Consider the following 72,089-nt stretch of genomic DNA (forward strand, 5'->3'; position numbering starts at 1 on the left):
TTAGGTTCGATTCTCGCCAAATGCGAAGTTGAACCATATTATTACTAGCCCATTGTGAGGCTAAGCCCAACCCTCCCTAAAAATGAAATATAATATAATAGGTATGCATTTAATATGAAAAGAATGCATTAAGAGCAACTCCACCATGTGGAGTAGCCCGAGGGACAGACCCCAAAACAAAGGGTAGTAGCCCGGCCTACTTGCTCCAGCGTGTGCCAGCACGAGGGAGAGGCCTGACACGAATTGCCAACCCGAGAGCCCAAAGGCTTCCTGACTCAAGGCTGACGTCGCCCAGATGTCAGCCACATTTTTTTTTCCTGTCAGGTGCGTGGCCTTCAAGCGCGCGTCGTCCGACAAGATTTCAGAAATGAGGGGTCCATGACCCACTGAGAAATGTTACAGTTGGGAAGCCACGTGGCTTCCCCTCGTCCGTTGGATTTCAATGGCAACAATTTTTGGACCATTGGATTTCCAACGGTAAAAAAATTAAAAAAAAAACATTATTTAATATCAACTGTTGGATCTGAGATGAACGGTCCACGTTATTCGTCTTTATAAATTAAAAAAGAAAAAGAAAAAACAGTTTAAAATTGTGAAATGTTACCATTGTGCCATGTGGCACAATCTGGAGTGTTAAAATTCAATTTTTTTAATTTAACGGCAGAGATTAATTAGTTGAATAATTTTTTTTAAATGTAAAAAATTAATAAAAATCCGGAAAAATTTTTGAAAAATAAAAAAAAAATTTACTTTTCTGTAAATACCTTCTCATTATCTTCTACCTTACACCACAATTTCATATTTTCTCAACTACTTTCAACCACATTCCTATCTCTCTCTCAAAATTTCAATCCAATTTTTTCCAACAAAATGACTACTGATACAGTTACGAATTGGACGCTTCTTGAAGATGTTGCATTGTGTAGTAGTTGGGTTGAAGTTACTCATAATTCACTTACTGGTAATGAGATGCAGTTGCGAGAAATGTGGAGTCTTATTCATACCAATTATCTTGAGAAAATGGGTGGGAAAAGAACCAAAGAATCGATGTCCAGTCGTTGGAAAATACTTAGCCAATCGTTTAGTATGTGGAGAGACGCCTTGGCACAAGCTAGTGGTAATATTCGAAGTGGGGAAAATTTAGCGGATCAGGTAACAATATATTATTTATTTGTTACCTACTTTCATTATGATTATTTGTTTGTATTGTTTATTTGTTACCTACTTTCATTATAATTATTTGTCTGTATTATTTATTTGTTACCTACTTTCATTATAATTATTTATTCTCCCACATTATATAGGAACTTCAAGCACAAGCTTGGTATAATGCCAAAAGGAAAAGCAAAAACAAATCATTCACTTGGTGGGAATGTTGGAATATTGTCAAAGATTGTCCTAAATTCAGAGTTGTGTCTGTCGGTCTAGAAGTTTTCATAAATAGCACCCTTTTACACTTTACAGCTGATCATTCAACCGGTGGGCATGTTCATGAAGATGACGCAGAAGAAGTGCCCGAAACGCCCCCCTGAACAAGCGTTGGGGTCGACCCGTTATCCAATTAGGCCTCAAGGTAAGAAGGCTTCAAAGAGAAAATGGAGTGCTTCCAAGAATGATTATGCAAAATATATGGAAGAACTTGCTTGCCAAGGTGAATTGACTTTGGCCTGGGAAATGGCGAAATTTGAGGCTGATAAGGCTATAGAGGAGGCAAAAGTTGTAGATATTGAGAGAGCATTTCAAGCCAATGAGAGAGAAATAGAGCTACTTAGGCAAGAAAGGGAACATGTTAGAGAAGAAAGAATGGCTCAATGATAGGATTAAAAGCACACCATAAAGTAGCACACAAATATCCTATTGATTTTCCTTATTAACAATAAGATTTGTCAATTGTAGCATATGAAAATAAGGGTCTTTCCCGCAGAAGATTATTTTATCTAACTACTTAAAATGTCACAAAAACTGGTTGCTGTCCCTACTGACCCGCCACCGAAAAATAATTATTAGACTAACTTACACTTATCTAAATTCTACGAAATTTTATATGCAGATACTAGACACAAAGAGATACACTCACACAGATTTTTGGGATTTTTGGAGTTGATTTGCTATTTAAATTAAATTGAACAAACATAGAACAGAAACAGATATTAAGTAGTTCACAAATTAAGAAAAACGAGTTAGGGGTATTGCTATCCACCACCAAATAATCATGCAAACGTGTTATGTTTCATTCAAATTTCTTTTATTTCCGAATGAAGATGCTCAAGTTGGCTCAATGTTAGAACTCAACCTATTACTCTTTCTTACGTAGTATGTTAAGAGAATGACGTTTTCAACTTAACTTAGTTCCTAGCATGCAATCTAGAATGAAGTGTTCATAGATTTAAGAAGAAGAAATCATTAAGAACGAAAAGAGTTTGAGTCATCACAAGGCATCGTAAGTACTAGCGTTGTCTTACTTATCCTAGAAATTGGTTCACATGTTAATCGCAATTAACAAGTACTACTCTAGAACATATGTAGGTCCTCATTCAACAAGGGCAGGCACACACATATTCATAGCATTAGAATCCTAGATATGCTTACTAAGTATGCATCCATAGAAAACAAATAAAGAATTCATCAATGAGACAAGGAGTGAACCAATTTTCATCCATTCATAAAAGTAATTCAAACGAAATGTCATAACAAACTTGCAATCATATTCGAGGCTTCAAAACAGCCCCTAACTTCTAAAAATTCAGTTACACATAGTTCTCAAATTAAACCAAAAGAAAGACATGAGTTTGAGAAGATAAAACCGAAAGAAGAGAATGCCAAGATTTCCTCCTTTCTTTCCTTCCTTCCCCAATGTAGCTGCCTTGTCCTCTTTCTCCTTCCCTTCCTTCTTTTTTTTCTATCTTTTTTTTCCTCTAAAAAAAAAACCTCTTTTGCCGCTGCAACCTGCAGCCTTTATGCCCATGCTTGCTGCCCCATTTCTGCTCCATAACTCACCCCACTAACAGCCATTTAGTGATGACAATAAGTGGGAGGAAATGGTAAAACAATTGCAACTCTTTGAGCAACCTTTATGCCAATTACTCCCACTTAATCCTCATCTTTAATTCCATTTCATCTGATATTTGAATAGGTGTCAGCTGGTTTGTTCTTGGCTCCATCAGTTTTGGCTGCTAGTTTTATTGGATTTATTGCCTTCAATGCAGTTACAAACTGCTCATCGTCTTGGAAACCTTTTAGTGTTAAAACGGCCATAACGTCTTCTAGAAAAATGATATTAACAATCCGTGAAATGCTCTAGAAAATAGACGTCCGTAGCTTTCCAAGTATATAAGGCTCATTCTCTAATTCATTCTGAGCTATTCGCACCTTGCTTCCAAAGTCAGCTGATCTGCACAGGCAGTTTTGACGAATTTGTTACTAAAAATCCTACTTGTGCTATTTTTCTTTTATTTGCTTGACAAATCCCACAAAACACAAAAACAAAGTAAATAGCTCAAAAATATAAGGAGCTAACTAAGAAAAGACAAGTGAATTTGATGTAAAATATATATAAATATGAGCTTATCACTCAACGAGATCGTGACATTATGAACACACTTTTAAAAGGGAAGTCTCCAAATTCTAAATATTTTTGGAAGTCAGAGAAAGCAGACGTGGTGCGAAGGAGGCGTGCAAGATAAGCGAAAGCAAGATGAGATGGTCTTAGCATGATAAGAGAAGATCATCCTAGCACCATAATAGAAGATCATCCTAGCACCACAAATTGGTTAAGTGATGATGAATAGAGTACTTTGGGTTGTAATTTATTATTTATTGAATAGAGTACTTTATGTTGTTTCCAATTTATTGAATTTAGTACTTTATTTAAAGTGAGATTAAATTTATTTAATTTGGTGATTTATTTATACTAAGAGAATCTTTATTCAAATGACATAAACACACCAAATAAAATTACATAAACGTACCAAATATAAAAAAAAACTCACTAAATGAACAAAAAAACACACCAAATAAAATTAAATAAACACACCAAATAAAAACAAACACACTAAATGAACTTAAGTATCTTGAGCTTGTTTCAATTGCCACTAGTCCTCTATCAAGTCAATTTGCCGAGCATTGTGCATATATGGCCTTTGAAGTGCAATCTATCATTGAATGAGCCTTTCATTGTAACGTCCATCCCCTTCTAATGGCTCATGTTGCACAGGTTCTTCGGTGACGTCATGAGCACAATATATTTGTGTTTTGGAATTTTTCATCGTGTCTGGCTCATATTCATCAACGGCATCATAATTGTACTCATCTTCCACAATCATGTTGTGAAGAATGATGCACGTCATCATGATGGATCGAAGGGACTGTACATCAAACATTCTGGCAGCACCTCTGATAAGTGCCCATTGAGCTTGGAGGATACCAAAACAATGCTCCACATCCTTCCTACACCCTTTTTGATAGCTTGCAAAGTGTTTTTCCTTTGCACTTCACCGACATGGCACTATTTTAACAAATGTTGACCACATTGGGTAAATGCCGTCTGCTAGGTCATATGGCCCATGGTACTTACGTCCGTTAACCCAGTATGTGACTTTTGGTGCCTTTCCTTGCAGGACATCATTGAACACTGGGGGTCGGGCAAGGACATTGAGGTCATTTTGAGCTTCCGGAACCCCGAAAAATGCATGCCAACTCCATGTATCAAAAGATGTCACCGCCTCCAAAATGATACTTTTTGCTCATTTTCTATCCCCATAAGCGCTTTGCCATGCACTTAGACAATGTTCCAGGTCCAGTGCATACAGTCGATGCTTCCAATCATCCCAGAAAAACCTTGTATCCCGCTCTTCTTCAGAAGCCTTTGCAAGTCCATGTCAGTAGGTTTCCAGAGATACTCTTCGGTGTAGATAGATTTGATTGCTCCGCAAAACCTCATAAGGGACTCAAGGATGGTTGATTTCCCCATCCTCGTTATCTCATCCACTTGGTCTGCAGATACTCCATACGCAAGCATCTGCATCGCAACTAGTAATTTTTTGCTCAGGAATAAGACCCATAACACCAAAAGCATCATTCTTTTGCACAGAGTAAGAATCACGGTTGCAAATAGCAATCATGATTTTGTTGAACAAATGTCGTTCCATTCTAAAACGACGTCTGAAGTACGTATTAGGGAATGCACTGTTACAGACAAAATAATCGTCCAAGAGCTCCGCACCTCGTCTTTGCCTGTTTCTATCATGGTTTCCGGAATGACTGGGCCTGGAGATCTGAGCCATAACTTGGATGACTCGACGGGAATGTGAGGCTTTAGCCATTCTTGCTTCGTCATCTTTCCTTCTATGCTCTTCATCCTCTTCCATCTCATTTTGGGCCACCTGGAGATTGAACATTCCTTCTGATTGGTTAAACAATTCTTCCTCTTGCTGATCGATTTCCCACATCATCCTTGCAGAAGAAGACATTGTAAGAAGGAAGCAGAAACTATGAATAATGATACAGATTTTGATTTTGGTGAAGAAGGAAGCATAAACTATGAATAATGATAGAGATCTTGAGAAAATTGGTGTGAGATTTCAGAGGATGGATGATGGATTATATAGAGGATTCATAAATGATTAGGTTCTAGATAGTGCTACGTGGCATGTCGTCATCCGTTAAAAATCTGATCGAAATCTATCCTCAAAGATTCTCAAAAGGTAACGACACGTGGCACGACGACATTGGATAAAAATCTTATCGAAATCCATTACCATAATTATCTTTTCGGATAATGACACGTGGCGCAACGATAACGATTTAAAATTTGATTGAAATCTATCCTCAAAGATTCTGAAAAGGTAACGACATGTGGCACGACGACATTGGATAACAATTTTATCGAAATCCATCACCAATAATTGTCTTTTCGGATAATGACACGTGGCGCAACGAGAACAATTAAAAATTTTATCCAAAATTACAAATAAAATTATTTTGTATTATTTAAAAAAAAATTAATATTTTATTGCCCATTGCCAAGGCTATTCAAGTGCAACGGTGGATATGCAAAAGACAGTTACTGTTCATTAAGGATAATTACTGTTCACTGGGTGGATTAAATAGTGAATAGCCTAGGGGGGTTTCCCACGGTGGAGTTGCTCTAATACTAAAATGATCATCAGTCACAATTCATAATTACTAAGAATTTGACTAACTAAGGTATGCAATTCTCTACCGATAGTTAATAGCGTTTATAAATTTGTTATAGGTTCTCTTTCTATAAGCGCTTATAAACTCCACGATAAATTCTCTTTCTATAAACATCAATAGTTAATAGTAGCTCACGTAATATCACATACAAAAAGTGACCACGCGCTACATACATGAATGTAATACTTTTCCATAAATTAGTGAAGTAATACTTTTCCATACCTTTGAAAATAGAAATGGCCGCTTGAGCCATGGAGATGGTCTTCAGCTCCAGAAATTTCAAAGGGGTTTCCGACCTAGCTCAGAGATTCCTAGTTTGAGGAAACAAAGAAAGCTATTGATTAAGAAATGACATCAAAGTTTTTATTTTTAATAATACAAATAATTATATACTTAAAGAATACTTATACAAATAATTATACCTACCTAAAAGTTCCAAAAAGTCCAATAGGAATTGTTTACAATGCATATTTTTTTTAAAAGAAGATAACTTGTGACAAGTCACGGTTTACAATGCATGTTAAGTGCAAAAGAAATTGAATTTGTCCAAAAAAAAAAACTGAACTAAATCAGTCATTGAAGAGCCAAATTTTAGTTGTGTCGGGCAAATCTTTGATACATCTTTGACCATTGAAACCCTAAAATTTGAGTCACCACAATTTAATATAATATAATGTCACTTAGTACTACGGTCTAGTAGTATTCCTCTTTACTTGTAAGTGAGAGATCTTAGGTTCGATTATCGCCAAATGCGAATTTGAATCACATTATTACTAGCCCATTGTGAGGCTAAGCCCAACCTCCCCCCAAAAAATGAAATATAATATAATAGGTATGCATTTAATATGAAAAGAATGCATTAATACTAAAATGATCATCAGTCACATTTCATAATTACTAAGAATTTGACTAATTAAGGTACGCAATTCTCTACTGACAGTAATAGCATTTATAAATTTGTTATAGGTTCTCTTTCTATAAGCAAGCGCTTATAAACTCCACGATAAATTCTCTTCCTATAAACATCAATATAGTTAATAGTAACTCATGTAATATCACATACAAAAAGTGACCACGCGCATACATGAATGTAATACTTTCCAAACATAACTTGAAATAATTGTCGATCATTTACACTTGTTCAGACGTGACAACGATCTCGACGAAGGCAAGACTCACGATTTATGCCTTGATTAACACAAAATATATACCTGGTCAATGAGGATTGTTGAACGAATGAAGGGGTTGCTTTGGCGTTTGCGGTAGAAATTAGAAAAATAATATCAAATTAGAGAGGGTACAAATTTGGAAGACTAGCAAGAGAGTCTACCATAATTGAATAGCAGCACATAAAAAACTTGACCTAATTTAAAAAGGGCACGTGCAGAATACCTACCTAGAAGTTGGAGTTTTGAAGTAAGCTGCCATAGGGGCAAGTATTGATTGATTAGCTAGGTCCAGCAAAGCAGCTCTGGTACACTAAATTACAGGTGAGGGTGGTAGAAGACAGGTAGTGTTTTGCTGTGGTTGTTGTTTGCCTATTTATATCTTCTACTACTTTTCACGCTTCTCACCTTTTTTTAATTATTTTGTTGGAATTCTCATTTACTACATTTTAGTAGGGTTCTTTTTTATTAGATTTGATTTTCGTTAAAAATAATAAGATTTAGCCTACTTTCTCACCATTTAGTGTAGATATTATTGTTTGTTAAAAAAATTCCTCAGTATACAATTTTCAGAAGTGTTTTTTTTTTCTAACTATAAAAATAACTAATTAATTATTTATCAGAAAATACTTGAACGTATAGTTAATTTAGAGTTTTTTGAAGTAGCCGTTCTTATTTGTCGGTTTCTGTTTAACGTATTCATAGAACGCTTTAGATATGTTTTTCTAACATATTAAACTGTAATTTACCAAAAAAAAAAATTAAGGAGTACTATCAGACCTGTGTTTACTCAATAATTTGCAGTAAAATTTTCTATTCGATTATAATAAATATATTTTTGAGGAAAAAAAACTCAATTAGTTCAGATATTTCTTTTAATAATTTACATGAATTTTAAATAAACTCTAACCATTGAGTAACACTTTGTTTTTCCTTCTTCTATGATGTAAGTATATCTTCTTCTTCGATTCGATATGATTCACAGTTTAACATGTACAAACTTATGGAAATTAGTTTTTTTTCTTTCTATTTTTTAGAACGAGAAAATTGTTTGGAATGAACCGCAATTTGTTTGACCAAAAAAAAAAAAAAAGAACTGCTATTTGCTGCATCGGATGTCAATTGTTGTTTGTTATTAAATAAGTAGTAATTAATTCCTCCCAAAAAAAAAAGTAGTAATTAATATGACAATAAAGGTTTTAAAAGAGAAAAGGGTGTTTCACGCGGATGAAAGGTGTGGATGTTGGTGAGCCACCCTCTCTGCCAGCTGGCTGTCGGGGAGAGGTCCCCAGATCCCCCCTCACTCTGCACGTGACTACCACCTCCCTCTCTCCCTCCCTCCCTTTCTCTCCAAAACCCCATCGCTTTCCCCTATCTCCTCTCTCCTCTCTCCTCTCTCCTCTCTCTCTCTCTCGTTCATTTCTTCCTCGTTTGCATCACGTACCCGCACACACACACACATACACACTCTCTCTCTCTCTCTCTCTCTCTCTCTCTCTCTATATATATATATATATATCGGAGAGAGGTTTCTTTTGAATCCACGTATACGTCGTCTACACAGGTACGTAAATTTGGTTGTTTCGTCGGGAATCTGTGAGGGTTTGACGTGGGGGGCGATATGAGATGAGGAGGAATTGAGATTCAAATGCTACTGCATCAAAGAGGGGATTGGGATTCAAATGCTCGGATCTGCTGGTGGTAAATTCTTGCTTTCTTTTCAATTTTGTTTGTAATTCGTCTCGGCTTCTTGATCCTGCATTGTTTCCGTGGAATGGTTGATTTGTGAGTTTTTGAGATGTCAAATTGTGTGTTGATGGATTAGTGGGAGCTAGATTTAGATTTTGTGTAGAAAATGTGGGGCTCGAGTGTAACCGAATTGGCGATTTGGAGTGACTGAGGAGGAGCATTGTGTAATCAGGTCTTTTTGAAGTAATTTGAATTTGAAGTATGTGTTGGTCCGGTTCGGGTGAGAAAATCCAACTGCTTGTGTGCTGAGGCCAGACGAAAACTGGTTATCTTTGTGGTGATGACACGGGTTCTCTTCAAATGGTGTTTTTGGAGAGGTACCTTTTGCCCCCTAGTACGTACTTTTCGGTGGCAATGGGTGCAACCTGAGGGATAGGAGACGAGAAAAATAGCATTGCCGTGCTATAAATGTCAAAAATTGAGGGTTTACCTTTTGTTATTGATGCATCATCGAGGTTTCAATTTCATTAAGTGTTGTTGGTGTGACTTGGTAAAGGTATTTAGTTGCTAATTGCTTTCGGTTTCATTTGAGGCATAACCCTAGAAGTTATATTTGGATGCCCAGCAGATGGTTGGCTATATAGGTTGGCTGTTTTTTTTAATGGAAATATAGGTAGGTTGTTTTCGCTCATGTATTCCTTGAGGTTGGTGTGGCTTGGGAATGTGTTTAGGTTTGCGGATTGCCTTCCAATATTTCTCATGCTCTTCCACTTCCATTAAATTTTAGGTGATATAATAGTTAGTTGAATACGAAGTTGATTGATCTAGATGCTGAGTTGGACAAAAACAAGACAGTAATTGTAGCAGAAGATGGAGGCTTTTCAGGATGCCTTTGAAGTGTCATGGCAATTTTTAGTTGTGTGTTATACTCGTTTAGTTGTGAAGCTATGGAGTAATGGTATTATTTGCCACTAAAATTTATGAAAGCACTTGAAGAAAATTATAAGTATGTTAGTTTATTCTGAAATTTTAACTAGCTTATGTAGTATCATGACTATGGAATTTTTTTTACCTTAAATCATTTGCAATTTTACATAATTTTGACAAACTCTTGCTTGAACAAGATTTCATTTTTCTCTTCTTGTATATTCTGCTAGACTTTTGGTGGTTTCTTCAGAAGACTGTCATGCCTTTCTATGGTGATCTCTAATATTTTACTTGTAAATTGTCCTTTCTGATGTCAAACATTGGCCTTTCATGTATTTTGCAGGTCTTATGACCTCCAGCTTGAAGAAGTCATTGCAATTAAATTTTGGAATTCGTTCTTTTGTAAGGAATGCTGTTAGGTTAATGATATCTTTTATGGGGTAAGAAGTGGGGGCGAAATGGTTTTGAATTTCAGATTGTTAAAGACATGAAGGAGACACGAGATGATACAGGGCCAGCAGAGCAAAAGCCTCCAAATGCTTCATGGTGGCCTTCAGATTTCGTGGACAAATTTGGATCTGTTTCTTTGGGATCCCAAGAAGAATCATTGAGTAGTACTGAATCACCTAGAAGTTCGGATCAAGATGTGTTGTCATCCCAGAAGGCATCACAAGTTGTATGGCAAACTGGAATGCTTTTAGAACCGATTCCCAATGGTTTCTATTTTGTCATTCCGGTGAGATTAATTGTTAGTGATACTTAATTGTTATTTTCTTTTTGTTGTTTCGTTAATTAATTGCTGTTCTTATTCTTGCTTCCTGTCACATCTTGTGTAGTCAATGTTGGAACCTGGGTATTTGAGAGATGGATGTGGTTTTACAAAGAAAATGCCTCCTATTTGTTTTTTTCTCATATTGTTCTTGTAAATATTCATACCATCAGATATTTCTTTTTGGGTTTAAGGGAAGATTTTCTTTGACAGATAATAAAGATTTGGAAGTTTTAGGTGCAGTGGTACTTGTGTTGTCTGTTCGCGTGCACACTTTTAAACAATTTCCAAGAAACATTCTGATTAATTTTTCCCTTACTTTCAAAATGTCAAGAAACCTTAAATACACCACTCGCTTGTTCAAAAGAGTATATGCACAAATGCAGATAAGTGCAACATTAACAATATATTGCTGATTTATTAGTGGTGTACTATCCACTTGTAACTATCATTGTCTTTGGTTATTTTGATTCATTTTCACCTGTTTACTGGTAGTCGACACTTGATCATGTCAATTGATTAAATATGACAATATACAGGAGAAAAGGCTCAAGGAGATCTTTGATGATATTCCTACTCTTGATGAGCTTCATGCTCTTGAGGCAGAGGGTTTGAGAGCCGAAGTCATTCTTGTAGATACTGCAAAGGACAAAAAGCTGTCCATGCTGAAGCAACTTATTGTGGCTCTGGTGAAAGGATTGAACTCATATCCAGCTGAAATGATAAAAAAGATTGCTGGATTGGTAAGTAATTTATTTGTTTGTATGGATCCATGTTGAAGTTACCTTGAGTACACACTCTCTTCATTGATCTTATTTTTTCTGTTTGATTCATTCCTTTATGCCTTCCCTCTAATGTTTTCAACTGTCAAAGACTGCCACTTACATGTTGTACTAATACCATTCATGTCTTTATGATCATAACCTAGATATGAATGATGAATCACAATGCCATGTAGATATGCTACCTGGTTTTGGACTGATGCTACGTTCTCTTTTCCTATTCATATAACTTCATCAGTTACATATACAAATAAACATACATGAGAGCTGAATCATGGAATATGTGTTATCTAAAACCTGATGTTAGATTAACTATTCTTCTCTACTTATATATATCTCATAGGGTGAACTGCCAATTTAGTCCTTGAATTATCACCTGAGTAAAAATTAGGTCCCTAAACTATTTTTTTTCAGAAAAATCAGTCCTTGAATTATAAAAATCTGCCAATTACATCCCTAATATTAAATTTGAAGCTACTATATTCAATTTTCCGTCAATTTAAGTCACGTTACTTGCATGTGATACACAGTGGAGGGTAGATTGGTAGTTTTGCATAAAGAAATAGTGAATGGAGTTAACTTTGGAGGGTCAATTAGACGTTACAACCTATATGAAATGTTAAGGGCTTATAGGCGAGAAAAGGATAGTATTACACTCTAAAGTGTGTCAAGTGACTTAAGTTTGGATAAAATAGCTTTGAATATAATAGTAGGGATGAAAGTTGCAATTTTTAATGAATTTAGGGACTTATTTGACCAAAAAAATAATTCAGGGACCTAATTTTCAATAAGGTGATAGTTCAGGGACTAAATCAGCACTTCACCCCATAAGCACTTGTTGTGATTTCTTTGATTAATAATTTAGGACATATTTACATCATTAGGAAGATGATTTAACTTTGTCTGCGATGCCTACACAGGTTTCCGATTTTTATAAGAGGCCAAATGCAGAAAGTCCAGCAAAAGCTGCACTTGAAGAAACCTCCCACATGTTTGAGAATCGAGGAGTTCAACTTTTGGGGCAAATAAAACATGGTTCATGCCGTCCTAGAGCAATCTTATTCAAAGTTCTGGCGGACACCGTAGGTCTTGAAAGTAGGCTAATGGTGGTAAGCTTTTCATTTATTTGATGGTGTTTAACTGTTGTAGTTTGATTTTTTATTTATTTATTTCATGGATTTTATACAGTTTCCAGCGAAATGATAAAGAAATTGTCAAATATATGCCATAAGTTTTTACTGTTCTCAATCATGACTAGCACTGAAATGTGAAATGCTGTCTTTCCCTCCTTGTGTTTCTTTTTTGTGTCAGGGATTGCCTATTGATGGAGTCGTTGAGTCTGTAGATTCATATAAGCATATGTCGGTGGTAGTTGTATTGAACTCTGTTGAATTATTGGTTGACCTGATGCGGTTTCCTGGTAAGCTGTTACCCAGATCAACCAAGGCAATTTTTTTGACCCATATTTCTGCAGCCGGGGAGAGTGATAGTGCAGAGAATGACTCGTGCGATTCACCACTAGAACCGAACAGTCCTCTATATGGATTCTCAGAGAGAGTGGATCCTGACAGGTTAGCTGATGTGGATTGTAAATCCTAAATTGGTACAAAATTAGAACTTTGGAACCTGTGATGCTTGATGTTGTTGCAAGCATGCGCTACAAAGAAAACTGAGGTGTTTCATATTTTTTCTGTTGCAGTGCTGAAAAAGATGATAGCCCTCAGTTCCGAGGTAGATTTGATGTGCCCTCGAATGCACAAGGTCCCTCATTACAAAATATGATGTTGCGATCAATTACTTCCATGGAAAGAAAACTGAGGTGATTTATGTTTCCTGTCTTGGCAACTGACAAGTCAAACTCTAATTCTCAAATGGCTTTTTCCTACAACCATCCCATTCCGTGTGTGTATTTTTTTCTTCTCGTTAAGTTTGTCCTATTGTTTGCCATTTGCTTCATTTTGAACCTCTAATGCATGGGACTCTGGGTTGTTCGTTATTTAATTTGCTTGATTTTGAACCTCTAATGCACGGGACTGGGTTGTTTGTTATTGAATTAATTTATTAATCCCTCCTCAGTTTATCACATAGTGAACCCAACATTGCAACTACATTTTGTCGGCGTAGTCGGAGGACGGCCATTGCTGAACAGCGGACTGCTAGTTCAAGGTTTTTCTTAATCCTAATGTGTTTTTTCAAAGATGCCTTTCAAGTTTAATTTCGTAAGTTTTAAAGATTCAAGGCTCCTGTAAATCATGATGATAGATCATGTTTTGGTGCGGATCTAGGACCTTAGTACCCCCATTTTTATATTTATAATTGCATTGTGTCATGATTTGACTAGTAGGAACTTGACTCTACTGAGTTGTCTTATGTAAGGGACGAGATAAAAATGAAATCATACAAGCTACCTTTGACAATAAACTCAACCTGGTTTCCAGTAATTCATGTGTTGAATTTACATATTGATAAGTAAAGTGAAGTGACAAACTTTTATTCCAGATGCCAAAACTTGATTTTCTTTTTTCAGAAGATAGCACTGTGATCTCTCTCTCTCTCAAAAAGTTGTCTTATCTTTAGCATAATATGGTCTGCTTCACTTGTGGTTTTAGCTGTATTTCAGTGCATCTTTTAGTTTGTCCTCTTGTTTACAGATGGCTTATTGTAAGCCCTTGGGATACTGTTCATAAGATGCGTCTTAATGATGTTCAAGTTAGAGAGCCCTGGAGCCAGAGATAGAATTTTCATATTACTTATGTCAGATGGGTTGTGCGTATCTGTGCGGCACTTTTCTGGGTGCATTTCTCTGGATAGATGACAATAATACTACCATCATGTATACCAATTTCTCTATGCTATCTTGAACCAAACCACGATATTTCAAGACAAAAAGAATAGAAAAAAAGTCGAACGTGATTTTCCCTATCATTTGAGTAATTTTGATATTTAATTTTTTGCTGGGTGTGATTGTTGATCTATATTCTCAAACTGTTATTATCTCTAGTTTCTCATTAATTGTTCAAAACTATTAGGTAAGGGACCTTTGAGTAACAACAGATTTGGTATCTTATTATGGTTATAGAAAAGCGGTGACCCTAAAATATAGGTCACTGTATTTGGCAGAGTTTTTTTGGGCGTTGTAAGTAGTAGTGATGGGTTTGATGAGAGAAAATCTTGTGGTTGCTTCAAGTCAGTGCTTTACTAAGTGTTACTGGAACTGTTTGTCCAGTATATAAATAGAAAGTTCAGTTGGCGATTGTACTACTTGTCCAACTTTATTAGTGACCTAGGTAACCGAGGCTATAAAAATATACTAACCCTGTCTCACAAAATAATAGTCAGACAATACATGTATATATGGTGCCATCTTTTCGCTTAATCTCCCAATAATGCCAATAAGGTGCAGACTTCTTGATGGACTACATGGTCTCTATCAATTGTGATAGTTTATATTGTTCAAGTTATATTTAGGATGGATAATATTCTTGTGAATCAAGATTTAGCTTTTTGGTGCCATTCCTGTATAAATAGCATGCTCATAGATGTATAAATAGCATGCTCATAGAAATGCTTGCATTTTTAACATGAATTTTCAGGTCAGACACTTCTTTTTTGTTCTTTAGATGGTCTCCAAGATTTTCCATGATATTGTGTATTTTTCTGGCCCATGTCTAAAGTTGCTGTTTTAGGATGACCTTTTACTCTTTAAGCAATGTCATTGCATATGGTTGCCGTTGTAGTTATTCCTTTTTGTCTTTCTGGTTTTTCAGTCCAGAGCATCCTTCATTCCGAGCACGTGGGCGGTCCATGCTCAGTGGTGATAGGAAATCTTTTAGAGATTATGCTGATGACATGCCTACCTCAAGGTTTTATATCGATTAATTCTATTGTGCCCCTTTGTATAGAAACTTTGATGAATGCTTTAGTGAATAATCCACAAGTTTCTTCTGCGCTGAGGCAGTGGATATTAATTGCGGTCTTATTACTTAACCAATGAACATTATTGATTGCCTTATAATTTTCATGTTTACAAGATTGGGTGGGGGAATAGTTGGAATGGAATTGCATCCTGCGAATGACAACATGTTGGGTGCAATTTATAGGGTCAAACTAGGCATATGACTTTGGAGCATATATTTCTTACAGACATTACATAATCAGTAATCTTAAACCAAGCTTGGGCCCAAAAGCTATCCCTTGTTTATTCAGATAGGCCAGAAAAAGACAGTATTGGAATTGATCCCTCCTTGATTTGAGGGTTTCAGTTCAAGATAAAATGTAAAAACCCAGTGAAGTGACTTCAGGTATATAAAATTAATGCTTGTATTCCCATATTTCTATATCTTTTTTGTTAAATTGTTCATTATATTCCTCTCATTGTCTCCTGTGCTCAACTAGTTGCATCCCTAACAGGTTGATGTTACATTGTCTGCTGAGTTTTGCATTGGATAATTTTGTGTGATTAATCTTTGCTTTAGCTTGTATGCGATGTTTCTTTCACAGCTCAATCTACACATCTTAAAGAAATAATATATATATATGCGTGTGCGTGTGTGTGTGTGTGTGTGTGTGTGGTCTTAAACTTGTGTTCAATTCTTGATTGTAGCTACAGGTCAGATGGTGCATCAACATCAGAAGCTCGCAGATTAAGAAGAAGAAGCATGAGTATTACTCCAGAGATTGGTGATGATATCGTAAGGTTGATGTTTATTTCATTATTTTCAAAAGGTCTTTGCTTCCTATAGTTTGTCGATTTCACTGAACTTACTCCATTGTGCGTAAGCTGATCTTTTTCTCCTGGTAAATATATTTTGGCATTCTTCATTTCAGTTTATTGGTTACCTTTAAAAAATTATTGGTTATTATTATGCCTTTTTCCTTGTTATATTGTCTTTATGCTGTTAGGATTTGTTTTTCCTCTTGTATTTGATTGTGATTCTTAAATATTTGTTGAAAGTATCTGAAAGTTATATCAGACAGGTCCCATGATTCAATCAAGTGGTAATAGGTCAATAAAACAATATTTTTTTTAGAGCTCTGCTTTTTTATTTGAATGGTAGAATGGGTATTGATCCCTGGTGCTCTGAGGTGCTTTGCTAACGTGAGGAGCCATGGGAAATCACCATCAGGCAAATGATGTCGTGTAGATTATTGACAATTGCACTGTTGCACCTTACACCAAAGGCCAAGTTTTTGAGTCCCAGCATCACAGAAGTGATGGCCACATTTAGCGTACCTGGAGCTGATACAGTAGCAAATCAATTGGAGCATCACTGCAATCATATCACTTTTTGTTCACCTCTTTTATCATGAAAATTAGTTTTGTTATTCCACATGTACTGAGAGTTATCTCTCTGGACTGGTCTAGTATTTTGTACTAAGTGCTGCTTGTTTTGCTTGGCAAGGTTTAGCATAACGTTGTATACATAATTTCTTTCTTTCTTCAAAATTGTCATTTCCTATCAATAGAAAGCATTTACTGCGTGATGTAAAATATTTTGCTTGAATGTTCAAATAAAACTAGTATACTTAGTTCTGCTTAACCAACATGGAGTAGTCAGTGGCCAGTTTTTGTTCTTAAGCCAAGTTTCTTGTAAATATTATCTTTGGCCAGGTATGAAAATTTGTTGATGTGAATATTTGGCGGTCTAGTGTATTGTTCATGTGGACACGCTCAGCTCTAACTAGAGAATAATGCCTGAATGAGATGGACCATAAAGAGAATGTTATTTTATCTGATTTTTGGATATGTTTGTACAATTAATAACTATGAATCTAATGAACTATGTAGGGCTGTGCGAGCAATGAATGAAACATTGAAGCAGAATCGACTTTTGAGAGAGCAGGGTGAGGATGACAGATCTGCTCTTCAGAAAAATGTACGTTTCTTCATTGCGGTAACTGAAGCACAGCTACATGAAATCAAAATTTGTCAATGCTCTGAGCATGCTATTATGATAAGCCCATGGTGAAAATATGGTTTTTTATTTGGAAATCAATGGTTATACTTGTGTTCTGAAGGGAGGACAGTCAACTTGGTAACTGCACTGTTTGTTTGTTTGTTTTAGATTTTGTGTGTTTTCCTAGTTTCATTATTTTTGGGCTTTCAGACCCTGCGTAAAGCGGGAGCCTTGTGCACTGGGTACGACCTTTTAGTCTGATCACCTGGCTGGTGGATGGATATATGCTTGTTATTTTGGTGTGGCATCTTTACTAGTAGCTTAAACTCTGGATATACAGTATTTCTTAAGCCTGCAATTTGTAATTGTATAAATCTAAATCTTTATGTATGTTTCTGTGTGTTTATATATACGCATTAAATGAAGTCTTGTTTCCCAGTCGTCAGATGCATGAAATTTTGAACTGACTTTGTTCTTACATCTAACAAATTCTGTTGTTATGTCTTGCATTGTGGTCTCCTCTACCCATTTATAACCTCCTCGTCAACTATTCGCATTGCTTCCACATCCGGTGCACAACTACTCCTGGATCTTCATTCCATAATGTAGTTAATAACCCCTTTTCTGATTAGTGCTCTAGTCTTGCTGCCCTCCCTACTTTGAATCTACCTGTTCGCTTATGAAGTAATGTAATGACTAATGGCATAGCGTAAAGCCTAAAGGTAATAATAGTAACGCATTCCTATTCAATCTTAAGAGGGAACATGATTTTTAATAAACAACCGGTAACCTACTTTTCTTGACTACTCTCCTAGGTGAATGAGAGATGCATATGATAGGCAACACAAGTTAATTAAATTCAAGATGTCATAGGAAATTTTAATGTTGACTCTAAAATTTTCATTTTCATGGATCTTGTTTCTCACTTGTGTACCTTGCATTGGATAGATGTGGATGATTTCCAAGCATCAAATACTAACAACTTAAGTGCTCATATTTTTATTTATTTTTTGTTTTAATTGGGAAACTGTTGTTGGCACTCCAAAAATGTCATTGTGCAATCCTCATGAGTATTCTTTTATTTTTTTTATTTTTATTTTTTATCTAAATATAAAAGTTTGGAGTGCACAATGAGATATTTGGAGTGCCCCTTTTAATTTATCATTATACTCTCTAAGATTGTAAAATAACTTTTTTTTTTCAACAGTTTATAATGAAGCAATTAATGTCAGCTTCGGAGCTTTAATTTTTTTGTTACCTCGTGTTTCAAATTTTCCTTTAGATGATTATGGTGAATTTTCTGATTGAAGATTGCTATACGTTTGCTTCCCCAGGACCAAATCAGTTCTCAAAAAGCAATGTCATTACCTTCATCTCCACACCAGTACAGAAGTCAAACTTCTGATAGAATTGGACCTTCAGAGTTCACGAGATATGATGAATTGGTCCTAACATGGAACAGAATTCTGGAGTCCGCCACATTTGATAATAAGCCTCTATTGCCTTACCAGGAATGGAATATTGATTTCTCAGAATTGACTGTTGGAACTCGTGTTGGAATAGGTAAGAATCACTTGTTTAACATACAATACTTCACTATGATGTTGGCTTGATAAGTGAGAACCCATCTGTTTCGTGAGGTAAAAGAAATGAGTTTGTTATGAAAAGAAAGGAGTGTTTGTTATTAATGTTGTTTCTACTTTGTTTTTGTTTTTTCCTCTCTTTTTCAATTTTGAAGAATTCTTTATTTTATTACACAAATCATCACATCGTTAGATAAATAAAGATATAATAGTGGGATGAAATACCCATCTTCCTCAATTTTTTCCTAAATGTAGAGAATTAGGAGAATAAGTTGGGAGAATAAAAGAAACAAACAACAACAACAACAAAGCCTTTTCCCACTAAGTGGGGTCGGCTAGGAGAATAAAAGAAAGGTCGGGAAAAATATAATTGGATTTGGTCCTTTAGTAGCAAAGTGTGCTCCTTTAACCCTGGTAACTCCCTAAGAAAGCTTATGAATTTCAGGCTGCTTTTTTACATGCCCGACATCTCCTTGCAATTTGTAAGGTTTTGTGTACAAGCCGCACCAAAAAAATAATAATAGTGATGTTAATATACGATGAAGCTCAACTTTCCTTGGAAAAGCATCTAAATTTTCATCCGGAAAAATTAAAAATACAGTTTTAGTTGATTGAATTTTTTTTTTTTGGTTGCTTCTGCATTTAGGGTTCTTTGGAGAAGTCTTTCGAGGCGTTTGGAATGGAACAGATGTCGCAATAAAGGTTTTCTTAGAGCAAGACCTAACTGCTGAAAACATGGAAGACTTCTGCAATGAGATATCCATTCTTAGGTATTTCTCAAAAATACCTTGATCATTGTACTGCTTTTTTATTTTGTGCTGCGGGTTTTTATTTTATTATCCATATAGTTTTCTAATGTGCTCTATGTTTTTCCCCCTTTTTGTACGTGGGTATCCAGTCGCCTTCGGCATCCTAATGGTACTTTCTGTTCTGATTATACCTTCCATTTTTCATTTTTCATTTGTATATGGTTGTTTGTATACGGTGGAAATATAGTAGATTGTAGATAAATACTGATGTATATTTTCCTTATTTTATGCTGCTCTGGAATTGAATGTGATGTTTTCTGCAGTTATTCTATTTCTGGGTGCATGCACAAAGCCTCCACGCTTATCAATGGTTACAGAATACATGGAGATGGGATCTTTGTATTATTTGATTCATTTGAGTGGCCAGAAGAAGAAGCTTAGCTGGCGAAGGAGACTAAAAATGTTGCGTGACATATGCAGGTCTGTACTTGCTATCCATGATTTATGAAAAAACAAATTCACAGCACACATTTATTCCCAAGAACATGTGTGCTGTTCCATTATTTCAAGCTCCTAAAATCCATTCATTACACTTCCAGAACATAAATTTGTTGGTACATGCTGTTCGTTATACTTATCTGAATCCTAAAGAGAACTGACATGTGTATAACTATACACTATCTATGGCTTTTGGTTCGTAAATTCAGACTTACTAGCTGCTAAATGATAAACAACTGTAGCTCTGAAATCGACAGTTTCTTAGTCATGCCTATCGACATGTTATCATTCTGATTAAGGCGGTTAGGTCCTATATGTTGACGAATGCTTGAAAGCTTGAAATATTTCTGTACTTTCTTTTGGTTTTTGTCTCTAAACGTTCAACACAGAAATACAAAACCAATTTGAGCTTACGTCATCTCAGTTTGCATGATTTCTTAGCAGTTGTGTAGGATAGAAGATTCCGTATGCTAGGTACCATTCAATGTTTTGATAGGATGAACTCGGGAATTCAGCATTTCATGAGATTTCTGGATGATGTAGCTAAATCTGCATATAGGATCTTATCATTGTCCAAATCCCACAGGGCTGCTTGTACATTCAAGTTAAAGAATTTGATGAATTTGCTCAGTTTTATATTATAGTATAGATAAGTAGTGACTAGAATCTTCTGTTTGCAACTAAAGGGGGTTGATGTGCATGCACCGGATGAAGATAGTTCATCGTGATCTAAAAAGTGCAAATTGTCTCGTGAATAAGCACTGGACTGTCAAGATCTGTGACTTTGGACTCTCGAGAATAATGTCCGAGACAAACATGAAGGACTCATCGTCTGCAGGAACTCCGGAATGGATGGCACCTGAGCTTATACGAAATGAACCCTTCACCGAAAAATGTGATATTTTCAGCCTTGGGGTTTTAATGTGGGAGCTCTGCACTCTAAATAGACCGTGGGAAGGCGTTCCACCAGAGAGGGTCAGTAAGATGTATACGACTTAATTATTTTCGCTCTTGTTCTGACCTATAGCTAGTACAATCTAACCACCTGGTATTTTGAGAAAGCTAGAAGTTTTTTGAGTTAAAAATTTAGCTTTCTTCTATTCAGGTAGTTTATGCTGTCGCGAATGAAGGTTCCCGGTTGGAGATCCCAGAAGGTCCCCTAGGCAGGCTTATTTCAGGTGATCTATTGCTTAACCATAACAAAAATGTCGAGCTTTATACATTTACCGTGAATAATCAGGCTTCCGAGCTGACAGTTTTGCAACGTTTGTACAGATTGTTGGACGGAACCGCAGGATCGACCGAGCTGCGAGGAGATACTCTCCCGCTTGTTAGACTGCGAGTACTCACTCTGCTGATACAATGTTTTGTGTGTATAGAAAACATGGTAGAGGTGTTACTTTGTATTCTCGGCTTAAGGTGTATCCTCGTCCTCTTTCTCTTGTCAATTTCTCATCTTTTGTAGACTCATAAATTTGATTTCCCTTTATTTTTTTTTTTTTTTTTTGGCTTTTAATTTTGCATCCTCCGATGTTCCGCTGCAACTCAGCTTTTTGTGCAATCAAAAAAAAAAAAAGCTTGTTTACGAGCTTCTGTTGGACCTTCGGAAAATGCTTTCGACAACTATTTACAGGAGCTTTTTAAAGGAAGAGATTTCGATTATTTTTTTAAATAAAGATTAGTTGTGGGGCTACATCACATCAGCTTTAATGATTTGATTTGTCTATTTTTTAAAGTTGGACTTCATAGATCATCTTTGTCTACAAGAAACAATGAAATTTAAATTAAATAGGTAAAAATGATCTCAGATTAAATTGAATTTTTGTAAGAACTTTAAGACGAATTAGAGAATGACAAGGGTTATTTATGTTAGTAAAGAGTCTGGCCTTGTCAAAACGATGACAAGATATTATTTGATGGAAAATTGAAAACGTTAAAAGTGAGGCATGAACAAGATGTTGGGAACTCGTACATTGTTCCTCTCCGATTTCATAAACTACATATCATTAGTTTGATTTGTTCAATCAAGGATTGGGCGCCGGTTGAGTGCATCTTCGAATCGACAACACGAATCCACTCTCATCTCCGTACTCATTTCGTTTTCGGGCGCCGGATAGTAGTCCTCCCTCAGCTGCACATCCCTCAGGCTCGGGTTTCTCACAAGGAACATCATGAAATGCTCATGAGCTGTGCCGTGGATGAAAAGCTTCCGCAATGTCACGCATTCCGACAGCAGCCCCGCAGCCGGAAGCCAGAGACTCCTTTGGTTTACGTCCCGGTCTTGCGGGGGCCAGTAATCGAGTTCCGTTAGGCACAAGCTTTCAATCCCAGTCAGGAAGAACCTCTCCCAGAGGCTAAGGTCCATCTGTCCTGGCGGGGCTGTCAGTGCATAACCCACCGTGTCACCACAATCCAACTTCATCTTGGACAGGCAAGGATAGCCTGCGAGGCAGCTCAACCCGAATTCTCGCTGTGTGGGTCTGTGCCTTCCTCTGCAATCCCCTTCAACCCGAATCTGAATCTCCTCAAGATTGGGGCAATCATCGAGACCCACCGACGGCAACGGAGTCAGCAGCTCACCGACCCCAACCCAAAGCGAGAGATAATGCAGCCTCTCCCAGCTCTCACCGTACCAAAACCCATTTCCGTTTCCATTGCCATTGCCATTGCCATTGCTTGGTGGCATATAGGAACACTCCCCATCCATCCCCAACTTGCATTTCTTACTTCTGTTTTCGCACTCAGCTGCCCAATTCAAGTCCATGTAATCGCCACCATCATCACCATTCCGATTCACCGCAATGCCGTCACCAACATAATCATCGACATTTACTTGATCCAGATCAAAGCCATGAGCATCCTCTGGTTCCCACACGCAATCAATGTGCAGGCGCTGAATCCGATCACGAATGCGCTCCAGAGCCCGCAACGAACCCGCGGCATTCAAATTCTTGCAACAAGAGATACTGACATCAACCAAAGTCTTCCTCAACAAACAGGCCATCGTCCCCAACCCTTTAACCGTTATTCTCTTACATCCATGGACCTCAAACTTGGCCAATTTACAACACCCTTTCGCAATCTCAATCAACCCCATGTCCGTCAAATCGGCAGAGTTCTTAATCGCCAGCGACTCCAGCCCGGCACATAGGGCAATGCCGTTGAGCTTGGACCCAATCGCCGAGCAAATCCCATGGAACTGGCCCAGCTTGAGCGCCCTCAGCCTGGGGCATTTGGACCCGAGCACCTCCAGCGCCAACCCACTGTCTCTCACGTTCTTACAAACATCCAGCACCAACTCTTCCAGCAGCGGAAGGCCCGAGAAGAAGTCGATTAGCGCCGCCCGCCCGACCCGTGCGTCTTCGGCGGTGTAACCGTCGTCATCTGGCTCGCCGTGGGCGTTGGCCAGCGACGTCGTATCGATCAAATGAATGACTCTGAGCTCCGGACAGTTTGTGGAGATCGATAAGAGCGCCTCCTCGCCGACGAAGCCTACGTATCTCGGATCGAACATGCACGCCACCAGGAGATGTTGCAGTTTCGGACACGCCGCCGTGATGGATTTGATCTCGTTGGCCTTGAACCCCTCGGTAAACGACGTCGTCAAGAGATTGAGCTTGGTGAGAGATCGAGCCACGTTGGGATAGGATTCCAGAACCGGCGGGAGGTCCTCCGTCCAGTAGTAGAACTCTGACAAGTCGAGCTCTGAAAGCGACTGACAGGCCGAGAACAGAGGATCGAAGTCGGCGCCGAGGGGTGATTGGGGCCGTTGATGCCAGCGGACGAGCTTGACGCGGCGCAATCCCGGCCACAGATGGGAGACGATCTGGACGATAGAGGGCAATCGGGAGTAGACTGTGAGTGAGGTGACGAATGGGAAGGCGTCACGGAGGCGTTGGGCAAGGAGAAGAGGGTCAGTGTTCGCGGCGGAGGGGGAGAGCAGAGCGTGGCCCCATGGGGATAAGTGTGAGAGGTCGAGCTGGGCGACTGCCGTGAAGCAAATCGGGATCCTGTGGAGGTCGCGGGCGTTGCCCCGGAGCGTGAGGGATGTGCGCGTGGCCCTCTCCATGCTCCGGAACTTTTTGCACACAAGGGAGAGCGAGTTCCTGGTCCGGGTGTCGAAAACTAAGGTGATGACGGTGGAAAGTATGGGCTCCGGCAGGTCATTGATGGTGGTGGCCATGGTGGGAGGGAGGGAGGGAATGAGTGAGAGTGAGATTGAGAGAGGAGGATGGGAGGGAGGGAGGAGTTATGGTAGCTGAGGGCGGGGTTTTGTCTTTTAGCGTGAGACCCACGTGAGTACGTTATATCTTTACTTACCCCTAGTGTTCCGCATTCGTGTCGTGATTTTCGTGTTTGTGTCATATTTAATATATTTCTGAATCATGTCGTGTATCACCCGTTAAAATAAACGGGAACTACAATCCGACCCAAAAATATTATTGGTAATATGATCCTACCAGTTACCTATTATAAATAAATATATTTTAAATCAATAAATAATCAAATGAAAATTATAATACTAAATTAATATATACAATACATTGTCATATTCAAAACATAAATACATCTGTGTTTCAAGTGTTACATACCAAAAAATAAGTATAATGAAAAATACATTAACACATTACAAATTCTCAAATGTTCAAAGGATTTGCAAACATGGAAGGAGCTATATTTCAAGGTTGTGAAACTTTGCACATTTTCTTACAATAAAATCCTACAATTTTTATCAATTGCCATGGGAAACGATATTGGAACTTTAACTTGATATATTTTCTTCAAGCGTAATATTGATAATGTTTTCAGTAAGACTTTCCACATTAACACTCTTCCACATAAACTAAAAACCAAACATTATAAACCATTTAAATTATGAATATAAAAAATAATTATGAAAAGAAATAAAACAATATTACTAAGTTTTTTTTAGTAATTAAACTTTAAAATTATCAAAATAAATTTTCTTAAACAAGTCGAAACGGGTTACCCCATGCATACCCTATTATTAACGGATTCCTAATGAGTCATCCGATAACGATCCTATTTGTTATCGTGTTGAACCGAAAATCGTTATTTTCGTGATGTTTTTGTGTCGTGTCACCGTGTAGAGAGTAATGCACTCGCAGTGGAAGGGGCGTGGATAAGGAAGGAAGGAGTGTGGGTCTGTGGTTGTTTAGGATATGAAAGGATGAATTATGGATTATGGATTATGGATACGGAACGGAACAAGTGTGATTGTGTAGCCTGCTTTGCTGCCATCTGTTTCCGATTTTCTACAAAAATCTTCACCATTTTTGCCATGACAACGACACGACAGCGGCCACTACGATAGGATACGACTACTACTCTACACTCGTCTTAACCTTTTTCCTTTTCAAGATAAAATAAATTGTTCCACAAAAAATTTTGGTTGACACGATTTGGATTACGGAATGATTTGGTTTTAGCGATTTGGATTTCGGATTGATTTGGTTTTATCTTAAATAAAACTAAAAAAATATAATATTTTGATTCGATTCAATACGGTTTAGATTGAATTGTTTGGTTCGAGCGGTTAGGGACTAAACCCATTTTTATCATTTTCATTTTTTTTCCTCAAAAACTCTATTTGGGTCTCATCCTCATTTTTTGTTAATCCATTTGTTTTGTTGGTTCGTCCTCTTGGTGATCGTGATGGCCTTGCAGTGGATGCGCTCAGGGTTTTTTTTGTTGTTGTTCAACTGGCCACTTTTGGGCCTATCTTTGTATTTTTTTTTTGTTGGTGGCTTATATTTAAGTAGTAAGCTGCCCTTTGGACTGTCTTTTTCCTTGTACTTGCCTTTTTTTAACCGAAATAAATTAGTTTGACCAAAAAAAAATGAGGAAACATTTTTTATGATAAAAATTTGTTTACAGTAATAACCCCAAAACTTGATTACTGCTTTTCCTTTCTTCTTCTTCTTTGTTGTTTTTTTCCGTTCATTTCTTCTTACTCAATTCGTAGTCTTTAGTGCTTCTGACATAAGGCTCAATATGAGGCGGCGTTTTTTCCAACCTTAAATTGATGTGCAGATTTCTTCCTTTTATTAATGTGACATTGATTCTCAACAATATTATTGACCACGCTTTGAATCTCCCTAAGTACAAAGAGAGTGAAAGAAAGGGGAAATGGAGGAACAAAAGAAAGAGAATGAGAGGAGAGAAAAATATGAAAGAGGAAACAGATGGAGGGAGTTGTAGCAGATGTGAGAGAGAGAGAGGAAGAGAGGTGTATCTAGTTATATATATATATATATAAAATTAATATTTCAGTTAATAAGTTTTATAATAATTTTTTATATTTAGTATTGTTTTTGTTTAAATCTTTACCTTTTTATTAAATTTTTGTGTCGCATCAACAACTTTGACACATTTGTTTATTGGAAATGAACCTTAATTGTTTTGAATGAGTGAAGAAACCGGAAAAGAGAGATTCAAATTTGTGGTTTTCTCATAATTGATAAGACAGTGCCACCAGATTATTGTAGAGCAATCAAATATTCAAGTGGTACTTCTCTTATCCAGATAATGTAAATATTACCATGTCCAAGGTTCTAGGGAATTCAACCTTCAACTTCATTTTGATGGATCCTACGTTTTTTTCTATTCGAGAGTCAAACGATGCTCGTGTGTACATTTTGGTGTGAAAACATTACTCAAATGATACTCACGTGTATATTTTAGTATCATTTGAGTCTTTCAAGCTCAACACAATAGCCTATGTAGAATAGTTGAGGCTATTGCGCTTCATCGAGCTTTTTGGATGGCTAAGATAAGGAACTACCAAAAGTTGAGCAATGAGGGTAGATTGAAAACTATAATTGATGGGGCTTTTGGACAGTGTTCAATACCTTGGTTGCTCAAAATTATAATACAAGACATTAAATTATGTGTAGTATTATCCACATACTCATTTTTACTTCTTATACATCTCTCTAAATTTTTTGCCGTAGGATTCAGCCCACGAGCATATAGGTGCAAACAATGTGCAATTTCGAGTTTGAACAAACAAGTTATAGACATTTTAAATTGAAAGGAAATTTCAGTTTATTAAAAACTTCCATAAATAAAAGGAGAATTTAATACATGTTTAGACTTTCTAACAAAGGAAAATCTCTTAATTAATACTGAAATTAATATTTTGCCCTTAAATTAAAATATTCAAACCAATAGGATTTTAATATAGATATTGGTTAACTAGAAATTGCAATCAAAGTTTCCATAAATTTGTGTATGTTGTATCATATATTGGGCCTCACTACTTAGCTCATGATTTATGTAAGAGGGGAAGGCAACCCTCAATTTTCTAAAACCATATCGATACCAGTGTGTGACACACCTCGACCGAGATCGAGGCGTGATGGCCGTCACGTGAGGGTGATGTAGCCATGTGCATAGTGCGGAAGCAATAAAGATAAGCAATATACGAATAAATAAAAAAACGAAAACTACTAATGTGCACTTATAAACAGGAAGTGCTAGGAGTGATATACAAGTGTAAATACTCCTAATCAGAGCATAGAAAGTTTAGGTGCAGTACAGTAGGACAAGTACTAGTTATACAATACCAGAAGATGTCCTACAAATATTTTATTTTGTCAGAACCGCCAAGATCCTCGATGCCACCAACAACAAGTCTACCTAAAACCTGGAGGGGCGCAAAACAGAAAATGTGAGTGGGAAAAAACAAAGGCTTTGAGAACACATTTAACTTTCAAAAGCTCTAACCCCTCGCAGTAAAACATATATACTTTTCCCAGAAATAGAATATAAATATACATCTATATTTATATACTCAAAATCACGCTTCACATATTCATAATCATAAGTATGCCATGCCAAGATATAAACAGGATAAGTAACTCAGGAGAAAATAAATTCATGAAAAATATCACATTAGCCGGAACCCCTGCAGAAGAATGAACTGCTGAATTCATAGCTCATTAGTCAATCTAGCCGGAGTCACTACCAATGACCTATACGGCACTGCACTGCATATAAGTCAGAAGGTCTGTACGACAAGACTGAGTGTAATATAGTTATGCTCAATGCTATGCACTCATGACAGCTATGCGATAAATTGCAAGTCACCTACGAGTCAGAACCACCTATGATGGTCTGTATGACAAGACTATGCACCTAAATTGGATTCAAAGTAAGCATATGGTGCAGGAGGTGATATTATAAACAGGCATGTACTCTATCTCTAGTAATTCATAATCACCCGAGGTGCAGGTTTATGAACTCTATGCTTATCAATTAATCACAACCGTTAATCACATTCACAATTCATAACTCACCTGGACTTACCTAAGTATCCACAACAACACAATTATATATATATATATATATATATATATATGCAAACATCATATGCATATTCTAAATATAAAACGTTTGGCATGGCAATTCAAATCATAACTCATTTAAATGCATTTTCTGGGTAAATATCAAGCATATATATATATACTTAAAACCAAAAGCCCACTCACTAGTATGTCGAAGGGTCGTAGCCCCCGAGTCGCCCTTAATTGAGGTCGTCCTCGGGATAAGCCTCCCCTATATGCGAAACAACTATAAAAACGTTAATTTAAAGCACATAACCAATACTAGCTATTAACTTCTCATACATTGCTCAAATGGGATGTTTGAATATACCAACGTGATCTACACAACCTCACGAACATCCCCATATTTTTAGAAAAATTTTCCGACCACCCATGCCTTGCCACGCGCCGCCCATGCCGTCAGGAATATTTTGTCCAAAAACAAGCATATACCGTCAATTATTAATGGCGTCATCTAACGCCATTAGCATATTCCGTCAAAACTGACGAAATATGCCCTTGTCTTTTCAAAACCTTATATCTTCTTCATTTCTTAACCAAATTCCATGAAATTTGAACCAATTTGAAGATCTCACCAAGACGAACAAAACCATACCTGAGTTGAGCCCTGAAACCCCAGAAACCAGCTGGAAAAAGTCTCGATATTTCGACAAATCTTAAACCCATCGTTCTCGATAATCTGACGTCCAAATTCCTCCAACGAACCACTCCGAGCCTTGTGAGGACCTCCTTAAGCTACTTGTAAGCTTGAAATCCCAAAAAACACACGATTTTACGATTGCATGAATAGTGACATAAATCGGGTTAGGGTTTTCACGAGTTTTCGAAGAAGTTCTTACCTAAAAATGGTACCATTCAACTCGTATGAACCTCAGGAACACAGTGGTGTCCTTTAAACCCTCGATCTGCAAACTTTCAACTATTTTGTTGTTAATATGTACAAGAGAAAAGGAGAGAGAGTGAGTTCGAGGGAGAGAGCACGGGAGATAAGAGAAAGAAATGTACTTTTGTGTGTGTGTGGTCCAAATTGGGTCACCAACCAAACAACTAAAACTTTAAAAATTTGATTGAGTCCAAACCTTAGCCTATTTACACACTCCACCACCAACTGTTCAAGGGCAATTTCATCAATTCATATTATCGAAAACTTTAATTCGGGACGGGCTGTGACAATGTGGATGTAGCCTTAATTAGAGGTGAACCATGATACATCTTTGTGTTATTGTGCATTTGTGTGATTTACCGTCGAATTTAAGTTTGTCCAAGATCGATCCGATTTTATGTATCAACATTTGGCGCCGTTTGTAGGAATCGACATGAAAAAGCTATGTTAGTTCTTTCCCATTTTTCATGTCACCACCGTGAACTCTCATCCCTTGAAGGGTAAAACATCTATTACTCATCCCTTTCAATCTTCTCTAAAATGATATGGTAATAAGAGAAAATTTTCTTCATATCTAATTGGCTCAAAATAAAAATTATTCGTCTCTACATTTATATGAAGTTTAATGGTCTTTGATTCTCTTTGCTTGATTCTAAAATTCATGTGTATTTAATATATATTTTTAAGGGTAAAAGACTGTTTACTACCCTCATGTTTCATGGTTTTCAACATTTAGTACATCAAGTTTTTTTCGTCTCAGAGTCATACCTAAAGTGTAAATTTTGGGACAATCTCATACATCCGTTAGTCAAACTGTTAAATTTGCCGTTAATTGTGACGTGGTGCCCATGTGGACAATGACTGGGCGCCACGTGTCAGCCACGTTTTTTTTTTCTTTCTTTTTTTCTTTTTCTTCTTCCACCCGACTGCAACATTTTTTTTTCCTTCCTCCTTCTCCTTCCTTCCCCTTCTTCTCCTTCTCCCTTCTCTTCCTCCGAATCTGGGGAAGTTTTTTTTTTCTTCCTCCTTCTTCCTTCCTCTTCTTCTTCCTCCGAAAAAAAAAAAAATTCCCCAGATTCGGAGGAAGAAGAAGAAGAAGAAGAAAAAGAAGGAGAAGGAGAAGAAGGGGAAGGAAGAAGGAAGAAGGAAGAAGGAGGAAGAAGAAGAAAGAAGGAAAAAAAAAACGAATCTGGGCAGATTCGGAGGAAGAAGAAGAAGAAGAAGAAGGAATAAGGAGGAAGGAGAAGGAAGCAGGAAAAAAAAAATTCCCCAGATTCGGAGGAAGAAAAAAGAGAAGGAGAAGGAGAAGGAAGAAGAAGGAAGAAGGAGAAGAAGGGGGAGGAAGAAGGAGGAAGGAAGAAGGAGAAGGAGGAAGAAAAAAAAAAGTTTGCAGTCGGGTGGAAGAAGAAGAAGAAGAAAGAGAAAAAAAAAAAATTCCCCAAATTCGGAGGAAGAAAAAGGAGAAGGAGAAGGAGAAGGAAGAAGGAAGAAGGAGAAAAAGGGGAAGGAAGAAGGAGGAAGGAAGAAGGAGAAGGAGGAAGAAAAAAAAAAAAAAGTTTGCAGTCGGGTGGAAGAAGAAGAAGAAGAAAGAAAGAAAAAAAAAAAAAAAAAACGTGTCACAAAAAAAAACGTGGCTGACACGTGGGGCCACGTCATTGTCCACATGGGCGCCACGTCACAATTAACGGCAAATTTAACAGTTTGACTAACGGATGTATGAGACTGTCCCAAAATTTACACTTTAGGTATGACTCTGAGACGAAAAGAACTTGATGTACTAAATGTTGAAAACCATGAAACATGAGGGTAGTAAACAGTCTTTTACCCTATTTTTAATATATATATATATATATATATATATATTAAGGAATCAATAAAGTCACCATGTATTAACTAAAGACTTTTTATGACTTTTCAAAAGTCAATGTGTTGATGCACAAAATCGGTAAGGACTTTGGTACAACAGAAAGTGTTAAGTTTGTGACCTTCGCTAGATTGCTCCAGTCATTAGTATGGATAAGTATGTAAATGGATAGAGACAAGGAAGCAAACACAAGATGTACGTGGTTCACCCAGATTGGCTATGTCCACGGAGTAGAGGAGTTCTCATTAATTGTGAAGGGTTTACACAAGTACATAGGTTCCAGCTCTCCTTTAGTGAGTACTAGTGAATGATTTAGTACAAATGACATTAGGAAATATTGTGAGAGAATGATCTCTATTTATAGAAGAGAGTTTCTAGTTTCATTCTGACATTGACACGTGTTGTGTTGTGATTAGTTTATGATGTTGACACGTGTCGCGCTATGATTGGCTTCTGATGTCGACACGTGTCGCGCTGTGATTAGCCTCCTGGTTGGAGGGAAACTCTACTAGGTCCTTGATGGTATAACGTTGACCAGTGCTTAGTAGTTTCGGGATTGGTCAAGTATGGTACAAATAGTGCTCACCTAAGTTCCCGAGTGAGGGAAGTTCCTCGATTGGGGACTTGCAAGATCCAAGCTATTAAGTAATCACAAAACTTCTAAGTACCGAAGTGTGGTATCATTTTCACTTGCCTTATCTGTCTCATATGTAGATGTGGCATCTTCTCTGGGAGTACTTTTCCTCCATCCAGGGGTGGTATCTTTAACCGATGAAGATGCATAAGGTAATGTATCAATTTCACTTGAAGCTTACTTGTAGTTTCGGGCTTGGTCAAGTGCGATACAAACCCTATAGTAGGAGTCCCCCAAGTCGCCGAGCTAGGAGATTTGCTGAATGAGGTAACAGACAAGGTAAGCAATCAGACTTCCAAGCAAGCAACCTAGATCGGAGGTTCGACTTCAGCTTCCGGTTGATTGTTCTCATTCTCCTTGTGTCGTAAACAGCAACAAGGATAAGGAGAAGCAAATGGAGAAGAGATGATATGAGATACTTTTGCTTTTGAAGAAGTAATTTTCCACAGGCTTATTCTTGAACTGGGCTTGAGGGTTTTCTGGTTTCCTCCAGAGTATAAGGCCAACTCAAGAATTTGAGGGTCAAAACAAGTCCATCAAATCTAGAGTACGTTCGACCCTAATGATATGTGCTACTTTTGCTGTTGACAAAGTAGTGGATGTATCGGCACATGTTCTGTTACACTTGTCTCCACATGCTTCCTTATATCCTTCTCACTTGCCCTATCTGTTCCTCAGGCAGATGTGGTATCTTCTCTAGAAGCATAAGATGTTGAAGATGAGTACTCGAGAGCAATGCCAGGTAAGTAATCAGGCAAGGGGTTCCAGGCAATCAGTTCCTGACTGGAAGCTTGATTCCAAGTGCTGACTGATTGCTCTCTTTCTCATTGTCTTATAGGTAAGAACAAGGCCAAAGGAAAAGACAGGGAAAAAGCATGATATGGGATACTCTTGCTTTTAACCCTGATGATATGAGATACTCTTGCTTTGGTGTGGCTTGTTTGCAGAGGTATTATTAGGAGGAAAAGAAACTGAGTATTTCAAGAGACTCTGCTAAGAGTGCCCTCTCGGATGTGAAGAAAAGTTAAGCATTTTTTTATATTTGCAAGTTTGCCTGGCTGTGGAGGATGGAGGTCGACATATATAGGAGTCTCTATAACAACAAGTAGTAGTGCTATTCCTTTACCCTTCTTGGTCATAGCGATGTAGTAGGAACTGCAAGCTTCACGTGTTTTAACTTTGTCAGAGCACTTTGAAAAAGTGGTATATGGTATCTGTAAAACTGATGTTGCGTGTGAAGATTACAGACAAGCTTTATCCAAGGAAATCTGGCTCTCGAAGTTTGGAGAGCGGTGCCTCTTCGATTTTTGAACAAGCAATCCTGTCGGGGATCTGGCTTTCGAGATTCAGAGAACGGTGCATCTTCGATTTTTAAGAAAGCAATCCTGTTGGGAGTCTGACTCTTGAGATTTGGAGAGCAGTGTCTCTTCGATTTTTGAGAAAGTAATCATGTTGGGAGTCTGGCTCTCGAGATTCGGAGGGTGGTGCCCCTTCGATTTTTGAGCACGTAATCCTGTTGAGAGTCTGGCTCTCGAGATTCGAAGAGCGGTGCCTATTTGATTTTTGAGAAAGTAATCATGTTGGGAGTCTGACTCTTGAGATTCGGATATCAGTGTCTCTTTGATTTTTGAGAAAGTAATCATGTTGGGAGTCTGGCTCTTGAGATTCGAAGGGTGGTGCTTCTTCGATTTTTGAGCAAGCAATCTTGTTGGGAGTGTTTTCTCGAATGTGAGTAAAGGTTGGGCATTTTTGCCAGTCTGCCTTGCCATGGAGCATGGAGGTTGACACACATAAGGATTTTCTAGTTATCAAGCAGTGATGTTGTTCCTTTACCCTTGTGGGTAATAGTAAGGTAGCTGGACCTTCAAAATTTATGTGTCTAAACTTTGTCAGAGATCTTTGGCAAAGTTATCTGTGGTACCCGATGAGCTGATGTTGCGTGTGGAAAGTGGTGCCTCTTCGGAATCCGGAGAGTGGTGCCTCTTCGAATTTTGAACCAACGGCCATGTTACCCTTTCTTTTATAAGGGCACCAATTGTGTGCAATAAGTACATTAAGAGAGTTATTGCTTGTAGGAATTTTCCCCTTACTTAAGAGATTTATTGCACCTCATTTCTCCTTCATCATTTCTAAGAATGTCTGGCCTATCCGACCGTCGTTTTGACTTGAACTTTGGTGAAGAGGTAGTCATGCCTTCTCAAGACAACATATGTCATCCATCCTTCTTATCCCCTACTGGTCCTCTTACTGTTGGGGACTCTGTGTTGAAGAATGATATGATGGCTGCAGTGGTGGCCAAGAACTTTCTCACTCCCAAAGATAACAGACTACTTTCCAAACGGTCTGATGAGTTGGCTGTTAAGGATTCTCTGGCTCTCAGTGTTCAGTGTGCAGGTTCTGTGTCTAATATGGCCCAACGCCTATTTGCTCGAACCTGCCGAGTTGAATTATTAACGGCTGAAGTGATAAGTCTTAACAAGAGATTAGAGGCTCAAGCATGAGAATAAACAGTTGCACTCGTACATAACTATGCTACAAATATGAAGAGGAAGCTTGACCAGCTGCAAAAATCTGATGGTCAGATTTTACTTAATCATCAGAGTTTTGTGGGTTTGTTCCAAAGGAATTTATTGCCTTCGTCTTCTAGGGCTATACCGTGTAATGAAGCTTCAAATGATCAACCTTCGGTGCCTCTTCCTTCTGGGGTTCTGCCTAGTACTGAGGCTCCGAATAATCACCCTCCGGTGCTTTCTCTTTCTGGGGCTCTGCCGACTGCTGATACTTCTCCTAAGCAACCATTGTGAAGGCTCCCTCTTGTTTGTTTATTTTGATTCATGTATATGTACATATTTGTAACTTATCGGAGATATCAATAAACAAGCTTTGTTTCATTTCAACGTATTGTGTTAAATACACCAAAGCCTTCTTCACTAAGTTCTTTGAATTTTTCCTTTTGTTGAATCTTGTATGTTGAAGCTTTGTGAGTGAAGCATGTAGGTTGAGGTAGTGCTCCCTTAATTTCTCGAGTGAGGAAAACTTCTCGATTGGAGATTTGAAAAAATCCAAGTCACTGAGTGGTCGTGAGACTTCCAAGTATCAATGTGTAGTAGCATATGGTAGGAGTCCCCCAAGTCTCCAGTCAAGGGAGTTAACGAAGGAGGTGTCTTGCTAGTAGTCAAGTTTCCAAAGTAACAAAACTTCATCATTTTTCTTTCTAAGTGGTAGCCCAAAACTCATCATTCATATATATTTGTTATGAAAGTTGTTAGGCCCAAAGAAGATGAGGCCTAGGCAATTTTTTTTTTTTGAATTTTCAAATTTTTGAATTTTTGAATTTTTGAATTTTCGAATTTTTGAATTTTTCGAATTTCTGAATTTTCGAATCTCAAAAGCTTTATAGGTGAAGCTTTGTAGGTGAAGCTTTGAGGTTAAAGCTTTGTTGGGTACCATGAATTGATTTTGCTACACACTATCTTGATCAAGATAGTGTGAAGCTTTTGTAGGTGAAACTTTTGTGTTGAAGCTTTGTAGGTGAAGCTTTGTAGGTGAAGCTTTTGTAGGTGGAGCTTTTGTGTAGGTGGAGCTTTTGTGGGTGAAGCTTTTGTGGTGGGTGAAGCTTTTGTTGGTGAAGCTTTTGTGGTGGGGGAAGCTTTTGTGGGTGAAGCTTTTGTTGGTGAAGCTTTTGTGGTGGGTGAAGCTTTTGTGGGTGAAGCTTTTGTTGGTGAAGCTTTTATGGGTGAAACTTTTGTAGGTGAAGCTATTGTGGGTGAAGCTTTTGTAGGTGAAACTTTTGTGGTGGGTGAAGCTTTTATGGGTGAAGCTTTTGTAGGTGAAGCTTTTATGGGTGAAGCTTTTGTAGGTGAAGCTTTTGTGGTGGGTGAAGCTTTTATGGGTGAAGCTTTTGTAGGTGAAGCTATTATGGGTGAAGCTTTTGTAGGTGAAGCTTTGGAGTTGAAGCTTTGTAGCTGAAGCTTTTGTTGGGTACCATGAATTGATTTTGCTTCACACTATCTTGATAAAGATAGTGTGAAGTTTTTAGAATTTGTAGTTGTCTTCCATTGACGAAGCTTTGTTGAATTTCCCCTTTTTTTTTTTTGGGAAACTAGAAATTTGAAAATGTGGGAGAGACAACATATACAAATTTTGCTTCCACACTATTGAGCAAGAGATTGTGATGCAAGCCACACCTTGTAGTAGTCGAAGGTTTGGATGAACCATATAAATTGAATTTGCTTCAAACAGTTTTGAATTTGCCTCGAAGGTTTGAGAATTGTGGTTGAACTCCTTTGATGAAGCTTTTGTTGGCACCATAAATTGGTTTTGCTTCACATTGTCTTGATCAAGAGTGTGTGAAGCTTTTGAGAATTGTGGTTGCCCTCCATTGATGAAGCTCTTGTTGGCACCATAAATTGGTTTTGCTTCATATTGTCTTGATCAAGAGTGTGTGAAGTTTTTGAGAATTATGGTTGCCCTTCATTGATGAAGCTCTTGTTGGCACTATAAATTGGTTTTGCTTCACACTGTCTTGATCAAGAGTGTGTGAAGCTTTTGAGAATTATGGTTGAACTCCTTTGATGAAGCTCTTATTGGCACCATAAATTGGTTTTGCTTCACACTGTTTTGATCAAGAGTGTGAAGTTTTTTACAAGTTGTAGTGTTTGCATTGTTACAGAAGGGAAATGTCTGAAGCAGATGCAAGATGGCTAAATAGCTTGATCTTCGTATGCTATGCACTGAAGTTGTTGTTGGCTTGCAATAAGACTTTGTTGGTGACTATAACTCTTGTTGGGCATAAGTTTTCCCTTAGTTGAGTTGTCAAGCTTGAGGGTTTTTGATTATTTATGAATGCTAGGAGTTCCCATGTACAAGTTGTACCACTCGTTTTCTGGTAGGTGGAATGAATGGTGAGTTGCTTTTATCACTTGGTTGGTGGTACGATGGTGAGTTCCTTCATCACCTTTCATCACATTTCATCACCTGGTTGGTGGCACGAGGATGAGTTCCCTTTTCACTTGGTTGGTGGCATGAATGGCAAGTTGCCAAATGATATTAGAGTACGGGTTGTACATTTCATCACATGGTTGGTGGCATGAAAGAGAGTACGGGTTGTACATTTTATCACCTGGTTGGTGGCATAAAGATGAGTTCCTTCTTCACCTGGTTGGTGGCATGAGTGGCAAGTTGCCAAATGATATTAGAGTACTGGTTGTACATTTCATCACCTGGTTGGTGGTATGAAGAAGAGTACGGGTTGTACATTTGATCACTTGGTTTGTGGCATGAAGATGAGTTCCTTCTTCACCTGGTTGGTGTCATGAGTGGCAAGTTGCCAAATGATATTAGAGTACGGGTTGTACATTTCATCACCTGGTTGGTGGCACGAAGATGAGTTCCTTCTACACCTGGTTGGTGACATGAGTGGCAAGTTGCCAAATGATATTAGAGTACAGTTTGTACATTTCATCACTTGGTTGGTGGCATGAAGGAGAGTATGGGTTGTACATTTTATCACCTAGTTGGTGGCATAAAGATGAGTTCCTTCTTCACATTTCATCATCTGGTTGGTGAGAATAAGGGCAAGGTGTCGAGGCATATTGTAGCAAGTGTCGAAGACACAAAGTATGTTGAACCCTTTCGAAGCACAGTTGGCTTATGTATGGATGTGTTGGAATGTATGATGTTTATGTATGAATGTGTTGGAATGTATGATGTTTATGTATGAATGTGTTGGAATGTATAATGTTTATGTTGATTGATATGAGTGATGCTTATGAATGTTTTGCTATGCATAAAGGGATCCATGCTTTTGATATGTGAACCATGTTGGTTGTAACACTTAGTATCACATACTTTGTGTCAAAGTATGCATGTTGAAGCTTTGAGTTGGAGTATAAGGGTAGGTCAGCGTAGACTAAGTGTTCTAGTGCTAGGAACGCAAAAGACTCAGAAGAAGTTGTCTGAATTCCCTCTTCTTTAAATATTTGCCGAATGGCTTATGTGACAAAAGATCTCAAGCGGTTGAGAGTCAAAACATTTGTAATGTGTATGCCTTCTTATAATAGCATTTCCTTCAGTACCTAGTCCTCCACTTTGAAAGAATGAGGCTTGGCCCCATAGTCATAATAGTCGACGGTACGTTCACCCATGGTTGTCTTGATACGAACTTTTATCCCTCTTGTTGGAATGGGCTTGCTGAGAGTAAAAATCCTTCCTCTTACCAAGAGACAGATACGTTTGGTGACTTAATGAGTAGCTAAATGAGGCAGAAGATGATGCAATGGGTGTCTGAATGGCCAATATCTCCTCATTTGGTAGAACTTGACTTCCACTTCCCATTTGTTGATAGGGGTTAACCATATGGAGGTTCCCTTTATATGTTCTTGCTTCGGCGGAGGCGTGGTTGTAAGCCTGTGCCATCACCTTAGAGTAAGTCTTCCAAGTGTTGGCATTGATCATGTACTTGAAAAAATAATCACGTAGGCCTGTCGTGAATGCCTTGAGGGTGGTATTGTCATTTGCCTCAGCGCAGCGAGAATACTTATGGTTGAAGCGACCGGCATACTCTCGTAGTGACTCATTCGGTTTCTGACGAATAGTGTACAAGTCATCTGCATAATGCAAGTGATCGGTATGGAAGATGTGTTGAGAGACAAACAGTTTCCTTAATTCTTCAAATGAGTCTACTGTCTCAGGTGGAAGACGATAATACCAGTTTAGAGCTTTGCCAGAGAGGGTGGAGGGGAAGAGAAGACATCAATCTTCGTCGGTGTACATCTGATATGCCATGGTGGACTCTAAGAGGTTAAGGTGTTCAATTGGGTCCTCCCTTCTAGTATAGAGTTGTAAACCAAGCTTTTGTTTTGTCTTCGCTTGAAGGGGGGGTGTCGAGGATCTTTCTTATGAGAGCGCCAGGCCTAGGTTGGTTCTAGTCAGGTATCTCGGTCTGACGTTCGGCCTTCAACTTGTTTACTTCCTCAAGGAGCTGTAGGACAAGGAGGCCTGAGTGGAGTCATGCACCACTGTAATTTTCTTTCATAAGTCTCCATCGCCTTTTGGAAGTAGGAAAGTTTGAGCAAGGGCGGGTGGTTTTTTCTTGGACTCACCGTACTGACTTCTAGGGTCCCCCGTATCTTCATGTTCCTCTAGGACCTGTCGTTCCTTCCCTAGATTGGCAGCTGGCCTGGGTCGTGGGAGATGACCAAGTCTTTCCGAAACCCTTAGGTCATTGATCTTTGAGCATATATGGAGGGGATTCTCTCGACGTTGCTTTAGGAAGTCTCGGTAGTCACGATAAACGTCTTTCGATCCTTCCAACCATCCTGCAATGAGGTGTCTTCCTCCACTTCTTCTACTTCGGGTCGAAGCATCTGGGTTGAGCGAATCTCATGTTGATCAATGTTTTGATGATTAGCTCACTCCTCATCAAGGATACCCATGTCGAAGGGAGGTGACCCTCTGTGTTAGGGGGCACCTAGATGATGGTTGATGTCCACAGGGGCAACGAGCTCGCGTGTTTGAGTACGCCTAGTTTCGTGGAGCGTCTCAAAGAGCTTCTTATACTGCTCTTGGAGGACCTCATTCTTCATTGGTATCTTGTTGTTCTGAGCTTCTAGCTCGACTTTAGCTTGAAGAGCAACCCTATTTCCTTCATTCTTTCGTTGCTTCGCACTAGGTGAAAGACGGGTGTCATTATGTGTGCTATGGCTTCCTTTGCTCCCCATGTTGGAAAGGGATGCCTGGTCAAAAGAAAGTGTACGGATGGTGGAAACCAGTTTGGCAAAGCTGAAGAGAGTGGGAATAAGTGTCATTCCTACAGACGACGCCAAATGTTGATGCACAAAATCAGCAAGGACTTTGGTACAACAGAAAGTGTTAAGTTTGTGACCTTCGCTAGATTGCTCCAGTCACTAGTGTGAATAAGTAAGTAAATGGATAGGGACAGGGAAGCAAACACAAGATGTACGTGGTTCACCCAAATCGGCTATGTCCACGGAGTAAAGGAGTTCTCATTAATTGTGAAGGGTTTACATAAGTACATATGTTCAAGCTCTCCTTTAGTGAGTACTAGTGAATGATTTAGTACAAATGACATTAGGAAATATTGTGAGAGAATGATCTCTATTTATAGAAGAGAGTTTCTAGTTTCATTTTGACATTGACACGTGTCGTGTTGTGATTGGCTTCTGATGTTGACACGTGTCGTGTTGTGATTGGTTTCTGATGTCGACACGTGTCGCGCTGTGATTAGGCTCCTGGTTGGAGGGAAACTCTTATGGGTCCTTGACGGTATAGCGTTGACCAATGCTCAATAGTTTCGGGATTGGTCAAGTATGGTACAAACACAATGAAAAACTTGTAGTATTCAGGTATGACTTTTTGCGAGCCTACACAAATCTAAGTGTATTAAAAATATTCATTGATTTGAAGGATTTTAAAAAGTTATGGACTTTGAGTGCTTTTATAGCAAGGTTTTTGTCATACCAAATCTGTTGGAACCAATTTTGCGCACATCCATGACGGCGGTGACAACTGATCAAAAATTCATATGAGCACAAGCGAAGGGTGAATAAGGTTGATTGGGGGGGGTGTGATTGAATTTGTAATGGACTACCAACATATCTCCAAGAAGGATAATCAAATCACAGATGTAGTTTTAGAGAAGGAGTGGTGTGATATGTGTTACGTCGAGAACCATCCTAAACAAGTAAGCCTATGACGATTGACGAGGCGTTTAGGAGAGATGAATATCTATGAAATATGTCTATACGTAGATGGCGGCGTTTAGAAGATATGGGTGATTTCTCGTAGAGCGTAAGTATGTGTGATGTATCATATGATTAAAGAGATCCCTTGGTAGATGCTCAAGCTAGGGCATTTGTATTAAAGAAAGTAATCCTTATTGACCTACAGAGTATTTGGGGAGGAATCCAGGATAAATGATTAAGTCCTCCTAATATTATGACTACGTTGCCTAATCTCTAGATATCATAACTTGATATGAATTAGGGTCTCCTTCTTGGGAGACAAGTAATATCCATACGGGCTTAAGTCTAGTTTAACTGACTAAGAATGTCTGACTACGCTTGGTCTTCTGACTAGTCACATCGTCAGAGTAGCTTGACTACTTTGATCTGACTAGCTTACTCCGATATGACCAGCTTATTTTGATTTTGCTAAACTCATGAGAGTATCGTACTTCGATCTGACTAAATTTCTTGTTTTGATTAAAATCGTCTGATAGTCTAAGTGCCATGTGTTGTGGGCATTCCAGTCATTTTCACCACCCGAGGTGCCAAATGTTAGGGGCCCAAAAATGTTGGTCCCACAAAATCCAACATCTACCCTAAGATTTTGATGGATTTCATTTTTTCACTTTTGATAATATACTCACCACCCACTATAATACAATGACTATCATTCCACCACCATGTCACCACCCACTACCTTACCATGACCATCCATCCACCCCCCACAGCCACCCTTACCCCCACACCACACCAACAACTACCACATTACCATGAAAATCATGACATCACCATCACCACCAAAACCACCTTCTCACTATTAACATCACCATACCGCAACCTCCAACGACTAACTTTTTGTTGTTGTCATTAGCACTACCATGACCACCATCGACACCACATTCATCATGATCGACACCACCTGTACCACCCCATCACTACCACCCCATGCCTACTCCACCACCCCAACACCACACTGCCACCAATATTTCCACCCTTATTATAATCATTATCGCCACCAAAGACACCACATTTACTACCACTATATGACCAAAAATCACCCGTGACACTTCCTCCACCTCATATGACCACTTTGTCATAGTCACAATCACTATTTCAAATAATGAAAATTTAAAAATAACAATGCTTATAAATTGATCATTAAAAAGTCTATAACAATCCACATAATTGTATTAAAATTCATAATAAATTCTCACAAACTTCATCAAAATCTATATAGAATTCAATCAAAATCCCCATGAATTCTATAGAAGTTAAGTAAACTCACCCAAAATCAATGTATAGCTCTTAAAAAATTCATCAAGCTCTATATAATAAATAGTGAAGTTTATTGGTCTTTAGCTATCACAAGATGACTTAGTGGTTTGAGGACAAATTTTAGGCCTGTATTTCACACAGACGTCCTAGGTTCAATTCTTGGTGTTGGTGAATAGCATGATGGTGATCAGAGGAAGACTGGGTCTTCTTAGCCCTCGGAATGATGGACTGTCGTGACGAAGCCATCACCTGGTCTCCTTTTTAATATATATAAGGTTTATTGGTGTTTATTGCCTATTCGTGAAATTGGGAAAAATAATGAAGGTAAGCAAAATTGTAACAAAATATTGTTTGTTGGTTTGTATGTTGTATGGGAGAGAAATTAAAAACAAAACGCGTTAAGTGAGTCAGTCGGCAGAAAATGAGAATGACCAAAATAGCGGATGGGGATCATCACTACCAGCAAATGTAGAAACAGTCCTCGCATCACGTGACGAGATTTCCTCCCTCCCTCTTCTCCCACCCCTCGTACCATTTTAAACCCTATACTCCTCCTTCTCTCTCTCTCTCTCTCTATAAGATTCGCATTCCTCTCTCTCTAGATTTTCATCCATCTAGATTGCTTTCAGGTACGATTTCCCGAGTTTTTTTTTTTTTGAATTTTTAATTCTTTCTCTTAAAATTTGAATTGCATTTCTAACTTCCGCGATTTTTATTGCTTCTCATTCCCTAAATTTTAATGATGAATGTTGATCAAATTAGAACTGCATTTGTTACAGATATGAAAAGAAATGTATAATTAAGTAATGTTAGGATAAGGAATTGTATCTCTCAATCAATATCCCATTTTTTGGTTGAAGAATTTTCACCTAATTTCTCGTTTCTTTGATTGTTCAATGTTTTTATCATCTTGAATCATAATTCTTCAGTTAATATTATATGTATTTAGGACGAAATTCAGAAGATTAATTGAGGTGAATGTCAAATAATAAAGTTTGATTGTTACTGTCAGCATTTTTGTTGAACTTTTTGAGGAAATTGAGGTGAATGTTAAATGAGATGTAGTTTTAGCTGATTGAGGTGTCTTACAAGGAACTATGGACCTACTTGGAACTGATATTGAACCCTTAGTGCAATAATCCTCCTTATTACAATAAGAGTTCAAAATGTGGTATGTAAATGTTTAGACGATTGCTGCGTATGAGTTTGGGAGATCATAGCATACTTGTTTGTGCCAATGAATTAGTCTACAACCTTTCCGATTCACTGTTGTTTTATATTCTTACTAATTGGATTGTCGCTGTACTTGTGAGAATTTTAACCTTGGTGTATATTTGTTACAGTTGAAATTATATGATTGAGTATTTTCTCTTGTTTAATTGTGGTTGTAACGTGTGGGTTTATAGTAGATTCGTTGCGAGTAAACTCATTGGGTGTTGGTTGATGACTTGAAAGTAACTAGTATGCTCTTGCAGTTTGTATTTCAGGGTGGTGTGACGACATTATTTTTGGGGATGGAGGACGGCAAAGAGCAACGGGTGGATGAGGGGTCTGAAAATTCTTCCCCACAGGAGGTTGTGTTGCATACGTTATTGTTAAGAACCTTATTTACTTCTGTAGAAATGTGTAGGGAAAAATTATTTGTATTAAATTCTTTGTACTGCTATAGAGAATTGACCCAAGTTTTTATTTCTCTCTGTTAGGAGGAAGTTTTAAAGAAAAAGTATGGTGGAATCATTCCAAAAAAACCACCACTAATTTCGAAGGTGATATTTGAATTTGATATTTATCACGTCTTGTTCGAATTATATGCTAGTTTGTACTGTGTTTCATCTATGAATGCTTATTGATCTCAGGACCACGAACGTGCTTATTTTGATTCTGCTGATTGGGCACTTGGAAAGGTAGTCTTCTTAACACTGAATATTACCCTGTTACAGTATTTGCAACAAATAATTTTTTCAAAGCATCAAAATAATTATTATGTTAGATGTTTCATATCATTTGATACTTTTTGGATAACAGCAAGGGGTTGAGAAGCCAAAAGGACCACTTGAAGCCCTTCGGCCAAAACTACAGGTATTTGCCATTTTCTAAAGTGGTTGTGTCTACCTTTTCTTTCTGATGTGGCTGTCTTAAATGTTTTCAATTAATACTTTCTGTTAGATGAGAGTTTTTGGCCATGTTGAATGTTGAGAACTCCGTATTTAAAAAATTTACTTGCTGTGATGGCAAGTAGTGGGAAAAGGCTTTGTTGTTGTTGTTTGTGATGTCAACTAGTTGAGTTTTGTTTGCTGATTATGGTGCTAAAAAGCAGTTGAAATTACTTGGGTATATAATTGGTAGTTGGGTTGAAAGACAATGTTGCTCCGAAGTCTTGACCAGACCACAATATCAGCCTCTTAGATGAGATGGCAAACTTGTATGGGTTCATGGCAAGACAATGATGTTCTAAAAATTCATGATATATTGTTTGAAATGTGATGTAAGAGAAGAATTTCATTCTCTTTAAGAAGTTTTGGATATAAATAGCACACATGCCAAGTATTTGCATCTTAAGTATAATCTTGCCGGAGTAAAGGATGCTAAAGTTGGAACGAATCCTTAATGGATACAACAACAACAAAGCCTTTTCCCACTAAGTGGGGTCGGCTATATGAATCCTAGAACGCTATTGCACTCGGTCCTGTGTCATGTCTTCCGTTAAATCCAAGTACTTTAAGTCTTTTTTTTAAAGTCTCTTCCAAAATTTTCCTAGGTCTTCCTCTACCCCTTCGGCCCTGAACCTCTGTCCCATAGTCGCATCTTCTAACCGGAGCGTCAGTAGACCTTCTTTGCACATATCGAAACTACCGTAACCGATTTTCTCTCAGCTTTCCTTCAATTTCGGCTACTCCTACTTTACCTCGGATCTCCTCATTTCTAATCTTATCATTTCCCGTGTGCCCACACATCCAACGAAGCATCCTCATCTCCGCTACGCCCATTTTATGTATGTGTTGATGCTTCACCGCCCAACATTCTGTGCCATACAGTATTGCCGGCCTTATTGTTTGTTGTCCTATAAAATTTTCCCTTGAGCTTCAGTGGCATACGACGGTCGCACAACACGCCGGATGCACTCTTCCACTTCATCCATCCAGCTTGTATTCTATGGTTGAGATCTCCATCTAATTCTCCGTTCTTTTGCAAGATAGATCCTAGGTAGCGAAAACGGTCGCTCTTTGGTATTTCTTGATCTCCGATCCTCACCCCTAACTCGTTTTGGCCTCCATTTGCACTGAACTTGCACTCCATATATTCTGTCTTTGATCGGCTTAGGTGAAGACCTTTAGATTCCAACACTTCTCTCCAAAGGTTAAGCTTCGCATTTACCCCTTCCTGAGTTTCTTCTATCAACACTATATCGTTTGCGAAAAGCATACACCAAGGAATATCATCTTGAATATGTCCTGTTAACTCATCCATTACCAACGCAAAAAGGTAAGGACTTAAGGATGAGCCTTGATGTAATCCTACAATTATGGGGAAGCTTTCGGTTTGTCCTTCATGAGTTCTTACCGCAGTCTTTGCTCCATCATACATATCCTTTATAACTTGGATATATGCTACTCATACTCCTTTCTTCTCTAAAATCCTCCAAAGAATGTCTCTTGGGACCCTATCATACGCTTTCTCAAAATCTATAAAGACCATGTGTAACTCCTTTTTCTCATCTCTATATCTTTCCATCAATCTTCGTAAGAGATAGATTGCCTCCATGGTTGAGCACCCTGGCATGAACCGGAATTGGTTGTCTGAAACTCGTGTCTCTTGCCTTAATCTATGCTCAATGACTCTCTCCCAGAGCTTCATTGTATGACTCATTAGCTTAATACCCCTATAGTTCATGCAATTTTGTACATCGCCCTTATTCTTGTAGATAGGCACCAAAGTGCTCTTTCGCCACTCATTTGGCATCTTTTTCGTTTTCAAAATCCTATTGAAAAGGTCAGTGAGCCATGCTATACCTGTCTCTCCCAAGACTTTCCACACTTCGATTGGTATATCATTTGGGCCCACTGCTTTTCTATGCTTCATCTTTTTCAAAGCTACAACCACTTCTTTCTTCCTGATTCGACGGTAAAAGGAGTAGTTTCTACACTCTTCCGAGTTACTCAACTCCCCTAAAGAAGTACTTCTTTCATGTCCTTCATTGAAAAGATTATGAAAATAATCTCTCCATCTGTCTTTGACCGCGTTCTCTGTAGCAAGAACCTTTTCATCCTCATCCTTGATGCACCTCACTTGGTTTAGGTCCCTTGTCTTCTTTTCCCTTGCTCTAGCTAGTTTATAGATATTCAACTCTCCTTCTTTGGTATCTAGTCGCTTATACATATCGTCATAAGCTGCTAACTTAGCTTCTCTCACAGCTTTCTTCGCCTCTTGCTTCGCTTTTTTATACTTTTCACAATTTTCATTGGTCCTATCCTTGTATAAGGCTTTACAACATTCCTTCTTAGCCTTCACCTTTGTTTGTACCTCCTCATTCTACCACCAAGATTCCTTTTGGTGTGGAGCAAAGCCCTTGGACTCTCCTAATACCTCTTTTGCTACTTTTCGGATACAACTAGCCATGGAATCCCACCTTTGGCTAGCTCCCCCCTCTCTATCCCACATGCACTGGGTGATTACTTTCTCTTTGAAAATGACTTGTTTTTCTCCTTTTAGATTCCACTATCTAGTCCTTGGGCACTTCCAAGTCTTGTACTTTTTTCTCTCTTTTGATATGTACATCCATCACCAACAAGCGATGTTGATTAGCCAAGCTCTCTCCCGGTATAACTTTGCAATCCTTACAAGTTATACGATCCCCTTTCCTCATTAGAAGAAAATCTATTTGTGTTTTTTACGACCCACTCTTGTAGGTGATCACATGTTCTTCTCTCTTCTTAAAGAAAGTGTTGGCTAAGAAGAGATCATATGCCATTGCAAAATCCAAGATAGCTTCCCCATCCTCGTTTCTCTCCGCAAAACCATGGCCACCATGAAAACCTCCATAGTTGCCTGTCTCCTTGCCCACGTGTCCATTTAAATCTCCTCCTATAAATAACTTCTCCGTCTGAGCAATTCCTTGCACCAAGTCTCCAAGGTCTTCCCAAAATTTCTCCTTCAAACTCGTATCCAACCCTACTTGAGGTGCGTATGCACTAATTACATAGACGAGTTCTTGTCCTATTACAATCTTGATTGCCATGATTCTATCTCCTACCCTTTTGACATCTACAACATCTTGTGTCAAGGTCTTGTCCACGATGATGCCAACCCCGTTTCTTGTTCTATTTGTGCCTGAATACCAAAGTTTAAAACCTGAGTTTTCTAGATCCTTTGCCTTAAGACCAACCCACTTAGTTTATTGTAGGCGCATAATATTTATCCTTCTCCTCACCATAACTTCCACTACTTCCATAGATTTTCCCGTTAAGGTTCCTATATTTCACGTTCCTAAACGCATTCTACTCTCTTGAACTCTACCCTTCTGTCCTAACTTCTTCACCCTCCCCCGTTTAATAGGATCAAAGTACTTCTTTTGTGTGTCCTGTGTAAAGTTGATAGGAGCATATGCTCCCAAACAACTTTGAGTGGAGTCGTTCAAAAAGAAGTTTCTATGACCCCCTTGCTCATTTAACACTGCATCCGGGTGCCGATGGAGATACAGCGACCCTTACTCACTTATCATTGTGCTCGGGCCACACAGCGCGCCACTTACGGGTGACGCCCTAGCTTTAACGCAATTTCGTTCTGGATTCATTTTCATAAGGATTCGACAGAACCTAGGAGTGCCGGCTGTCGACTACCTGACGCCCTCCCCCTCCTCCTTTATCCGGGCTTGGGACCGGCAATGTAAAATAAACTTGCACAGGCGGAGTTCGAATCCTTAATGGATAAATAGAAAAAAAAAATCAAGTAACTAAACAGGAAAAATTTACATTCTGTTTTTGGTACATCAATATTCATATTTTTCAATTCATGTTAATCTGCTCTCCTCCCCTCCCCTCCTTCCATGCATTAGAGGTTTCAAGGAATAAAAACAAGATAATTTACACTTTCCTTTGTTCTCCTTGGTTATTTTATTGCTGTTTTAATACTCTTTTTTTTATTTTTTTTTCATGCTTCAGCCCACGCAGCAGCAAACACGATACAGAAAGTCTCCTTGTGCTCCAGCAGATGGTGAAGGTATTGCTAATCATTAGAACTTTGTAAAACCATTTCTGCAAATTAATTATTCTTTCCATATTTTCTCCCTAACATTTAAGAAAATAAAAAAAAAAAAGCAGAAAAGCCATTTACCTTGTTATACTACTTTACGTAGATGGAGGAAGTCCGGCTTCTGAGGATACAGTTGCGACTGAATGAAGGAGCTTTTGGTGTTTTGATCTTGTGAGAACCTCAGACTGTTATTGTGTTACCTACGTTGATGGGTAATATTCTGTCCTGACAACAAACTTGGTGAACATGCATTGCACCAACATTACTGCAGTTGAAACTAAGCCGTAACTTCTGGTGTTCCAAGTTTTGATGTGGGACGTTATTCTTTTCTTATTAACAATGATAGAGCAACTTACGAAATTCAAAAACCTAAACAAATTATTCACTTTTTCAGCATATTCTTTCTGCTCTACATGCAATTCTTGGGTGTCACCGGTTTTGTACAACCATGTCGTTCTCTCTCATCACACATGGTTGTATACCATAGTGACTAAAGCAGATTTCCTCTTTTTCTGCATTTTTTGTTATGAAGTAATTTCTACACCTCGTTTACCCTCATGCACTCCCTTTTTCTCGCTTTAGTATCGACTTGAGTCAATCAAGGCAGAATCAACGGACATAAACAAACTGAAGAGTGCAAGAGGACAAAAAGGGAGTGAAAATCACTTCCGCTTCTGTTTCTTTTTCTTGTTTTCACTAACTAGGTAGTTTCATAGTTGTCGACAAATAGGGATAGGGGCAGCCCCTTAATGTAATCTTTGGAAGTTAGCCGTTTTAGAAAGAAAACAAATTTGTGTTGCTGATATTGACATGAATGACAGAGGCTATATTGGTTAGGAGTACATTACGAAGACTAATATAGTTATGATTAGCAAGAGTGCTTAGTTGCGCAGTGCTGCGAGTTTTACGTATATTCGATGGGCAAGACCATTTTGCATACATGTGAAAATCTACTTACAACCTATTTACATTAAGAAACCATGGCATAGAATAATTTGTCCTCTTATAGAAATCATGACATGGTTTGTAATGAATTGGTGATAAGCTCTCGTATGTTAGTTGTTTTTGTTTGTATAGTGAAAGTGAGGACTTGAAGCATGACCAAATTAACACTTCTTTTTTCAATCATAAATTTCCTTGGTGACCACATTCAGGCTTCAAGACATACCATGCCTGGAATGTCCAGTTGGACACTCTAATCCATGGAAGAAAATGCCGATAATATCGGCGAAATATCGTCGATATTATCGGTTTTTCGGGTGATGGATATTCTAAGTGGTATCCGAATGGTTTTCGGCCAAATATCGGCGAAATTTTTTTGAGTTTGGTGCAATCGGACTCCGAGGCGACGTCGGAGAAGAACGCCGGAGACGGTGTGCCTATTCCCGGGCCGATTTCGTCCCAAAAACCTTGCAAAAACACGAATTTTAACATCAATTTCACATATAAACTTCAGATTTCACGCATGCATAAACGATTCAACATATGTGAAGTCGGTTTAGGGTTTAGGGTTTCAATGGAATCTCACCTGACGAAGACGAAGACGAACTAGATGACTGAACGTGATCCTTGCTCAGCGGCGCACCGCCAGAGACGACTGAGCCAACTCCGACTTCACCAGAGCCACGATCAACGGCGAAGGGAGAAGAGAGATCGAGAGATCTCTGTGTGTGTGTGTGTGTTTGGGAGAAGAGAGATCGGAGATCTCTCTTTGTATGTGGGTGTTTGGGAGAAGAGAGATCGGAGAAGGGAGAAGAGAGATCGGAGAATGGAGAAGAGAGATCTCCGATCTGTGTGTGTGTGTGTGTGTGTTTGGGAGAAGAGAGATCTCCGATCTCTGTAGATGGAGGGTGTGTGCGTGTGTGTGTGGAATGAGGGAGAAGTGTGTGTGTGTTATCCGAGAGAAAGAAAAAAATACATTGAGGGTGTGTGTGTGTGTGTGTGTGTGTTTGTGGCACACGGTTTGACACATGGTTTTGTATAAAACCATGGTTTTGTGTGTGTGTGTGTTCACGTGTATGGTTATGTGTGTGTGTGTGTGTATGGTTATGTGTGTGTGTGTGTTATCCGAGAGAGTTTTGGCACATGGTTTTGTATAAAACCATGGTTTTGTGCGTGTGTGTGTGTGTGTGTGTATGGTTATGTGTGTGTGTGTGTTATCCGAGAGAAAAAGAAAAAAACTTTGAGGATGTGTGTGTGTGGCACACGGTTTTGTATGAAAGAATTGGAAGTGACTTTGCTCAGAAGAACCAAATATTCTGTCAGAGAAGACCAAAAAATCTGCTTACTTTATCTTCTTCTCCACGTGAAGACCAAATTCTGTCAGAGAAGAACCAAAAATGCAATGTATAAAGTGTAAAATATTGTACTAATTCATTATATATAAATGATTATGGTGTGTTTAGACTTCTTTCATTAATTACTACATATTTTCTACACTCACAATGTTTGTCAGCTCGCTATATAATCAACTTGATAATGTTAAATCCATCATGCAATGCATTTCCTTCCAATTTTTTGTGATAAACTAATAGATAATTGACTAAATAAACATCCTGCAAAGTTTCAATAAAAATTTCCAAGTTTTTCTTACAATTTCCGTGGTTTCCATGTAATTTTTATCGATATCGATATTATCCCGATATTTCCATCGATATTTCCGTGTTTTCGGACTACCGATATTTCCGATATTACCGATATTTTCTTCCTTGCTCTAATCAAGCTGTGTTGGCCGATACTTAGAAGGTGACGAAGTCATAAAGTGACGGTGATGTGGAAAGTGATATTAATTTAAACTTGAAGCAACTAATCCCAGAGTGCGCATGTGAGCGGGTTGAACCCTTAAATTGCAGTATTAAAGTAAAGAATGATTATACCGAAAGGGGAAACCTCATACATGATAGTGATTGTTAGAAATCCTCGCCACAAAAGCATTGCTACTAAGTCCTGGTGGGGAGGAAAACAAAAGTGTGCCTATAAAAATAAAGTTTTGTAAAACATTTTCGAAAAGTGTAACCCCTCGCATATATTTGTATCGTTGCATCGATCTCCGCAAGAGATAGATTGCCTCCACAGTTGAGCACCTCGACATGAACCCAAATTGATTGCTTGAGACTTGTGTCTCTTGCCTCAGTCTATGCTCAATTATTCTCTCTCAAAGCTTCATTCTATGACTCGTAACTTAATACCCTATAATTCATGCAATTTTGCACATCGCCATCGCCCATATTCTTGTATATACGTACCAAAGTGCTTTTTTGCCACTCATTTGGCGTGTTGTGTGACCGTCGTGTTGTGTGACCGTCGTAGATCACTGAAGCTCAAGGGAAAATTTTATAGGACGGCAATAAGGCCAGCGGTGCTGTATGGCACAGAATGTTGGGCGGTGAAGCATCAACACGTACACAAAATGGGTGTAGCGGAGATAAGGATGCTTCGTGGGATGTGTGGGCACATGAGAAAGGATAAGATTGTGAATGAGGATATCCGAGGTAAAGTAGGAGTAGCCGAAGTTGAAGGAAAGATGAGAGAAAATCGGTTATGGTGGTTTGGACATGTGCAAAGAAGGCTTACTGACGCTCCGGTTTGAAGATGTGACTACGGAACAGAGGTTCGGGGCCGAAGGGGTAGAGGAAGACCTAGGAAAACTTTGGAAGAGACCCTAAGAAAAGACTTAGAGTACTTGGATCTAACGGAGGACATGACACAAAACCGAGCGCAATGGCGTTCTAGGATTCATATAGCCGACCCCACTTAGTGGGAAAAGGCTTTGTTGTTGTTGTTGTTGTTGTTGTTGTTGTATTTGGCAACTTCTACGTTTTCAAAATCTTATAGACAAAGTTTGTGAGCTATGTTATACCTATCTCTTCGAAGACCTTCCATACTTTGATCGGTATATCGTCAGACCCACTGCTTTACTATGCTTCAGGTTTTTCCAAGTTACAACCACTTCCTTTTTCTTGATTCGACAGTAGAAAGAGCAATTTTATACTCTTCCTAGTTACTCAACTCACCCAAAGAAATACTCCTATCATGTCCTTTATTGAAAAGGTTATGAAAATAAGTTATCCATCTGTCTTTTATTGCATTCTTCGTAGCTAGAACATTTTCATTCTCATCCTTGATGTACCTTACTTGGTTCAAGTCTATTGTCTTCCTTTCCCTTGCTCTAGTCAGTTTATAGATATTCAACTCTTCTTCTTTGGTATCTAATCGCTTACACAATATCTTCAAAAGCCGCTAGCTTCGATTCTCTCACAGTTCTCTTCGTCTCCTTCTTCGCAATTTTATACGTCTCACAGTTTTCATCAGTTCTATCATGTATAAGGCTTTACAACATTTCTCCGTAGCTTTAACCTTTTCATGTACCTCCTCCTTCCACGACCATGATTCCTCATTAAAAAGAAATCTATTTGTGTTTTTGATGACCCACTCTTGTAGGTGATAACATGATCCTCTCTCTTCTTAAAAAAGGTATTGGTAAAAAAGAGATTGTATGCCATTGCAAAATCCAAAATGGCTTCTCCCTCCTCATTTCTCTCTCAAAACCATGGGCACCATGGGAACCTCTAATTCCGCTCATAATCTTCCCAAAATTTGTTCTTAGGCTCCTATCCAACCCACTTGAAGTGCACGCACACTAATCAGATTAACGAGTTCTTGTCCTGTCACAATCTTGATTGCTATAATTTATCCTCAACCCTCTTAATATCTACAACATCTTTTGTTAGAGTTATCCACGGTGGTGCCAACATCATTTCTCGGTCTATTTGTCCCGAATACAAAAGCTTAGAACTTGAGTTTTCGAGATCCTTTGCCCTTAAGCTAAAATCATGTATTGTAAATCTTCCATATATAGTGAAATTGAAACACAAACACCATCTCTGTGGACGTAGCCGAATTGGCGAACCACTTAAATCTTATGTTTATGAATTCACATTTTGAGATAGTTGTCAAGTAAAGCACTCATACTCAAGTATCAAAGCTTCATCAATACACCCAAAGCCAGATCAAAATGAAGTAATGATATGAAATCCCATTAATAGACAACTGGAAACAACTAGAGTTTTATACCCCAAATGATCAAGGCATCCAACATAGTCTGTCTCGATCACCTCACTAGTCTCGGAAACGCCACCACCAAGAAGCAACAACAACTGCTACGCTTGGCCAGTCACACTCACCAATGGGAGCTATGGTGAACGACGACGATGTTGGGGTTAAGACTCAACCGAGCAAGCTATATTCCAACAGAATTGCTCTACGAAACCTCAAATGGGGTTATGCATCAATATCACCTAGAGAGGGATGAAGTAAAATGGTAAAGTAATATTTCTCAATTATATTGTTGTGTGTTATCAATACTTTGTTATTGATAATACAGTATAATTTTGGCTACTAACTATTTTGATTAGTATTGCAGATTCTATATAGAGCATGTAATTATTGATACATGGTATATACATGAGCATTCATGTAAAGCAAGAAAAAGAGTTGTGCTGCGTCAAGTGCTCACTTGTGTAAAGTGTTTGAGTTGTGAGGATATTCAAGGGTTGAAGTTTGCATTGAATGAAAGAATTATTACATTCTACCTATTATTTAATTGGTAGTTTTTGTTGTGAATTAATTTGTGCACTATTGTTATTTGGCTGCATATTCGATAAATTTTATGTAAGATTTTGTTATATTATGTGTGGTGTAATCGTTCAAATTATTTTATTTTCCACCATTTATTGGTTGTAGAATGTATTTCTATAGGTAAGATATGGCTCACACCCTAGCTCTTGAATGGTACTTATTTACGGATCGAGGTGTGACAAATGGTATCAGAGCTTAGGGATTAGATACCTAGGATAAAATGTTTGTTGAATACATAGACTCTAATTTTACATTCTGTGTAATGATTTCGAAAGTATTACGTTTGATTTTTATAGAGTAAGTTGGGATGGGACTTATGCCTAGATGGGTAGTTTGTGAGCTAGACTTTGCTTTCGGACTCATATTATTGCACTGCAAAGATAAGGAAATGGTGATTCATTTCTTTTGGAATTTGAGTTTTGTTTCACAAAAACTTTAAGTGTTTTAACGGTGTTTCTTGATTTCAGTATGCTTATTTGTTTGATGATTTTATAAATATAATAACTACTGCAATTTATTCGGACTATATAATATTTTTTAGTAAGTTCATATGCAATTTTGATGGTGAAACGAATTCAGATGTAATTCATTCGTACTCACAAAGGAAAAAAGAAAGAAAAATGGTCATTGCGAAGTGAAATTCTCATTCCTACACGAGTTGGTAATGTCGATAATAATTCTCATTCCTATACAATTACGGGTTGTGTGATGAGCTAGTTATATCTCATTCCTACATAGTTTTGGACTATGTGATGAGATAAAATTTTAACACTACTACAATATAGGCTATCACCGGCGAAGCAAAAACCGACAATAAACCCAATTTCTGTCGGAAATTTGGCAAAAATCCGACATAAAACAATGTAATGTCGGATTGGAATAGCGACACTAATGCTAGCATCACGAAAGGGCTTCAGTATCGGTTTTTACCCTTAATCCGCCACTACTCAGCGTCGGTTAAAAGCGACACTGATATTAACGTCACTTTAAAGCGACGTACACTTCAACATCACGTCGGTTTAAAGCGACGTTCATTAGCAATTTAATTATAAAATATCCAGCCTACTGTCGGTTTTAACCGACATCGTGATAATATTAAATAAATAAAATATCCCTGAATCGACGTCAGGTAACAATTAAATAAATAAAATATGCAAACTAGTAATGGTCTTAACTGACACCACCTTTGTTAATAATAATTAAAATACGCCAAAATCTGCATTTGTTTTCAATTAATTGTAACTAAAAAAAAAATTATATAACCAAAATAATAAATTTCAAGTATAGCCAAAACAAACATTAATAAAAATAATTAACAAGAAAAATAGTGCCAAAATATACAAATATTTTACATCTAACATTTCACATAATATACAAAAACTTATCCGTCATAACAAACATTAAATCCAACATTACAAACATAACATACAAAAACAAAAAGATAGTACGATCAAAGTGTCATATTTATCCGACAAGAAAGCGAACCAAAAAACCTACTCAACCGAATCTGAGCATGAATGTGGCACATATCCTTCTCCTCTTTGAGATCTTTCATTTGATCCCAAAACCCTTGTCAAGTCCACATCAAATCCACCACTTGCAAGCATTCCAGAAAACCCCCAGCTGGAACTTCAGGACAAAATCCAGCAGGAGCAGCCATCTCGGGTCGATATATTGGCATTTGATAAGGCAACGACTGCTGCATGTATGATATGGGAAGCTGCTGCATATATGGCATGGGCTGCTGCTGCATGTATGTCATGGGCTGCGTAGGCATTAGATACATAGGATATGGAGGTTGCTGATTATGGCAAGCATACGGATATGCAGAGGGAGGCTGACTTTGGCCCAACTGTTGAGGAGGAGGAGGCTGACTCTAGCCTGACTATTGGGTTCTCGGGCTATATGGTGGTTGGGCTAAAATCTTTGGAGAAACAATGCAAACAATTGATTTTTCCGATTCTCTGATTGTTCAATCTTAACCTCTAGGTCCGAAATCCGTTTATTATCATTTTCGTTCCTCATTCTTAGCTCATTATTTTGAGTCATCAGCACTGCCATTGCACTCTTAGATGACCTCCTGGAGGAATTTGATGTAGAAGATGAAGAAGATGCATAGGACACTATATCAGGAGTCACCCCATGACCATATCCTCTGACTCTATTATGACTCTCAGGACCCATTGTATCAACATAAACCCCGAGTCCTAAGTTCTTCATTATCCTCATGGCCTGACTCAATCAAAGTTTGTAAATTGCTCTCCATTGTTGCCTTGCATTACAATTTTTAAAAATAAAAATTCAAACAAACGTAAAACAGAAAAATAAGCTATAGATAAGAAAAATTAATAACAAAAAAATATTAACACAAAAAATCAATTACCCATGTACGCTCTGATGTTTCATCAATCCAACTTTTATCTTTTCGTATATGACATTCACGAAAAAAAGTTACAGAATCTGCCTCTTTCCCATGCTTCTTCCGCTTTATCAAAAATAAAATTTCATACAAACTATTTTAAGCAAACCTCATATTAAAAATAAAATTTATAAAAACTATAGATTATTTAAAATTAATAATATTTCTTCAAAATGTACAATCCTTACAAATTCTTGTCGCACCCTTGCAAAAGATTTTGTACCAGTAGTATGGTTCATTGTTTTTAATTGCTGATTAATCTTGTTTTTTTTTTCAGCAACCTCCTGAACAAAAAAAAAAGAAATTTATTAACAAATTTAAAGTTATAACGAAATAAATCATATAACGATTACCCTTGTTTTTTCTCTATTCCAATATGCCACCAACTCAGCCCACTGTGCAGGATTCACTTTAGAAGGAGGGTGGCTGCACACCTCTTCTGCTCTTTTAGTATAATATTTTTTTTAAACTTATTTCTATACTCTTTATGCACATGCTCTGCAACTTTAAGCGTCATATGGGGGATCATAGACATTTTAACTATATCTGCATCTTCAAAAAAAATATTTCCCTACATCCATATAAAAAAAAAATCAAGCTAATAAAGTATTATTACAATCTTTGACTTATTCTTCTACTTTCAAGTAAAAATAAAAATATCTATACCTTTATTCTATTCCAGAAAACTTCCTTATCTTCTTCCTTAATCTTACGCCAATCCCTCGTCAACGGGAGATTGTGGGCGTCTCTAACCTCCACTGCTACATGCTTTGAAAATGCACTAGCATTATCACTAATGCATTTTCCGGACAAATCAAACGAACAAAGCTGTTTCGTCCATTTGGGAATTGAGGATCCGCACCTTCGTTGAGATGTTCCTTATTATCACAAAAAAAAAAAAAACCAATTAAAAACCAAGAAACAAATGTAAATTTTCAGTTTAAGCATAATACTAGTTTAAACACAAAACAAAACTGAAATTAATAATAATTAAAAAAAAAACCAGCTTCGAACTCCTCTTCTTCCAAATGAAGTTCCTCAGAATGTTGATCTTCACCAGAATTATCCATAGCAAAATTTAGTGGAAGGAGAAGTAATATGGCTGAAATGGGAAAAAGAGTAAGGCTGATATGGGGGAAAGAGTAAGGCTGAAATGGGAGAAGGAGAGGGAGTAAACGAGAGAGAGAAATGGAAGCACGGAAGTAATGGGAAAGAAGGAGGTTTAAATATGGATAAAATTTTAGTGTCGAAAAATGAACACATTATGTCGGTCAAAACCGACGCTATCTTTGACAAACTGACTTAAAAGTAAGTGGCGTCGAAATAATTGGACTTTGCGTTGGTTCAAACCGACACTATCTCTGACACGCCCTAGATACACCTAGCCTGACAACGTTTTGACTGAAAGGCCTGACACACTTTTGACTGACAAGCCAATGGTGTCGAAATAGGGTAACATTATAAAACTGACGTTAGGCTGACAGATTTGTCTAGCGTCGAAAGAAGGAAAAGCTTGCGTCGGTTCAAACCGACGTGGCCATGACAGACATGACAATCGTAGTAGGTGGCCTTGAAAAAGGACAAGTTTGCGTCGGTTTAAACCGACGTGAGCCTGACATGTCAATGGTGGCGTCGAAATAAGCAAACTTTGCGTCGAAATAATAAGAGGTTGCATCAGTTAAAACCGACGCCAACTTTGACGTTGACTTCAACAACTTTTCCAATCCATTTCCCTGTGCAAAAAAAGGGGGAAAATTCCCGCCCACAATATTTGAATTAAACCGACCCATATGACATATGCCGTCGGCTAAAAGTGATAGGAAACAAGCAAAAAAAAAAAAATGTTTAACCCAAAGTTAAAAAATAAGCAGTTATGTTATCTTATATAATATTTTAATAAATAAAATTTAACTCATATATAATCCTTAATAAAAAACAGAAATATAATTTTATGAAAAGATTTCATCACACACTAATTGAAACATGGTCTAATTAATACATAAAATAATTAATATACTTATTCCCTGTCATCATCTGTTAGCTCGTCGTCGGCATTGGCATGATTAATGAGCTCTGTGGGCAACAGTAATGATTCAAGGAAAGGAGTCTCTTCCATGCCAACCCTTGTATGGAAATTTTCATTATCAAGAATTCGATCATCCAAGTTAGTTATGTCATAATCATCAATTGCATCACTATCCTCCAATACGTCAAATAAATCTCTCGGCTGGGTTCAAACAACCATGTGCCAATCTTTTTCAATTGTGTCATCCACGTAAAATGCTTGTAATGCTTGTGATGCTAATATGAAAGGATCCTCTTTAAATCCCAATTGATTGAAATTCACCATAGTAAATCCATATTGATCGGTCTTCATTCCTCGTGTACTTTCACTATTAACCCATTCGCACTTAAATAACATCACAACTCAACCCCTATCTCCTACCTCAGTAGGACCACAATATTTAATCTCGAATATATCTACAACTCTGCCATAACAATTCACTTGCCCAAGTGCTCCAGGAACATTTGCAGGTACAAAGACACCATAATTTTGATTCTTATGTTTATAGTTAACATTTCTCGACGATGTTTAGTTTTCAAGAATTCCTCATGTTGCCTAGACAATTATGTCCAAATTTAGATAATTAATTTTTCAAGGTTAAGAAAACCAATAAAACATTAAGATGTATGATTAAACGGTCTTACCTTCTAAATGGGCTAACTTCATCACAATTATTTAGAATGTACTTATGGCACTGATCAAGAACATTTAGATCGAGCTCCACATTTTCTTCTGAACCCATATAACATCCTTTCGAGTCAAAAATTGATAACCCACCTGATACTCCACGTCCAATACCATCTTCATTTTGGCCTCTACGAGTACGACGAGACTCAACGTCTCTAAGATACATGGAACAGAAGGACAAGCACTCATCCACCAAATATGCTTTAGCAATAGAACCTTCAGGATGACCCTTATTATGAACATAACACTTCAGTGTTTGCAAATACCTACAATTATAAAACGAAATACAAATTATTTATAATTATTAATTAAAGTAATGACTACAATTGTAAAAAATTTATAAAAATTTATTCATTACCGTTTAATTGGATACATCCATCTATATTGAACAGGCCCTGCAAAAGCTGCTTCATCTGCCAAGCGAACTGGGAGGTGCACCATTATATAAAAAAATGCAGCAGGGAATATTTTTTCAAGTTGACATAATGTCAAGGCAATTCTTGAATTCAGTTGCTTGAATCCTTCCTCAGACTCCTTACTACACAAATGTCTGAAAATTGCACTCAACTCTAATAATACCATAGTAGCAGCTTTTGGCAAAATCGGGCATATTGCAAGCGGGAGTAACTGCTGCATTAAAACATGGCAATCGTGACTTTTCAACCCATGTATTTTTCGTTCATACACGTGCACACATCGCGACAAATTTGATGAATATCCATCGGGGACCCGAATAGTAGACAACACTTTGCAAAACACAATTTTTTCTTCTCTTTTCAACGTGAACAATGCTGGATGTCGAAATGTTCTATTTCCTTCTCTACGTGGGTGTTGACTACGTCTTATGTTCAAGAATTCAAGATCTGCATGGGCAGCCAATCCATCTTTAGACTTTTCTATATCTAGCAATATTCCCACCACACTGTCACATATATTCTTCTTGATATGCATAACATCAAGATTGTGTCTAATCAATAGATGCCTCCAATAAAGTAGTTCATAAAAAATAGATTTCTTCTTCCACTGATTGTTACTACTTGTATTGCTTGAAGTTCTTCTTCTGCATTGCCCAACTGAAGCATCTTTGTTTGGTTTTCCAAAACTAAATCTCAATGTAGAAAGTTATTCAAGACATTGTAAACTCATCCACTGCCTTGGTGCACTATGATGCTTTCGACGACCATTGAAAGTTATGGTTTGTCTTCGAAACCTATGATTATCTTCAAGAAAACGTTGATGCCCCATATAACAAATCTTACGACTCGCCGGCAAGTAAATAGATTCTTTATCATGCATGCAATGTGGACAGGCTTTATAGCCATGTGTACTCCATCCTGATAACATTCCATAAGCTGGAAAATCACTTATAGTCCATAAGACAACAACCTTCATCGTAAAACTTTGATTGGAATACGCATCATAAGTGGGAATGCCCACCTCCCACAATTCATTCAGCTCGTCAATCAATGGACACATGTATACATCAATCTCTTTACCAGGACTGCGCGGTCCTGGTATTAACAAAGACAACAACAAATTTGGTTGCTTCATGCATATCCAAGGCGGCAAATTATAAACAGAAAGCACCACAGGCCATGTGCTATGGTCATTCCTCATTTTCTGAAAATGATTAAATCCATCTCTGGCCACCCTAATTAGACATTTCGAATTTCTGACGCAAAATCCGGATATAAATTATCCAAATGCTTCCATGCTGGAGAATCTGAAGGATGTCTCATAAACTCATCCTTAGGACATTCAGTTGCGTGCCACCTCATATGTTTAGCCATATGTTTCGACATAAAAAATCGTTGCAATCGTGGTTTTAAAGGAAAATACCACATAACCTTAGTTGCGATCTTTTTTCTTGAGCTATCCTCTGCTTTGGTAATTTTATATCTTGATTTACTATAAACCGAGCACACGGTCAAATTCGAAGTATCTTTCCAATATATCATGCAATCATTGGGACATGCATCAATTTTCATATACGTCAGACCCAAGTCATTTATAAGTTTTTTTGCCTTATAACAGGATTCAGGCAAACAATCCCCTTCAGGCAACATTCTTTTAATTAACTCCAGTAAAGTGGTGAAGATCTCATCTGGCATTCCCGCTAAACACTTGATCTAATATAGTCTTACAACTGCTTCCAATTTCTTAAACTCCTTACAACCTGGCCACAAATCTCGATTTGCCTCTTCATGTAACCTAAAAAAAGTCTCCCTCTCTTCTGGACGCCCTTCCCCAATAGGGGGTTCAGTAGATGACCCAACACCTTATTCTATGAATGGTTGGACAAATACATCATTAAGAAAATCATGCATGCCAATCACATCATCTCCGGTTTCTTCTTCTCCAATTGGCACATTTTGCTCTCCAATGTTTTGCTCGCCATGATGTTGCCACCAGGCGTTTTTATAATCATTATCCATATCATACAATACGAGATGTTCAACAATAGTGTTCCTAAGATAAGTATATTGATTATAACATCTTTTGCAAGGACATCTAAACTTATCAGGACCAACACAATTTGCAACTGCTTGATCCAAAAACAAATTAATTCCAGCTGTCTACGCTTCCAAATTTCAGGCTATCATGAACCAACTCTTGTCCATGTTTTACCACTTTACGAGGGCAAAATATTATGTTGTCACTAAGACGCCTACAAGCTTTCAATCCCTATCATGTAGGCATAACTATTAGAATTTTCAATTTCTATTTTCAACCCTCGAACTCTACCACGATTGCAATCTTTTAATTTTCAACACCTATTATAGTAAAAACAAATTCAAATAACAACAAAAAGTTATCAAAATTATACTCATCTAATCCATTCTAGTAAATAACAACCAAAGGTTATCAAAGTTATCAAAATAACAACAAAAACAAATTAAAATAACAACAAATTAAAATAACAATTAGAGTGCAAAACAAATTAATTTAACATAATATATTCTTATATTACTAAATATTATAAGTTCATGTTATATTTAATATTGTTAATTTAACAGAAATGCTTATAAATATTATTCATTTCCATTTTCTCATAACAATTCAAGTGACAAAATTAATTAATTTGACTAAATATTTATTAATTTAACAAAAAATAGTAGAAATTTATCCAAGTACTTAAATTAGAATTTTTAAATAAATAAACTAGTGTATCATACAATTTAAAAATTAAAGAATTTAGTGATAAAAACTTGAATAATAGAAGAATTCCGTCGTCGATCAATTCTTTATGTACTCAACCAACTCAAATAAATTCCCTACAAAAATAAATTGTAAATAAAAATTAAACATAAGAGGAGAAAATAAAAATATTACAAGTAAGAAAAACTTATTGCTGTGAAGAAGGAACAAATGAAGTTGGAAGAACAGATAAGAAAGGTGCAAGAGAGAACACATGGGGATGGTTTGTAAATTGGAAGAACGAATAAGAAAAATGTAAGAGAGGAAGAAGAAAACACGGGGGAGAGTATATAAAGACCATCAATCTGTCGCTTACAATTGACACTAGTTTCAAAATGTTTAAAAAACTAAAATCTATGTCCCTCATAACCGATGCAGGTTTTAAAATATTTAAAAACAATAATTAGTGTCGGCTAGAAGCGATACCCATATTTTATGTCGCTTAAAAGGGACACTGTTTTATTTAAAGTGACAATGCTTTATTTAAAGCGACACTAGTATTTAAAAATTATTAAAATGTATGTCGGTTTTAAGCGACATTAAATGTTTACGTCGGTTTAAAAGCGACATTAAATGTTTATGACGTTTATAAGCGACAGTAAATCCAACGTTATGTTCAATAAGTGTCATAACTGTCTAGTCCGCCACTATATTATATTAAACCGACACCACCTACTGACACTATAAGGCCCTTTTGTAGTAGTGTAAATGGTGTGTGATGAGAATATAAGAATCCAATTAGTAAGGTGATTGGTGAGTTACATTTCTGATTTACTTAACCATCAATGTTTCTGTATTGATTTCATTATTATGTGATTTTCAGTTAAAGACTAATTTTGTTTTCCTATCATGTTCACTTAGAGGTGTTATGCTAGAGTTGGAAGGCCTAAATTGGAGAAGTAAACACTTCATTAATGTTCTACAACTATTATTATAATATTTGATATATATTTTTCTACGTCTTTTTAGATTTATTTACCTTACTCATACAACGGTTAAGGTCTTACAAATTTTGAGGACGGATTTTATTTTAAGGAGGGTAGATTGTAATACCCCGTCGTTAAAAAAAAAAAAAGGTTATTTATATGTGTGTGTATGGGCGAAGTTATTTTTATGTAATGATTGTTATAAAATTATTTCAAAAACTAGCTAGTATTATTTCATGTCCATATGTAACTAGAGATATTTTTAGTTTGAATTGGAGAAGTGTGATTGTATGGGATTGGCTTGATATTTTTACCAAATAAGAGTGAGTTGGCAAGTTTTTAATCATTAGGAATTTAGGAGTTAATGATTGGTGATGATTCCCAACCAATCCCCCCGGAACAAAAATTGGAGAGGTGGGATTCATATCCCTTAGAGTTTGGACGTGAGTATCTGTCCACATGCATGGTAATGATTATAACATGATTAGATACTATTGCTTCCAATTACAAGATGTCCAGGTGTAGCAAAGGATTTATATGTCATTGAAGGTTTAATTGTGGATTCCATTTCTTCATCCATAAAAGTAGAGGGAGGAGAGAAACGGGGGGAAACAACACCACACCAGCAACAACAACATAGCCAGCAAGAAGAAGAGCCATTCACCCCTTTAAGATTACTTTCTACCTTTCTTGACATGTTGTTAAGGTCCTTAAGCCAAAATCATGTATTGTAAATCCTCCATATATAGTGAAATTGAAATACAAACACCATCTCAGTGGACGTAGCCGAATTGGTGAACCACTTAAATCTTGTGTTTATGCATTCATATTTTGAGATCGTTGCCATGCAAAGCACTCCTACTTAACGATCAAAGTTTCATCAGTATACCCAAAGCCAAATCAAAATGAAGTAATGATACGAAATCCCATTGGAAACAACTAGAGTTTTATACCCCAAATGATCAAGGCATCCAACGTAGTCTGTCTCGATCACCTCACTGGTCTCGAAAACACCACCACCAAGCAACAACAACAATTGCTACGCTTGGCCAGTCACACTCACCGATGGGAGCCATGGCGAACGACGACAATGTTGGGGTTAAGACTTGTGCAACCGAGCTAGCTATATTCCAACAGAATTGCTTTATGAAACCCAAATGGGGTTATGGATCAATATCACCTAGAGAGATGAAGAAAAATGGTAAAGTAATATTTCTCAATTATATTGTTGTGTGTTATCAATACTTTGTTATTGATAATATAATATAATTTGGGCTACTAGCTATTTTGATTAGTATTGCAGATTCTATATAGAGCATGTAGTTATTGATACATGATATATACATGAGCATTCATGCAAAGTAAGAAAAAGAGTTGTGTTGTGTCAAGTGCTCACTTGTGTAAAGTATTTGAGTTGTGAGGATATTCAAGGGCTGTAGTTTGCCTTGAATATAAAATAATGAATCTTGTATATGTCAAGCGTTGGGGGAAGGGCTTGGATATGCAATTGGACGTCCAGGGAAGTACCTATATAAATAAAATGGAAATTGAGAATTTAATTCTGAAAATTGGGTTTAAGGGATGGACGGGAGTTAACTCATATTTTAAGGTATTCGGAGCCAAGTGGTATAAGCATGGTATGGAACGTGCAGGCTTGGATGCCTTAGTTATGTGTTAGCGGGATTAGAAGGGAGTGAGTACATTCATCCATCTCATTTGCATGTACTTTCATTTGAAAGAATTATTACATTCTAACTATTATTTAATTGGTAGTTTTGTTGTGAATTAATTTGTGCACTATTGTTATTCCGTTGCGTATTCAAAAAATTTTATGTAAGATTTTGTTATATGATGTATGGTGTAATCGTTACAAATTATTTTATTTTCCACCATATCTTGGTTGTAGAATTTATTTCTATAGTTAAGATATGGCTCACACCCTAGCTTGTGAATGGTCCTTATTTGTGGGTCAGGGCATGACACTTCTCCTCCTTTAATCATGCTTAAGATTAGCATAGTAAGATAAACTTATATAGGTGGAGTTTCTAGGAAAAGAGCAATGCATAAAGAACATCAAGAACTATTTAAAAGAAAATAAAATTGGAAGACAGCTCCACCAAGAGCTAAAAAAAAAAAACATAATTTATTTAAACAAAAAATCCATAGCAAGTTAGAATGTTTAAAAACTAATGTTTTAATAAAAATGAGAAGCAATAATTGTTTAGTTAAATCTGGAACATTAATTAGGGGCATTAAAAAGGGAAAATAAATTTTTCTGCACATTAAGTACATAAATGTATTTGTAAGTTGATTTCACAGACATGAATTGAGTGGAAAAGAGAAGTGGGGAAAGGCAAGTGAGAAAGGTAATAATTGTCTAAAAAAATCCAGCATTAGTTTAAAAACAGAATATTTTGAAACCAAAAAACAAAAAAAAAAATTCCAGAACAATTAAGAAATGTTTAAAAAATAAAATTTTAATAAAAAAAGGAAAGTAATAATTGTTGGTTTAAAATCTGAAACATTAATTAGGGCGTATTTGGAAAGAGAAGAATAAAATTCTCTAAACATTAAATCATAGATGTAAGTGTAAGTTGATTCCATATGGCTTGAACTGAGTGAACAAGGCAATTAAGGAAAGGGAAATGAGGAATGTAGCTCGCATTTCTTATAAAAATTCATAGAAATCCTAATGTATTCAAAACGGATTTCATGTGAATTCATAAAAGTCCATATGTATTAAAAAAATCATTGGTTTTAAAGAATTTTGGTGGATTTCATAGGATGCTGTAGTGTAAGTTAAGCCATAACAAATCTTGCCACATACTTTGATGGATTTTTATTTCTTTCTTTTTTCTCATTTTTTAAAAATTTTATTATTATTAAGGAGAGGGGAATGATTCAAAACTGTTATAATAATTTAGGAAAAGGGGAGTTTTGAACTTAGAATGCATGGGTGAAAACTCAACACTCTATTCACTATGATATTGGATCACATGGTACCATCTTGCTGACTATATCCACCAGGTTCACCACGATCTTTATTGTCATGTTCCTATGGTTAGGGTTGATAAATGTTGGGTTTGGAGGCGAAAATAGCATATCAATTTCCATAACCACGAAAATTAACCATATCCATAACCACAAATTAATCATTGGGATTATCCATAACCATGCCCATTTAGGTAACAGATTACACATCGGTTAACAGTTATTTCCATCTTTGTTAATACAAAACAATTATTCGTTCAACTGACACATTATATTTTAATAGATACTAATTCCTTCAATAAATATCCACAATCAAATCATAAAAAACATAATAATATATTCTGGAGGTGTTCATGATAAACCAAATATGATAGCAAATTAAGGTAAATTGGTCCTAGGAAAAAAGAAAAGGGATGACAAATGCAAATACAACAGCCACTAAGAGATGAAGATGAAACAAAATTATCAAATAATTTCAATACTCGTGAATATCATATACAGATAAATTACACATTTATGTTATATTATATCATTATTATTCTGGCGGATTCATTGATGAATACGGATCGGGTATGCCTATAACCATATATGAAATTGTAACAAAATAATATTAATGGTTTTTCCCATATCCAAAAAATATACCCGAATATTCGTCCCCCACTCCTCCCAATTCGGACGATTATTCTTAAGAAACTAGATATGTTGTAATTGATTTCTTATTATTCACAGAAACAAGATTACATTCTTATACACACAGTGTATATCACGATCCTAGTTAGTTGCCTATAATCAAGGCTAACTAGAGCTAAATAAGGAAATAAATCACTAATGAACAATTTACAATGGTTGACCTAATCAATCCGGGATATCCTTTTTAACACTCCCCCTCAAGTTGGAGTGTATATTGATAACACCCAACTTGGTAAGTAAGACTTCAAACTGGACTGAACCCAGTGCCTTGGTAAACATGTCAGCTGGCTGGTCCGTTGTTCGTACATAGGCTGTTCGTATCATCCCTCCTTGAATCTTTTCACACACTACATGGTAGTCTATCTCTATGTGCTTTGTTCGTTCATGAAATACCGGGTTTGAGGAGATGTGCAAAGCCGCTTGGTTGTCACAGAATAGTGTAACAGGTTGTGCATGTTCTACTCGCAAATCTGTCAAGATATTTTTCAACCATGTGACTTCACAACACGTAGATGCCATAGAACGATATTCTGCTTCTGCACTGGAACGAGACACAGTGTTTTGTTTCTTTGTCTTCCAAGAAATTGGCGCTTGACCAAGTAAGATGCAATAACCAGTTATCAATCTTCTGGTGTCCTTACATCGAGCCCAATCAGCGTCACAAAATGCTTGTAGTTGTAATGACCCTGTGGAAGGAAGAAATATTCCTTGTCCAGGAGCTTGCTTGATGTACCTTAGAACTTTATGTGCTGCTTCAAGATGTGGCTGTCGTGGCTTATCCATGAACTGACTTAATACATGAACTGCATAAGTTAGGTTAGGTCTTCTGATAGTCAAATAGATTAATCTGCCCACGAGTCGCCTATATGGAGACGGATCACTTAGTAATTCCCCATCTGCTTGTGTGAGAGATAAATTTTGTTCCAAAGGAACCCGATAGGGTTTGGCACCAAGAAACCCCGTGTCTTCTAATATTTCCAATGCATATTTGCGTTGACATAGAGTGATTCCCTTCTTTGATCTTGCAACTTCTATGCCCAAGAAGTATTTAAGCTGCCCCAAGTCCTTTAGTTTGAATCTTGAGGAAAGGAATTGCTTGGTGTCTTCTATCTCTTGCAAATTATTCCTTGCAAGTATCACGTCATCAACATAAACCAATAAGGCTATGAAGCTACCTTGACGGCTTCGGACGAATAACGAGTAGTCAGACCATGATTGATGGAATCCAGCAGCCTTGAGAGCAGTGGAGAGCTTGATGAACCATTGCCTCGAGGCTTGCTTTAAGCCATAAATGGATTTATTTAATTTGCATACACGAGTCTCCCCCTTTTGTCCAAATCCAGGTGGCAAGGACATATAGACATCTTCGTATAAATCACCATGCAAGAACGCATTATTCACGTCAAGTTGGTGCAAGTGCCACCCTTGTATCGAAGCAATGCTGAGAAGAACACAAACCGTGGTCAGTTTGGCAACTGGGGCAAAAGTTTCCCGATAATCAACACCCTCGATTTGACTGTATCCTTTCGCAACAAGGCGTGCCTTGTACCGTTCGAGACTGCCATCAGGTTTGAGCTTGACTTTATAGACCCATTTGCAGCCAATGGGATGTTTGTGGAGTGGCAAAGGCATGAGAGTCCAAGTGTGGTTGGCTTGAAAAGCAGCAATTTCATGTTGCATGGCTTCACGCCACATGGGATCCTGAACAGCCTGTTGAAAACTAGTAGGTTCTTTGAGGAGGGTGAGAGCAGTGGTGAAGGCTTTATGGTGAGAGGACAAACGACCATAGGACAAATAATGAGAAAGGGAATGAGAAGTACTTGGGGATGTGACCATGCTCGTGGAGGATGTGGGAGCCGCACGTGAAGAAATGACTACCTCAATGTGAAAGTCCTGCAAAAACGTGGATGGTTTGATTGGTCGCGTGCCTCGACGGAGATGAGGGGAGGCAGGAGTAGCAGGAGGTGTGTGAGAGGGTGAAGTTGGATAGTGGAGTAGGGTTGGAGAGGGAGGAATGGTGGTGGTAGTAGGAGATGGTGAAGTAGGCTCCGGTAGGTTAGGAGGACAAGGAGAAAGAGAAGGAAATGCCTCTGAGGAAGAATCTGAAGGGGAAAATGGAGGAGAGGGATCAGTGGTCAATGGAAAAATGGAAATGGGTTGTGAAGAGGATGGTGGTGGCACAGCGGAAAGTTCATGATTCTGGTAAGGGAATTGATCCTCAAATAACACAACATCCCGTGAAACAAAGATCTTCTTAAGGTTGAGATCAAAGAGTCAATAACCTTTTTGACCATAAGGGTAACCAAGGAAAATACAACGACTTGCACGGGGATCAAATTTGGAAGGTCGTTGGGCATGAGTGGAAGCAAAGCACAGACAACCAAAGACATGCAAGTGAGAATAGTTTGGTGTCTTGTGGAACAATTTTTCATACGGTGTTTTCCCTTGGAGGAGAAGGGTTGGTGTCCTATTGATGAGATATGTCGCATCAAGAATGGCATCTCCCCAGAAACATTTAGGAAGAGAAGCTTGGAAAAGCAACGCTCTAGCCATATTGAGTAAATGCCGATGTTTGCGTTCAGCAACACCGTTTTGCTGAGGTGTGTTAACACAACTAGATTGATGGATGATGCCTTTGGAGGCGTAAAAACTTGCAAGTTTAAATTCAGGACCATTATCACTTCCCATGATTTTGACTTTAGCATTGAATTGAGTTTCGACCATATGAATGAATTGGACTAAGAGGGTTCATGTATTTGACTTATGCTTCATTAAATAAACCCATGTGCTCCTACTATGGTCATCTACTATAGTAAGAGAGTATTTGGCTCCTGAAAGAGGCGCAACTTGGTGACCACCCCAAATATCAATATGTATTAACTCCAAACAAGATTGACTATAAATGGAGCTTAATGAGAAAGGTAATCTGGTTTGTTTAGCTAATGGACAAATCAAACAGTTATTGGAAGCACAAGGTTTATTAGTGAAAAAGGGAAATAACGAAGAAGCTGTGGGAGAGGGATGTCCGAGACGTTGATGCCAACAGTGTGGAGAAGCAACTTGAACGTGATTGCATGTTCCTTTCTTATGTGGATCAAGGTAGTATAACCCATTCCGTTCACTACCCGTCCCAATCATCTTCCCCGAGCGTAGGTCCTGTATGATACAAAAATGGTTTAGAAATATGGTGATATAGAATAAGTCATATGCTAACTTGCTTATGGATATTAAGTTAAGCTTAAAAAGAGGTACACATAAGACATTGTCAAGCATGAAGTGGGGTGAGAAAATTATTTGTCCAATGTGGGTAACCTAGGCAAGGGAACCATTTGGTAATTCAACTGTATGGTTTGCAACTTCCTTGGAATGGGTGAGAAGATCAGGACTACAAACAATGTGGTCTGTGGCACCGCTATCTAGGATCCATACATTTTGCTTGCCATTATATGTAAAGGAGAAAGCTTTACCTGCAAGTTCTTCTACATGTGAGGAATTACCGGCTGGGTTGGCAAAGGAAGGCTTGTTTTTGTTCAACATGTTGAGAATTTGCTTGCAATCTTCCTGAGAGAAAGGAAAGCTAGACATCACCTCCTTTTTGTCATGAGATGTAACCTGATTCCCTTTGGAAGAGAATGAACGGTTTGACTCAATTTCAGCGGCTGCTTTTCTCTTGCGACAGTAGTCAAAGGTGTGACCTTTCTAGCCACCAAAAATGCATTTAAGGTGAGCACGACAGTTCTTTGTAAGATGATTTTTCTTGTTGCACTTTCCATAGCGCGACCCTCCATCGTTTAATTCAATGTCGCGGCCAACACCCTTCACAGCAAACACAGCCGCTTTTGGTTGGACAATATGTTTCCCATTCGAGACTTCAACTTGTTTCTCATGTCGAAGAATAAGTGCATAGGCTTTGTTGACAGTAAGCAGTAGTTCTAACAACAAGGTGCTGCTACGAACTGTGGCATACGAATCATTTAAACCCATGAGAAACTTCATCGTTTTCTGAGTTTCAACATACGATGTTCTCTCTCTCTTTATCTCACAACGACATGCAAGGATCGAAACCAAGGCATCACGTTCATCCCAAAGACTCTTAAGTTTAGTAAAATAAGAGCAACTGTCATACTGTTTTGCACACAGTCATGAATTTCGTTCTCTATATGGAAAAGTTGAACAATGTTCACATGAGAAAATCTCTCTTGCAGGTTGAGCCACATCTGCAGTGCATCTTTGCAGTGTATGACACTTCCCGAGATCTCTTTGGACGTGGAGCCAAGCAACCATGTTTTCACCAGGTTGTTGCATCAGTTCCATTGTTAAAATTCTTCAATCTGGTCATCGCTTGGTTTCTCGATCGTCCCATCGACAAGGCCTAACTTGTTTTTGACCATCAAAGCCATGGTCATGGATTGGACCCATGTACCATAGTTGTTTTCCACAAGCGGCTGCGGCACAAGCACCGCACCAGGTTGATCCGAGTGATGAAGATAGAGTGGATGATTAGGGTTTTCCCACTTTTGATACAAAGTCATGCCTGAAGAGGTCGACTTTTCTGGTTTGTCACCCATGGCTATGGTTGCTAGGGTTTGTATTTCTTCTTTGATGTGTTTCCCAGTTCTTTCACTCTGGTACCATCTTAAGAAACTAGATATGTTGTAATTGATTTCTTATTATTCACAGAAACAAGATTACATTCTTATACACACAGTGTATATCACGATCCTAGTTAGTTGCCTATAATCAAGGCTAACTAGAGCTAAATAAGGAAATAAATCACTAATGAACAATTTACAATGGTTGACCTAATCAATCCGGGATATCCTCTTTAACAATTATCCACGGTTATCAGGTTGAATAGATGAATTGCCATCCCTATAACACCTTACCGTGATTACCTCCACAATCAGCAAATTCATCTCCAGTCTCCCCATTTATCCATCTTTATGTACTTATCTTCAACTCCAACTCTCAACTCTAATCATCTAGTCACAACTGAATCCGAGTCTTCCACCTAACCGAACAATCAAGAAGTTCGCTCATACCTTCAATTACTTAACTAATATATACAAAGCCATGGTTTTCACATCTGATTTTGAAAATGAGATTAGACATCTCGTGGAGTGAAATATGGTGGATGAGAGATGGAAACTGATGGCAAGTATATGCGGAGCACCGGAACAAAATCAAAAGCGAAGAAAAC

At 37.7% G+C, this 72,089-nt stretch overlaps 3 protein-coding genes and 1 long non-coding RNA gene across 17 annotated transcripts; 2 read left to right on the forward strand and 2 right to left on the reverse strand.

The window, feature by feature from the left end:
* The first annotated feature begins 7,767 nt into the window (after positions 1-7,767).
* On the forward strand, positions 7,768-21,729 carry LOC103444077 (probable serine/threonine-protein kinase SIS8). 14 transcript variants are annotated; one of them, XM_029108475.2, is made up of 17 exons: positions 8,702-9,062; positions 10,321-10,713; positions 11,286-11,489; positions 12,449-12,637; positions 12,840-13,099; positions 13,228-13,347; positions 13,605-13,694; positions 15,296-15,391; positions 16,132-16,224; positions 17,317-17,404; positions 18,760-18,988; positions 19,655-19,778; positions 19,907-19,926; positions 20,081-20,237; positions 20,942-21,230; positions 21,361-21,433; positions 21,531-21,729. In XM_029108475.2, exons 2-17 carry the CDS (start codon positions 10,465-10,467, stop codon positions 21,611-21,613), a joined length of 2,364 nt encoding a protein of 787 aa, XP_028964308.2. In that variant the 5' UTR covers positions 8,702-9,062; positions 10,321-10,464; the 3' UTR covers positions 21,614-21,729. The 14 variants fall into 14 exon arrangements, with proteins under 14 accessions (XP_028964311.2, XP_028964308.2, XP_028964310.2 ...); XM_029108476.2 differs by having other exon boundaries at positions 8,726-9,059; XM_070805311.1 differs by having other exon boundaries at positions 8,738-9,062; positions 10,321-10,725.
* A 413-nt stretch (positions 21,730-22,142) lies between these two features.
* On the reverse strand, positions 22,143-24,503 carry LOC103444079 (F-box/LRR-repeat MAX2 homolog A). Its single transcript, XM_008382992.4, has one exon. It carries the CDS (start codon positions 24,436-24,438, stop codon positions 22,276-22,278), a length of 2,163 nt encoding a protein of 720 aa, XP_008381214.1. The 5' UTR covers positions 24,439-24,503; the 3' UTR covers positions 22,143-22,275.
* Positions 24,504-42,329: 17,826 nt separating this feature from the next.
* LOC103444080 (uncharacterized) lies at positions 42,330-48,672 on the forward strand. Its single transcript, XM_029108481.2, has 7 exons — positions 42,330-42,656; positions 43,503-43,601; positions 43,731-43,793; positions 43,884-43,931; positions 44,053-44,106; positions 48,186-48,243; positions 48,380-48,672. Exons 2-7 carry the CDS (start codon positions 43,542-43,544, stop codon positions 48,421-48,423), a joined length of 327 nt encoding a protein of 108 aa, XP_028964314.1. The 5' UTR covers positions 42,330-42,656; positions 43,503-43,541; the 3' UTR covers positions 48,424-48,672.
* Positions 48,378-50,467, reverse strand: LOC108173998 (uncharacterized). The gene is made up of 2 exons (XR_001790804.3): positions 49,805-50,467; positions 48,378-49,685 (listed from the first exon to the last, which is right to left on the reverse strand). It is a non-coding gene; the product is annotated as an uncharacterized lncRNA (long non-coding RNA).
* Positions 50,468-72,089: the final 21,622 nt, after the last annotated feature.

The sequence above is a fragment of the Malus domestica genome, chromosome 09, assembly GCF_042453785.1.
Source record: "Malus domestica chromosome 09, GDT2T_hap1".
Classification (NCBI taxonomy): Eukaryota; Viridiplantae; Streptophyta; class Magnoliopsida; order Rosales; family Rosaceae; genus Malus; species Malus domestica.

Coding starts and splice junctions, on each gene's coding strand:
- LOC103444077 (XM_070805311.1), top strand. CDS start 10,465: ATGAAGGAGACACGAGATGATACAGGGCCAGCAGAGCAAAAGCCTCCA. Junction 19,779..19,906: donor AATGAGATATCCATTCTTAG/GTATTTCTCAAA, acceptor GTGGGTATCCAG/TCGCCTTCGGCATCCTAATG. Junction 20,238..20,941: donor ATGTTGCGTGACATATGCAG/GTCTGTACTTGC, acceptor TTGCAACTAAAG/GGGGTTGATGTGCATGCACC.
- LOC103444079 (XM_008382992.4), bottom strand. CDS start 24,438: ATGGCCACCACCATCAATGACCTGCCGGAGCCCATACTTTCCACCGTC.
- LOC103444080 (XM_029108481.2), top strand. CDS start 43,542: ATGGAGGACGGCAAAGAGCAACGGGTGGATGAGGGGTCTGAAAATTCT. Junction 44,107..48,185: donor CCCTTCGGCCAAAACTACAG/GTATTTGCCATT, acceptor TTCATGCTTCAG/CCCACGCAGCAGCAAACACG. Junction 48,244..48,379: donor TGCTCCAGCAGATGGTGAAG/GTATTGCTAATC, acceptor TACTTTACGTAG/ATGGAGGAAGTCCGGCTTCT.